We start from the raw sequence: 72,089 nt of genomic DNA on the forward strand, positions 1-72,089 counted from the left end.
GACACAAGCATACATTAATTAGGAGCCAAATGTGGAGATGAGGAGAGTGGCACTGTAAAGGAATTGAGAACTGGCTCAAGACTAAGGCAAGTCCTCAGATATCCAGAAAGGCTCTGGTACTCACATAAGAAAAGAGCCCTCCTCACCCTGGATACCTCATATGGTCACATAGGCTGCACCCTTCACAAATTTAGTAGCTACACACTCACCATCTGTACAGGATCCCTGCTTCTCACCTCCTGGGAACAGTATCAGGAGTTGACAAGGTTAGCCAGGAGCAGCCTCACTGAGGGGCAGAGTAACTAGTAGCAGTTAAGACCCCAGAATAGAAGTAGAGGTCCATCCATCTGTGCCCTAAAACTTTCTCCCTCTGAAGGATCTGCTCCCTGTGCTTATTACTCTCTGTTTGACAACTTCTCAAGAATATTCTTTTCATAAATGTCAACCTTACTTGCCTGGATTCAGGTAAACAATTAGGTAACAAAGGAAAGGTCAGTCAATAATTAGACCAAAAAAGCCAAAGGCATCTAGTGCCTAGTGGTGGTAATGGTAGTTGTCTTTCCAGATAGAGATTATGAGAGACCTGATGGGGCTAAGGGAATAAGTGAAGTGAAGCCCTGGAGCTAGGAAATTGGGATGAACAGGATTCCTCTCTGTCACAATTGTTCCATTAACAAGTAGGAATTATTATCACCTCATATTTCAGTGAGATAACTAAGATCCAGAGGCAATGACACATGCCTAAGTAGCTGCTGATGATTTTCAATATAGATCTTCAGCTTTGTAATCAAATGTCCTGTTAGCACACTATGCTAGAAAAACTTGAGAGTTAAGGGAACATTCTTCCTATGCCTGCCCTTCCACGCTAAGAGAGGGAGATAGTATTTGAAGATGCTATATATTAAAGGGCAGGTTTATGCAGACTTTGGGGGTGAGGGAAAACTGTGGCCTTTTCAAATCATAACTACCCCAAAAAATGAAGAGAAACCCTGCAAGCTCAGAATCAAAACTCCAGCAACTATTCTCTCAATAACATTTGGTTAAAATTAGTGTGACATACAGTACTGCATGCGATAAATAAAGGTGGGTTGATGTCTTCACTGTTGAAAATTTTTCTGATTGGCTTGGGGCTAGGCAATAAAGATTTCCTATTCTCACAATATCTTTTCTTGAAGAAAAATTTTTAAGAAGGGGGTTCAGAGGGTATATAAGAATGTCTATCAAGTAGAAAAAGTGCTTGAAGGAGTTAAATCAAAAACACTGAGGCCTGACCTGTGGTGGTTCAGTGGATAAAGCTTCGATCTGGAATATTGAGGTTGCCGTTTCGAAACCCTGCCCTGGTCTGGTCAAGGCACATATGGGAGTTGAAGCTTCCTGCTTCTCCCCCCTTTCTCACTCTCTCCTCTGTAAAATGAATAAAAATAAATAAATAAACAAACAAACAAACACTTGAAATTCCTCTTAGAAGATATTATAGACAGATGTTTTCAGCTTTGGTGCAGAAAACCACAAAAAGTCTGGTACTCCTATATGGCCACACCTAACAGGCAGCCATTGTGTCAGTTTTTGTATGAACAGCTCTAATAACAAGTCAGAATTTCATGCTCTTAAAATATAGTACAATGTGTGTTTAGCTTTGTTTGTTACAAATATAAACTCCTGCAGGAATTTAACTGCAATCCCAGTGAGTAAGTACACATGGTCAAGCATGAAGAGTGTCTTACTGACACAGAATTATTTGTTTTATATATTTTTCCTTAGAGTGAAAGTTTGTGGGGAAAGGGTAATCAAAAGGAAGCCTCTCTACAAAAATTCACTTTTATTCTGCTTACTCTTAAAAGGCCTCATATAAGCACATTTCTCTAGCCTTAGAACTCAGCTGTAACTAGAATTTTAGACCCACGGAGAAGACTTGCCTCTTTCATGGCCCATGAGATGAGCAAAATATACTTATAAGAAGACAGCCTTCTAAGCATGACAACTGGGAAGAGCTTCTACATATCCAGTTGCTGTAAATAATACAATTTTTAACAAATGCATTTTATTAATAGGGAATGAAACAGAAAACATATTTATTAAATTATATTTCATGAAAAAATTGAACAAAAGGCATTCTAAAAACCAGAGCCTAACTCCTATCCTCTTGTTCTGATATCTCCTGCTGTGTCTCAATTGGGATCTCATTATCTCTAACCTGGACCATTATCATTGTTTTCTTTGTCTCTGATTTTCCACACTTTCACTATGATGTCTCTAGGAGTAAGAAATAAAAATAAGTTATGTAAGATTCATTGGGATTCTGAAATTGGTGGATTCAAATTTTCAGCTATCATTTTCTTTCCTATTTCTCTCACATTTCCTTCTGGAACGTCAGTTAAATGTATGTTAGATCTTCGCACTCTATTCCTTATTTCACTTTTCTACTTTTTTCTATATAATTTGTTTCTTTAAGCAAAATTGTGGACAATGTCTTGTGACCTATCGTTCAATTCAATAACTCTCTCTTAAATTATCAATTTTCATTGTTATTTTTTAGTTCTAGTTCTCTATTTGTTCCTTTTCAAATTAGCTGTATCACATTTTCTGTTCCCTGAAGGTATTTACAAGCTTTTTTGAAATATTGTAAATCATAGTTATTATAGTCTGTCTCGTAATTCTGATATATGAAATTTTTGTAAATTTGTTTTTATCATCTATTTTTTTCTGCTGTCTTTAACTCACAATATATTGTTCTTGTATGTCTAGCCATTTTAACTATATACTGACATATTATTGAAAAATTTTTGTAAGAATGATTTCAGGCCTAGAATGACAGTACCTTCTTGTACAGAGCACAATTATTTGCTTCTGACAAATGCCTGGTGACACTACCTATCCAAGGCCACTTTAATCCAAGTTTAGGGATTCAGGATCCTGGAACCACCCAGATTATGAGTGTCTAAGCTACAAGTCCATGCAAAGGGTGGTAACTTCTGGTTCACCATTCTCCTGAAGGGGTAACTACTCAGGGTCTCATCTTAAAGTGGCAGGAAAGCTTATCAAATTTCTCACCTGTTTGGGCCTTCGGCTTCAACCTGTGTCCCCTTTGTTCATGAGGCCACCAAAAACAGAGCTCAGTTTCACAACTCTCTTCTGATTTATAAAATATCCTCAGGGCAAAAGTGGCTAGATTTCTCTATTTGTGTTCTTGCCTTCTAGATTTTATCCCCATTATTTTTTTCAGCTTTATTAAGATATTATTGACATATAATATATTAGGTTTAAGGTGTACAACATGATGATTTTATACATATATGTTTTGTGAAATAAATACTTCAATAAAGTAAGTTAACATCTCCATCCCTTCATGTAATTACCTTTTGTGCATGTGTGTCAATAACTTTTAAGATCTACTCTCTTAACAACTTCCAATTATATAATACCTTATAATTACTTAAAGTCATCATCTTGCACATTAGATCCCTAAAACTTATTAATTCTATAGCTGAAAGTTTATAGCCTTTGACTAACATCTCCTGATTCCCACCGCCCCTCACAGCCCCTGGCAACCAGCATTCTACTATTACTTTTAATTCAATATTTTAGATTACACATGTAAGTAAGAACATACAATATAAGTCTTTCTCTGCCTGACTCAATGCATTTAGAGTAATAATCTCAAGATCCCCATGTTCTTGCAAATAACAAGGTTTTCTTAATTTTTATGGTCAAATAATATTCCATTATATATATAGTATATACAGGGTGGGGCAAAGTAGATTTACAGTTGTGAGTATGTGGAAGAGTTTATTCTTGTATTATTATTTATTAATTATTACATTATTTTCCATAAAATAACTATAAACCTACTTTTACTCCACCTTGTATGTAATGTCATCTTTATCTATTCATCCATTAATGAACACTTAGGTTTTTCTATCTCTTGATTTTCTAAATAGTGCTGCAATTAAAATGGAAGCACAGATATTTCTTTGAGATTTTGTTTTAATTTCCTTCACATATATACTCCAAATTGGGATTTCTGGATTATATAGTAGTTCTATTTTTTATATTTTGAGGAAGCTCTACACTGTTCTCAGTAGTGGCTGTACCAATGTGCACTCTCAACAAGTGTACAATGGTTCCCTTTTCTCCACAGTCTCATCAACATTTGTTTTTCTTGTAATTTTGATAATAGCCATTCTAACCGGTATGAGGAGATATCTCCCTGTGGTTTTGATTTGCAGTTCCCTAACGATTAGTAATGTGGACTATCTTTTCATGTACCTGTTGGTCATTTATGTTTTCTTTGGAAAAATATCTATTCAGTTCTTCTGCACATTTTAAAATCAGATTATTGATAGTTTTGGTATTGAATTGTATGGGTTCCTTACATATTTTGTATATTAAGCCCTTATCAGATGTGAGGTTTGCAAATATTTTCACTCACTATGTAAATTGGTTTTTCATTATGTTGATTGTTTCTTTTGCTGTGCAAAAGCTTTTGAGATTGATGTAGTTCTATTTTTTAATTTTTGTTTTTTGTTGCTTATAATTTTGGTGTCATATAACAAATGGTTGCCAATATTAAGGAGCTTTTCCCATATGCTTTCTTCCAATATTTTTACAGTTTCAGGTTTCATTTTTAAGTGAACATATGGGAGTTGAAGCTTCCTGCTTCTGCCTCCTTTCTCTCTCTCCCTCTCTCATCTGTAAAAATAAATAAATAAATAAATAAATAAAGACATATTTTTTAAGTTAATTTTTGCACTTGGTATAAGATGAGGTCCAATTTCATTTGCTGCATGTGGTTATTCAGTTTTCCCAACAGCATGTATTAAAGAGACTATCTTTTATCCACTGAGTCTTCTTGGCTCCCTTGTCAAGTTTTACTTGACTGTATGTGCTTGAGTTTTTTCCTTGGGGGTCTAAATTTTGTTTTACTTGTCTATGTGTCTATTTTTTATCCAAGTACCATACTCTTTTGGTTACTATAGCTTTATAGTACTATAGCTTTAAGTTTAAAATGAGGAATTGTGATGCCTCCAGCTTTGTCTTTTCTGAGGATTGTTTTGGCTATTTGGGGTTCTTTAGTGGTTTTGTATGAATTTTAGGATCATATGTTCTAGTTCTGCAGAAAGAATTTCTTTGGAATTTTGATAGGGATTTTGTTGAATCTATAGATTAGTCTCATTCTTTTTAGTTTTTTATGAAGATAATTTCTTTCTATATTTCATCTAGTTTATTTACCTGTCCTCATTGGGACAGTTAGTCCAAATCACTTAGGCTGTCATTACCAGAATCAGAGGTATATGATACCCTCTTACTTGTTCTCATTGCCTTCAACCTCATTTCCAGTTCCTCCTTTCCAAAGTAACCAGGAATTTTTCCAAGGCACCACTCTGATTAAGTCATCCCCTGCACAAACACTTCAAATGCTTATGGCTGACTCAAATAAAAAATCAAATTCTTTAGTTTGGACTATTTAGTATAAAACTATCTTTCTTGCTTTGTTTATTTATTGTACTTGGTATATGTGGTGTTCAATAGGCCAGGTTCTGCCTAATCTCTTGCCTCTAACCTCTCTTACTTCTTGTTTAACTCCAAACTTATCCTACACTCTAACCAAACTAGAACATTCACTGTCATGTGGTAGACTCGGGTCCAGAACACAGATGGGCTAACTTCTAGGTCAATGCTCTTTCCCCTACACCATGACACCATATTCAGCGTTAAGTCAATTCCATTTGGATATTTATGAATATGTTAATAAATTACTAGACAAAAGTTTAACATGTACATTTTTACATTTTGTTTTTGTCATTGCTTTTTGGGCTATTTTTCTTGCAAAGGCCTTCTGGAAGTGAATTCATAATGATCATCAACTTTTTAGCAATCTCCGTAGTCACAAGGGCACCTAAAAATAAAACTTCAAGCATCGGGGTTTTGCTTTGTTTTTTTTCCCCCTGACAAATGAGGGACAGATTGCCTCTGGAATTTGATTCCAGGGTGCTGAGAACATCCTGCATCTAAATAAATCTACTCCCACCTGCTGGCGGTTCCCTGAATTCCTGGTCAAAGCTAAATCACACTAAAAAAAATAATGTTCAAAAAATAATAATAATAATAATGTTTGGGAAAAGGCAAACCTGGAAACTGGGATTCTAGATTAGAACTCTACAGTTTTGTGACCTTTTTGTATGTGGTTGATCTATTTTCCTTCTCTGGGCCTCAGTTTTCTCATATTATAATCTTGATCTTTGGACAAAATGATCTGGAACGGCTCTTCCACTTTTATGAAGTCCTTCTACTTTCATTGTCTCTACAAAGATTCTTAAGTGACCAGGGACAATGGGGACAGAACTAATAGCAGTAAAAGGGGATTGATTTATTCGCTCCTGTATATGATAGAAAGTGATATATAAGTCCTACTACATTTTTTTCCCTGTACCCTTGTGGGAAGGAGAGCATTTGCTGTAATGGCAAAAGAAAAAAGGGAAACAAAAATGTGAAGGTTTTCTGATCATTAAAAGAAGGCAGAGAACTATGAGACTTTTTAAGTTTGATTCTAAAGTGGTTAAGAAAGCAGAGATAAAGAGTAAAACCCTCAACCAATCAGGCAACTGAAGCTCTGCTAGGCACAAGCAATCCCAACTCATTTGCCAAATATTGAGGGAAAGAGGAAGAGGGCTGTATTTCTGTGTGAATGTTCTAATTGATCAAGAGTGAACTTGAAATTTATTTTTATTGCAATCCTCCTCAATGACATGCCTCAGGAGGCTCAAAACTGGTAAACATGACAGAGGTCTATTTCTTGATTGCCTGACTGGTGGGCTCTTGGGGGAGGGCTTCCTTCTGAACTTGCTTTGTCATGGATTTGAGATGAGGATAGAGGGGATTAGGTAAGAATTTCCCTAATCCTCTGAGATCCTTCTGTTTCATAGGACAGTATTCAAGGTAGTGAAAAGAATGAGTCCTCTAGGAAAAATTCCAGGCTTTTCCACATAATAGGGCCAGAATTTAGGAGTTTTAGCATGCTCTGCTTTCCAGGGTCTAACTCCCTTGAACATTTGAAACACTGACTTTTGCCTTCTTTCCCCTTCCCCTGTCAGCCATGGACTCTCACTTCAACTCTGCGTGCCCTGGCTATGGGACAGAGTCACAACTAAGGGTGATCCCAGTTAGTAAACCCTTCCAATTCCGAGCTTTGTCCCAAAGACCCAAACTTGGGGTCAAGAGTACTCTAGGAAGTTGAAGTCTTCAAGAAACTCTTGGGCTCCTGGAACCCAATTTTCATCCTTATGAAGGGGCACTCCTGCTATGGCCAGAGCTTTATCATAAAACCCATTAGTGATCACCGTCCATTCCACACAAAGGCTAGGTAAGCACTGGGGTTGCTGGATGGTCATGGCTTTGGGAATGAGCAAGTCAGCTACTTCCTGATCCTCCTATGTATCCAGCTCTTTTCAGAATGTTTATTCAGCCAAGGCAGTCAAATCACATTTCCTTCACCACTCACACACGCGCGCGCGCGCGCGCGCGCGCATACCTCTTGAACACACGCTTTTCCAAGAGAAACGCACATTTTACATTTCGGCAGAGGAAAAAGAGGAACGAAACCAGTGCTCCTAGCCGCAAATCAGTTCCCAGCTCTCCAGCAGGTGGCTCCCTTCGAACTCGCCCGATCCGGTTCCTAACCGGTTCGTTCCGACCCCTTCTGTCTCAGGCTGGTCTGGGGATGACTGCAGAGGCCTGCAGGGGCGGGGGGACGAGGGGTGTCAGGTGGCGCGCGGGCTGAGGGCGGAGACAAGAGTGCGTATCTTTTTGTGCGATTCCTTGCACTTGCCGGATTGGTTCAGCCTGTGTTGCTGACGAAATGGGTGGAGCCAGTTGAGCTTCCAGCTGGGTGCCCAGTCGCAACCAGAAGCTGCCCGCCGTTCGGAGAGCAGCTTCAGGACTGCTGGGTGCGTTGAAGGAGCTCTGCTTGCCGCATAGCTGCGGGGGCGGCACTTTCCGCGATCCCCGGTCCTTAGAGGTAACCCCTAGCTCCCTCTCTCCTTGTACTGCGCCCACCCCGTCCCTATCCCCGATCACAGTAGGCTTTCTCTCGCTCTCCGCAGCCCACAAAGCGCTGCGGCCATGGGCATCCGAGGGATGCTAAGAGCCGCCGTGCTCTTGCTGCTCATCAAAACCTGGCTCTCGGAGGGCAACAACGTCACTCCCCTCCCGGAATTCCACTTCGAGCTCTCTGATGCCATGCCCGAACTCGTCCAGAATGTCTTCGACTGGTAAGCCGGTGCCACCAGGGCGGGCAGGGCAGCGACGGATTCAGGGGGCTAATCTCACACCGCTCGGACAGAGCGCGCTGGGGGAGATTGGGATACGGGCTCCCCGAGCGTTGGCCGTCAGACCTTTCCTGCCTGCTGGTCCCCAGAGGGGAGCTGGGTGGGAGTGGGGTCACCGGTTGAAATATAGTCTTGTCCCAGAGCCCACCTGTTACTGTGGCGCATGAGAGAGCCCTGCGTATGCACAGTCTGCAGCCCCAGAAATGGAGAGAGGAGGCCCTTACCCCCCGGTCTGCCATCCATCCCTAGAGACTAAAACCATAGTCATCTTTTCCCAATCACCTCTTTTGTAATCTGTGGGATTGGAGTGGAGATGGTACAGGGTGATGGTCAATTCTTAAAGCACAGACAGTGGAGACACCTGTTTGAGTGCGCATTTTAGTCTGTTCACTGAGGCACGCAGTGCGTGTGTTCTTGCGTGTGCGTGTTGAGCGGTGAGGACCTTTACTAATGCGCAGATAAAAATTACTGACTCAACCTCGGAGGAACCTGGACAGTGCGATCTGTGGCTGTATAAACATATAACCGATTGTTCTGAGATGTGTGCACTTTTGTACGTACTCTTGTAAAACATTTGAAAATTCAGTGGGGTTTTTTTGTGTGTGTGTGTTTGATTTTACATTTGAGTCTGCAAATATCTGAAGAGTTGTTACACAGTCAGCCTTTACCTGTAGATCATACAGAAATGTATATTTGCGGTGGCCAGAGAACCTGAGCTCTGGCATATAGCTAATGTGTGGTCCTAAACAGGTGGGAATGCATTGCTTTAATTTGGGAATAATTTATATGTACATTTTGGAATGATGCAAAATGAAATTATTTTATTAAAGATGATTAGAAATAATTTTAAATGGAAAAACAGAAATGAACATGTATTCAAAAAAAAGGGGGCAATATTCCTGCAATAGCCTCAGCCCCAACCCAACATACCAAACTTCGTACTGAGCATACACACACTGAGATTTACAGGGTTTGATGTTCTCTGGTCATTGCATCAAAGATTCTAAGAGTTATAGCAATACCCAGGGCTGGTTCTAATTCGCAAGCCCCTCTTCGGGAAAAGAGACCCACTGAAGAGCAGCGTGAATTGGGTGAGCACATCAGAAACTTCTGGAAAGATCAGCTCCGAGGGGCTGAGCTGTGTTCACTTACTGTTGCTCATCCAAGACATATCTTAGCCTTTCAAATACAGGTCTTTTTGAGGACAGCCCTAAACCTCAAGAATCTGAAATGGTTTGGTTGGGTACAGGTCATAAATCTCTGCTACATGAACCTGACTCTATGTGTATCATATGCCATATGCCAAGTCTTATAAACAGGCATACAGAAAGAAGGTTCACACAGACATGACAACAAAATACCCAGCCTTAGCCCAGGTGCGGACAATGTGACTGGGATGGGGAATATATACTAGTTGATTCAGCTCAGGAGGGCACTAAAGGTAGAAGATGACCTTTCCTGGTGCAATTACATGTCCCTGGAAGGATTCCTACCAACCCAGAAACTGTATCTAAGCTGATGGTAAAGTGGGGTTCCTTAGGGGGTTGAAGTAATGCATTTATCTGAGGGCTTCTATCTGCCCACTCATCCCTTCTCCACATCCCTAAAGCCCCCCTCCTTCCTACCCACAATCCTCCTGGCAATCAGGTTCCAATCTGTATGCCCCACCCTCTGGATAAAAACTGTGGAGGGGGATGGGTGAAAAAGAATCTGCGTCATTGCTTTGCTTCTGGCTGACTCACTGTAGGGAGGGAGGGGAGCAGGCAGAGGCACACACATGTATGACTGTACATGTCTGCGTGTGTGCAGGAGAAAGAAAGGCCCTGGCACACTGATGCCTGGTTTGCTCTTTTGTGTTTGTTCTCTGAGAAGCAGTTTAGCATTTACTGATTGATGGCTTCTCCATTTTAGCCAAGATTGTGCAAATGAAGATGTGGTTCAGAAGATTTGGGACAGGGTGCTGTCAGGATATGATGCTCGTCTGAGACCAAATTTTGGAGGTAAGGCATGTTCAAACACTAGAAGCCTGCATGTTAGGTGGAACAGAACTGAGATACAACAAGCCAGCTTAACTCAGTAAACTGACTGGTTGCACTTCCCTGGCTCAATACTTCTGTGGCTCCCGTTCAGAGACCTGCAGCAAGCACTCTCCAACCTTCAAGCCTTTTGCCTTACCCCTGGAATTTGCCCCACTTCTTTACCTTCTATGCAAGAGACCTTCTATCCACCTATTCACTCCTTTATAATGGCACAGAGATAGCCTAAAATACACTTCCTGGTGTCACTGGAAAAGTACTAACCCCAGAAATATGTATACCAGAGAAAACAAACATCTTTTCAAGCTGGAGTTTTCTGTTCCATCTATGGGGAGGGCACAAGTTCTTCTACTTGAGTACACATTCTGGGCACCCTAGACACACATCCTATTCAGCTAGTTCAAAATTAAGGTCATGGTTTTCTCTGTCTTGTCTACTTCACCCACCTACCCAGTAGGGGCACTGCTGCCTCTGCCCTCCTCCCCAAACCTTTAGCTCCCACTAAGTTAGCGTGATCTTTATAAATCCAGCCTGATCATCTCAGGAACTTTTGATTGCTTTATTTAACTGCCAAATAAAATTCAAACCCTTTAGCCTAGCACTCAGATCTCAAAAGCAGATGACAGATGACAAGGAAACTGAAGCAGGAACCTCCAGAAAGCCAATACATCAGTTTCTCCCTGTATCTCTATCTAATCTTCCCCCCTTGGAAAGGGCAGCTGGCCTAGATCACAGGTCTTTTAAGGTATAGGCAATCCACATAACGGGAGGGGCATCCTCTGGCTCAGGAGACACCCAGAAACTTAGACTGAAAACAAAGGGAATGATGCATTAAATAGAGGTTAGTCACATTTCTGCTCATAAGAACAGAGAAGGAGCTAAAAATCAGAGTAAGTGGCTACGTCAGAGAAAGCACTCCACTTTCCCTAGATGGTAGAAGTATACCTACCCCCCCCCAAATATACACATTCTAAAAGGGTTAATGAATGCTAATAGTCCACATTTGTACATACGAATTGAAGTCTCCTGAATACACAGAGCCTCTACCCTAAAGGGCACAACAGGAGGACTTTTCCTTGTAGTAAACAAGAAGGGAGGGTGTGATTTGCCTACGGAGGCACCTTGAAAACTAAGGTGGTCATCACCTTGGGCTAAGCTTGGAGGTGGGACACTTGACTAGTGTCCTTTTTGCTGTGCCCCTTCCACGAGGACAGAAGATCAAGCCCCAAGATCCAAGGTGAGTCGTCACTGGGACTGGGAAAAAGCAAAAGGTAAGTTATTTCAGCATGAGAATTCAGGTTTTAGGGCACAGCCAGCATCCCATTACTTGACAGAGGTTTTGAGTCAGTTGCACCAAGCACTATTGGGTGTCAAGGGAGTAGCTACATTTTCTCCTTCTCCTGTTTCTCAGTAAAGGCTGACCCACAACCATTTAAGTACAACAAACGGTTTTGAAATGCCATCTCTGAATGTACCCAGGGCCAGGTGGGCGGAGCAGGGGCAAGGGACCAACCTCTGGGAGTTGTCAGGTATGTCTGGTTCACAATATTTCCAAGGCCCCTCACAACCATATTTTGAGCTAATTCGAATTTATTTACATCTGATGCCTAGCCTCTTGTGTTACACTTTTATGATAGGTCCCCAATTTGTCCAAACAGTAGATGAAGGTGGGAGGGCTAGGACAATGCAAGACCTTCTAGCGTTTAGACAGAAGGAGACACTATAGGCTCTAAGTCTGGGGTTGTATTGTGGTGTTGGTGGTGGGGCGGAGGTAGCAATCAATGGGGTCATTGTTCCAGGGGATTCAGGAGTGGGGGAACCCAGGACTCCCTATAAGGCCTCCCACTAGACAGAGTCAGGTTCCTCTCTATGTCTGAGGTTAAGTAAAGTTTAAAGTCTACAAAACACATACACACACACACACACACACTCATGCAGAGGCCCCTCCTAATGTTGTCAGGTTCAAGTGGAAGCCTATTATGTCTTTGAGAGGAGGATGATTAAAAGGAGGAGGAGGAGCCAGGGAAAGTTAATAAAGCTGCTGCTTTTTTTTTTTTAATTCAGTGAAAGGAGGTGAGGCAGAAAGATAGATTCCTGCGTGTGCCTCCACCAAGATCCAACGGGCAAGCCCACTAGAGGGCGATGCAGCAAGCCTACTAGGGAGTGAGGCACTGCCCATCTGGCACATTGCTCTGTTGCTTAGCAACCAAGTTCTTCCTAGCACCTGTGGCAGAGGCCATGGAACCATTCTCAGCACATGGGGTCAAGTCACTCCAATCGAGCCGTGTCTGCTAGAGGGGAAGAGAGACAGAGACAGAGACAGAGAAGCAAGATGGGAAGGGGTGGAGAAGCAGATGGTGGCTTCTCCTGTGTGCCCTGGCTGGGAATCAAACCTGAGACATCCACATACAGGGCCAACGCACTACCACTGATCCAAATGGCCAGGGCCACAAAGCTTCTTTATGAACAAGAGAAGTCAACTCCACAGTGTTGCCAAAGGCAGCTCTTGGAGGACTTTGTCTATCGCAGAACCTGGCATGACATAGGTGCAGAGTGAAGGAATGAATGGGACATTGTCATCATTCCTTTATTTATATGTCTTCCTCTGATATTCTGATAGATTCTAGGGAGGAAGAAAAATTGGGGCGACACCACTTCCCAAAGGGAGGGAAATAGTTATCCCCTCCCACATTTCCCACTTTCCGGAGCCCATCAGGAGGGATATCAATGGGACATGGGCTGAGGCCATCCCCCCAGAGAGAGCACTTAGACACCTTATCTGGAAGCTTCTTGCTCCCCTTTGTTATTTTAGGGATGTGGGATACCTTAGGTAAGCTCTCATTTTGAAACACTGAGATGGGAATAATACATTTCCCATTTTGCAGCTCAGCTTCCGGGCAGTCAGCCGCCAATGAAGCCAGCAGGCTGAATTGCAAGTGGCATATGTGTTTCCATAGCAACAGTGTGATATAATACATATAGAACAATGGCTTAGCTTTGGGGATGGGTGAAGGCAGCTTTGAACCAATGAATAAACAATAAAAATGTATTTTTCCACAATATCTTATAGTTTAGTACTTATTTTCACATCCCTGCTTGCATTTGTGTGGACAGTACTCACACCTAGGCCTGAAAAAGAAAGTTAGGAAGCAGAAACACAGTCACACATTCACTCACACACATATTAACACACACAAATTTATTTACACATATATACATACTGACATGCACATGCTCACACATTCACATATGCTCATACACATATACACACATAAGCATGCTCACACATTCACATATACACGTGAACATGGTCATGCATCCACTCACACACAAACTTGCTCACATCCACAGTCACACTCACAAATTACTCACACACATACTTAGACATTCACATACATGAACTTACGCATTCACTCACACATACTCCCATATTAACATGCTTGCACATAAACAAGCTCATACATTCATTCACACGAGCACACTCATTCACATACACAAATGTACCCACCAATTTACACAAACATCCTCATACATGAAGATACTCATTAACACACAGACATCTGTATGCACAAACACATATTAACGCTCACAGTTCACTCATACAGTGACATACTAACACTCATGAATAAGCTCATGGACTGACTTACAAATCAGCATGGTCACATATTCACTCACATAAAAACATATTCAGGCACACTCACACAGACATACATTCACTCAAGCACATAAATGTGCTTTCATACACTCACAGTTATACACTCATTTAAGTGTGATGAGTATGAGTATATAAATGTGACCACTTATTACACTTATCTCTTGAATATGAACAAGGTCACACACATAAACACATTTACATTTTCACACAATGAACATGCTCACTCACACAAACATATAGTCACATACTCATAAGTTTACTTACATTCCTAAACTTTCACTCATATAAACACATATGAACTCACACATGCAAAAATGCTCACAGAAGCACACATTTACAAATTCCTTCACATATGCTTTTAACATGCTCACACACAGACTCACAAATGAACATACTCATGATATGTACACAAATTGATTCAACACACAAACATGCTCACATACACTCATGTAAATGCAACTTTACAAATACAAACATGACCATGTATTCGTTCACACATGGACATGCTGACAAATATATTAACAAATATGAAAAGGTTCACACAGACAATCCACATATTCACTCCCACACAGTACACTCAAATACATGCAAATGGTCACACATTCATTCACCCAGAAATGTGCTCATACATTCACTGGCTCCCAAACACACATACCTTCACCCACATTCACATGAATATACTCATAGAGATGCACATACTTTCACTCCCTCAAAAACATTTAAATACTTAAAAAAACATTTAAATACTTAATACTTAAATATTACACATGCAAAATGGTCCCACATTCACTCATATGCAAACATGCTCACATAGATAAAAATGCAAATGACATATAGACAAGTTCACAAATGTAAAGATGCTCATGTATTCACTTGCACATGAACACATTTATACATTTGCTTCTACACACCAATATACTAAATGATTGCAGGTGCTTACATATTACTCACATGTAATGTATGCAAGCACAAAAACATGTTCACAAAATCATTCATATGAATATATACAGATTCACTCATATACATGGACATATTCACTTATACACACACAGAAAAACTCCCAAGTACACCCATACTCACACATTTCTTTGCACATTAAAAACTCACATAACACACAGTCACTCACAAACACATTTATTTGTACATGAACACACTCATAGATTCACTTCCACACAACATGCCCACATACATGTACATATGCTCCCATTTGCTCCCAGACAACACATTAAAACACACAATCATGCTCATTCATTCTCTTATATACAGACATGTTCACATACACTCATATACACATTGATACATTCACATGCACATGAACACACTTATATACTCATACATGCTCATATAAACTCTTGCACACAGCTCACACAGTCATTCAAACAAAGACACACATTCCCTCACACATGGACATACCCACATGCACTCACTCACATATGTTCATACACACCAAAAATGTTAGCTTTTGTTTCTTAGTTCATTGCTCCTAAGGTTTTTTTATTTATTTAGTTAGTTTTTAATCAGGAAAACATTTAAAGGGGAGTGCTTCATCACCTTATTTTGTCTTTGTCTTCCTTTTAAAGTATCGGGGGCCAGGCCTGCACTAACTATGAGATCAGTGCTCTAATAATCCCCATTTTACACCTTAGGAAAATAAAGCTCAGAGAAGTTAGGTAACTTATTCAAGGTCATACAGTTAGTAAGTGTCAAAATGGGTTCAAACCCAAGAAGTCTGGCTCCTGAGTTCACACTCTTACCTTTGTCTTACCCTACATGCAATAGTGTCATCCTGTATTTTAGGTACCCCTGTGCCAGTGGGAATATCAATGTATGTCTCCAGTATTGAAGAGATCTCGGAAATGTCTATGGTAAGTGTGTCTGTTCCAGCCATCAGACTGGGGATAAAGTACATGAGATAAGGGGTTCTTAACAGCACCACTCTCAAACGACATCAAAGTAGAAGAAATCAAATACCATGACTACATAAGACAGAGACAGAGTTCAGAAAGAACATGAAAAATCTCCAGAAAAAATCTCAATCACATGAGATCCTTGGAGTTAAACAATAGAGAATTCAAAATTGAAGTTCTGAAAACACTCAATAAGATGCAAGAAGACACCAATAGACAATGAACAACATAATCAACGGTTCAAATGCTATAATATTGTTTATCTGAAATCTATGTACTCTTATTGATCAGTGTCACCCTTTTAAATTTAATTTTTTAAATTTTAAAAATAAAAAACATACATAATTTCTGTGGATTAATAAAAATATTAAAAACAAATAAAATGATCAAAACTTTTGAACAGGAACTTCACTTTTGTGAAGAAAACCAAGTAGCAGATAAACATATGAAAAGATGCTTGAATTTATTATTAATCAATGAAATGCAAAATAAGACCACAATGAGACCTTATTACATGCCTACCAGGTTGACAGTAATCAAAAGTCAGACAATACCAGTGGCAGTAGTATTGAAGGTGTGTAACTTGGAACTTTAATTTCATAGTTCTTATTTCATTGTGATTTTCATATGAATGGTGTGTTCACACAATAATATACATAGTATAGTCATGTAAGGGAATATTATCCAATATGCAATCAATGCAAGTGAACAAATTTTAATTACATCAATCTGAATATTACAAATATTATATTGAGTTAAAGGAGAAAATTATGAATACATACATTATAGTTTCATTTGGAAAATAATTTAAAATAAGTCCAACTAAGCAGTATGTTTCCTAGAAATACATACATAGACAATAAAACTCGAACAAAAAGCAAGGGAATGATTGTCATTTAAATATAAGTTTTAAATGGTTACTGCTGGGAGGTGTGGGAAATAAGTTCTAGAAGGGACACATTGAAGCTTGAAAGTTATTGATAATGTTCCATTTCTTAACCTGGATTTTAATTACCTGAGTTTTATTTTATGATTCTGAACATTATATTTAACATTCTTACATATGTTTCATTACTCATCTATAGTTATAGTATCTTTCTTACACCTGCATACATATACATACACTCTCTGAGAACAGAGAACTGGACAACCTCACTTACAGTTGGGATTTACTTTTCTCTTTCCAGGACTATGCTATCACGATGTTTTTTCATCAGACCTGGAAAGACCCACGTTTAGCATACAATGAGACCGACCAGAGCCTGACTCTGGACTATCAGATGTTTGAAAAGTTGTGGGTCCCCGACTGCTACTTTCTAAATAGCAAAGATGCCTTAGTGCATGACATGACTGTGAACGGTCGCATATTTCAGCTTCACCCAGATGGAACAGTGCAATATGGCATGTGGTGAGTTCCACAGGGGTCTGGAAACCCTCTTCCCACTGAGTATCCCACCAACTCACTTTAAGAAACACAGAGTAGATCCAATTGCTTTTCAAATCTGTCTTGCACTGCTTTTTCACTTATCCTCCAGTTTCCTACAGGCATCCATGGTTGTCCTGTCCCCACACCTTAGCTTCTGCTGTTGCTTCTGTCTGGAATGTCCCTTTTCAAGACTGTGAGTCTTGGCCATCATTCAGTCACTAACTCAAATACTTTCCTTATGAAGAAATCATCCTTGATTCTCTCAACTGGTAGAGCTTTTCCTCTGCCTTAGCATTGTATACATTCTATTATATATGTTTGTGTCTTTTGTCTTCCATGCAGTGAGGGAGGGAGACAGATAAATGCTGAAGCCCATGAAGGGAGGGAGGGGGTCTGCCTCTGCCACTGGTCATATTTGCATCATTTAGAGGCCCAGGGGTGTGCAATATGGATCTGTTGACTGTGGCTTTGTACACACAGAATGTGTGCATGCTAGAACTCCTCACTGGTCTATTTTTAACATAGCAGACAGCCAACAGGCCTCTCCTCACAGTGTCATCTCTTAGAAGCCATCTCTTAAGACACACGTAAGAGAGAAATTTAGTTCAGAAAATTTCTGAGAGGTAGCTGCCAGGATTCAGCTTTATCTCTGAGCCTCTCTTTCTCTAGGGTCCTCCTGCTCTGTCTCTTGTTTCCCTTTTCTTTCTCCATCTACTTTTCCATGGACCAAGGCAGTGGAATCAGATAACAAAACTTTCAGGGAACAGGACACTGGTCACACTTGTTTCATTTAATAGGGACCTCAGCTGCATGGAAGATTCATAGAGGGGACACATACACACACACTCACACCCTACCCACTGTGCAAAATAGAAATCACTTCAAGGGTTGAAAGGGACTAAGCTTGGGTTAGCAGCTGTAAGGGTTGGCTGAGAGGTGGGTCAGATTCTCTTAGCTGAGGCTGATGAAGGCTTTTTAAATTATCCCTTTTGCACTGGTCACTTCTCCCCAGCTTCTCCAAGACCCCTCCTAAGATTCCTTTCATGGACTCAACACGTGGCAACTTAAAGTCCCTGCCCAACTTTGTGGTCCACCTCAAATATATTAATCCCTCTCATACATTTATACTTACTGATATTTTTCTAGTCCACAGTAACCTCAGATACAGAGATGAGAACATTGTGGGGTGGGAGCAGTTCCCATGGCCAAAGGTGGGCCTTGGCCACTGTTCACGTCCATACCTGAAGACTGCATATGAGCACTGCCCAGCAGACGTAGAGCTTTAGCTGCACCACTCTCAAACGACATCAAAGTAGAAGAAATCAAATACCATGACTACATAAGACAGAGACAGAGTTCAGAAAGAACATGAAAAATCTCCAGAAAAAATCTCAATCACATGTTTGAGTTTCCTCTTGCGACACAGTTTCCTCTTTATAGCCTTACTGCTTATTCAACAAGAAAGCCCTCTTTCTCTCTCTACATTCAGTTTCCTCAAGGGCTCTTTTCATTCTGACACCCTGAGCTGTCCTAACATGCCACACATGTGTTCTTTGTTCAAGTCCTGCCAGATTTCTTGGTTTCTTTGTCACATATAATTTCCCTCTCTCCTCCCTACACAAGTACAATTAATCTTCCCTCTAGAAATGAAGAAAGGAAAAAAGAAGAGAGGGAGCAGGGAAGAGGGTCCAGCTCTAAGTGCAGGCAATATGAGTGTTGGTCGGGTCAGTTTTTTGGGGTACCTCTCCCTCTCCACCCCTGCAGTATTCTCAGTAATGAGTGCTTCCCTGGATTAAACTCACTTTTCCTTTCCTTTTGCTTTTCCTTTACAGGCTCACCACCATAGCAGCTTGTTTTCTGAATGAGCGTAGATTCCCTGTGAGAAAGCAGACCTGCAGGCTGGAAATGGAGAGCTGTAAGTCTATCTCCCATGGCCCCTTTTTTTCTATCTGTGGTTGTAGCCATCAGGAAACCTGAGACAGATTTGATAGTCTGAAGAATGGCATGTCTCCCTTATTTACTCCTTCCCACTTTCTCTTCTCTTAGGTAGATAGATGAATGATAGATGATAGATAGATAGATAGATAGATAGATAGATAGATGATAGATAGACAGATAGATAGACAGATAGATAGATAACATCTGATGGAAGGTGACTTTTAGGGCGTAAATGGTCCTATGGGGAAATTGTACTCTACTATTGGGAAATTGTGCACAAGGATGTGGGTAGGAACACATATCTTTGCTGTTTTTCTTCCTGGCTAAAAATAAAAAGAAAATCATGATGACAGTTCTCTTTCCCAGTTCCCCTCTCCCTCTTGCTCAAACTCAGCAAAACACCAAGGAACCTCCAAAAACCATCCTTTGGATTCCACAGACTGTGCTGGTGTGAACTCTGCCTATGTTTGCTTTCTGAGACTGTTTCTCTCCATCTCCCAGATGGCTACACAGTTGAAGACATCATGTTATACTGGGAAGGTGGTGAGGATGCCATCCAGGGGACTGAGGAGATAGACGTCCCTGAGTTCAGCCTCCTAGGAAAAACAGTGACTAGCAAACAAGTGCATTTCTACACAGGTAGGTCTGACCCCTTCCTTGCCTCCTGTCTCTTGTCTCTTTTGTACCTTGGTAAACTCCTGAGGATCTATCTCTGCCTTGGACCTCTACATTCTGCACTGCCTCCTTTACTACTTCTTCTGGTTCTGGAACCTTCCAAAACCCCCTTCATAAAGTCCCAGTAACTTTCTTTCTGCAAATAAGAAAATGATGGAAGCACTTGGCTAGGTTTAACACTACACAGATGTAAAAGATTCATGCTATTGTTGATAAAAACAGCCCTCTTCTCAGGGCTTGTTCTTCCCCCTCCATCTGTTTGTAGCTTTGAATCATGTCATGTTTCTCCCATCTCAAAACTTTAGTTGACATAGAGCAATAAAGGAAGGAAGGAGAAAGCAGACTTCCCAGGCCGAAGTATTAGAGGTTGAATTTCCCATCAGTTTCCTTCCTTCATCCTGTACTTCACCCTGAAAATCCCCTTAGCCTTACCACCATGATACCAGCATGTCTCTTTGCCAGGTTCCTACGTGCGCCTGATACTGGAGTTCCTGGTCCAGAAGAGCATGATCACCTACCTTGTGCAGATCTATTGGCCTACTGTCCTCACCACTGGTGCCTCTTGGATATCATTTTGGATGAACTATAAATCTTCTGTGGCCAGGGTGACAGTCGGTAGGTCCTGTCCTTCTCTACCCTCTATCCCAATGAAGAACTTGGGTCATATCACTCAAGAAATATGTAGACAGTAAGGGAAGAGTACTAGAAGTAGTGTGTGACTGCACAGGCAAGAAAACAGGATGAGTTCTACCCAGCAGGCATTTGTACAGGTACTCAGCCAATCCCCAGCAAAGAGGCTGACATTAGAAACAAGTGTGAAAAAATATCAGGGCTGGGATTTTTGTGTGTTGGGTCCAAAGTACCAGAACTCATTTTCTGGATATACAAGTGAATGGAGGCCATGAATATAGATCAAAAATGCAACATAACGAACATTGATTAAGCAACATATCCAAATGTCTTACTAGGGTCAGGAGAGGGCTTCCAGAGGAGCTACCTTCAATAAGTGTCTAGTGGAATGCTGAGACAAATGCCATTGGAATCCAGAGGAAGAAGTGACCTAGGTCTTGTTGGCTAAAACTACATCAAGGAAGTATTACACTACCTGGGTTTTCAAGACTTGTAAGAGGCAGAGACACAAGATTTGGCATTCCTTAAAAGAGGAAATAGCTTTATTAAAGGCACAGAGGCCTTAAAAGGAGGCTAAATCACAGGAGACTTGTGACAGAAGCTGGGGAAGAGAGGAGGAGCACTCAGGAAGAAATTCAGTTTACACAGTTGGAATTTCACAGTTAAGCAATAAGGAACATCCAAAGTTTTTGAGCAGTACCAGGGAAGGGCCTCAGAAATCAGCTCCTAAGTTTATATGACCCCACCCTGAAGAATGCAGTTTGCCTCTGACCCAAGTCTGGTTTCTCCTTCAACATCTTTGAGGCCGACTTCTCAGCAGAAGTGGATTAAGGTTGATTGAGGCCCCAGACACAGAAAATAAGTCCCTTAAAAAAAGAGAGAGAGCCAGGGAAAATAAAAATAATACATGTTAACCATATTTTTAAATAAAAAAATATTCTGTACTATTAATGTTAAATTTTCACATACAAAACCAAACTTGGTGCCATTAGAAAAAAGTGTAAAGTTAGTGTTTTGTGGGGCCCTTCAGAAGTCGGGGCCCAGGGTGCGCGCCCGGTGTGCCCACATTTAAATCCACCTCTGCCACATTTAAATCCACATTTAAAACCAGCCTCCTTTTTTAGGAGCATATATTACCCTAAAACATTATATTTCTGTAATATTTTAGGGCTCACAAAACCTTCTAGGAACATATCTCATTTAATATTCAGGGGCTAAAGAAAAGCCTATGAACTACAAGGGAAAGGGGAAAAGGCCCTTATATGGCATAACTGGGCTGGTGATATAAATCACTGTGAAACCATTGCTGAAAGTTTTTGACTTGATCCTAAGAGCAATGGGAAATCATTAAACCATTGAAGCACAAGCTGGGTGTAAATATGGGGGAGGAGGAACAAAGAGAACAAAATTCCAGGCTTAGGGAGTTAAGGCCTTATTTGCTGAGAGCCCTCCACATCCCAGACATGCCTTTGCTCCCTTCCTGTATGACATGAGCCCAATGGCTTGCCAATAACTTCAGCCATCTGTACTGTGTTGTTTATAGGTCTGACTTCAATGCTCATCCTAAACACCCTCAATTCACATCTGCGGGATCAACTCCCCCAATTTGCTTGTATCAAGGCCATGGACGTCTATATGGTTGTATGCCTCTTCTTCGTGTTCCTGACCTTGATGGAATATGTCTACATCAACTATCTTATCTATACCCGAAGAGGATTTTGGTTCCATTACAGAAAACACAGGAGACCCCGGAGACCCCGGAGACCCCGAAGAATCATGAACCGCACTCGCTACCAGGAATCGGGATTGCAGGTTTGACATTTTGACTGATAATCAGCTTTACTTGAGTACCTCTTTAGCCTAAGCTTAGCACCTGACACTTTCACAAGCCTTAGTAATTCCTTGAAAACACACATACATCAAATATACTGCTCACAAAAATTAGGGAATATTTCAAAATGAATATGAAGCAATAAAAAAAAAGCATTTGATTCTTTTTTTTATTAAACAAGAACATCAGAAAAGCAAACAAGTCGAAGAAAGTTGTTCAATTATACAAATGAGATGCAAAACCAACTTTTATTTCATTGGTGGAAATGCACTATACAAAAGGCTGAAAGTACTGGAGTATCTGCACATTCCCTGATCCCCTAATTTTTGTGAGCAATGTAACAAAGAAGTAGAAAAATGTATCATCACTCCCCTATAGGTTAAGTCATTGTCAAAAGTCACAATGCTGGTAAGTGGCAGAGCTAGATTTCCCCAGACCATTGGCCTTCAAATCTGGTCCACTTAGCGTCTTTCCAAGAGCAAGTGATAAAGCCAGAGTTAAAGGGAACACAGGGAGGCTGTAAAAAAGAAACAGATACCAGAGAGGCTGGCCTACTCTTCCTTTGCTCTTCTGACTCCTAATGAGGCTTTTACTGTTGGTGGTATATTAATGTCCAGCATGACTCCATCCTTCACAGGGAGCCCAATCCCACTTGCTTAAGGAGGACTTGCCTCTGTCCACCACACAGCACTCCAGAAGGAGGAGCTACCCCAGGGAAACAGGTTTGGCAACCCCAAGGGACTTCCCATACATACTAACAGCCTCTTGATCCTTTCCTCAGCCCCCTGTGTACCAGAGACATGAGAAAGTGGACATTTCGTCAGTCGAGAAGATCAACAATCACATTACAAATGTTGATGAAGAAGGACCCCTCCCTCTTCCCTCCCAAGAGCTTATTAATGTGGGATTTGATTCTACTAATTATGCGAATCTATTCCCAGTCCCCTCAAAGGATGACCAGGTTAACTTTGAAGATGGAAGCGGTTATCCTCCCTCTATACCAGTGCAGGCCTACCTGACAAGCCCAAAAAGCCTCGACTCTTTAACCTATGTCTCAGAGCAGGCCCCACTGACCACCGCAGAAAGCCTCGCCTCAATGCCCTATGTCTCAGGCCAGGCCCCACTGACCACCGCAGAAAGCCTCGCCTCAATGCTCTATGTCTCGGAACAGGCCGCACTGACCACCTCAGAAAGCCTCGCCGCAATGCCCTATGTCTCAGGCCAGGCCCCACTGACCACCGCAGAAAGCCTCGCCTCAATGCCCTATGTCTCAGAACAGGCTCCACTGACCACCGCAGAAAGCCTCGCCTCAATGCCCTATGTCTCAGGCCAGGCCCCACTGACCACCGCAGAAAGCCTCGCCGCAATGCCCTATGTCTCAGGCCAGGCCCCACTGACCACCGCAGAAAGCCTCGCCTCAATGCCCTATGTCTCAGGCCAGGCCCCACTGACCACCGCAGAAAGCCTCGCCTCAATGCCCTATGTCTCAGGCCAGGCTCCACTGACCACCACAGAAAGCCTCGCCTCAATGCCCTATGTCTCAGAACAGGCTCCACTGACCACCGCAGAAAGCCTCGCCTCAATGCCCTATGTCTCAGGCCAGGCCCCACTGACCACCGCAGAAAGCCTCGCCGCAATGCCCTATGTCTCGGAACAGGCTCCACTGACCACCGCAGAAAGCCTCGCCGTAATGCCCTATGTCTCGGAACAGGCTCCACTGACCACCGCAGAAAGCCTCGCCGTAATGCCCTATGTCTCAGAACAGGTTCCACTGACCACCGCAGAAAGCCTCGCCGCAATGCCCTATGTCTCAGAACAGGCTCCACTGACCACCACAGAAAGCCTCGCCGCAATGCCCTATGTCTCAGAACAGGCTCCACTGACCACCGCAGAAAGCCTCGCCGCAATGCCCTATGTCTCAGAACAGGCTCCACTGACCACCGCAGAAAGCCTTGCCTCAATGCCCTATGTCTCAGGCCAGGCTCCACTGACCACCGCAGAAAGCCTCGCCTCAATGCCCTATGTCTCAGGCCAGGCCCCACTGACCACCACAGAAAGCCTCGCCTCAATGCCCTATGTCTCAGGCCAGGCCCCACTGACCACCGCAGAAAGCCTCGCCTCAATGCCCTATGTCTCAGAACAGGCTCCACTGACCACCGCAGAAAGCCTTGCCTCAATGCCCTATGTCTCAGGCCAGGCCCCACTGACCACCGCAGAAAGCCTTGCCTCAATGCCCTATGTCTCAGGCCAGGCCCCACTGACCACCGCAGAAAGCCTCGCCTCAATGCCCTATGTCTCAGGCCAGGCCTGGGTGGCCACTGGAGAAAACCCAAATGATCTTTCCTCCATCTCAGAGCAGGGTCTGCAAAGCTATGGCGTTCAGTACAATGGTTATGGGCTTGATGGCAGTATTGTCCCTACCCAAGTCTACAATTATGCTGAGGCTTATGGATATCCTGCGACCTGGTATCCACAGTACCCTGAAGTGAGTTACAGCTTGGATGAGAACTATGGCCATGACCCCAGTGGGAAGTATCTGCCTTTCCAAGGCCAAAATTATGTGCAGGAAGCAAGCTGCAACCCTGGTGAGATCCATACAAGCCCTGAGGAGTTCGTTAGCGTACCTGATGACGAACCTGATGACGAACCTGATGACGACACCGAAGTTGAATGCGACTGCGACTGCGACTGCGACTGCCACGAGCCTGACCCTGACCCTAAGAAGCAACTCCAGAACGATGCCTGGAATAATAATGGTAACAATTTCACGGGCTTTGATGAAGATGAAGATGAAGATGAAGATGAAGATAGTGATTCAGAGTCTGAGGATACTTTTCCCCTGAGCCCTGGGTACTTCTTCAAAGAAAAGTTTGTGCACGACCTCTTTGAGCCTGACTATGTCCCTAAGGTTGATAAGTGGTCCCGGATCCTCTTCCCACTTGCCTTTGTGATTTTCAACCTTATTTACTGGCCATACAATGACATTTAGTCTCATAGCCCCAGAGGAGCAGGGACACTGCCGTATGCCTTTCACGGATTCTTTTGGTTCTATTTTGCCTTCTTTTATTTGTTCATTTTATTTTTGATTATCTGAGAACTCAAATCAGTTCTACCTTTTTATAAACATGAGGTGAGGAGGAGTTGGAAAAAATTTGTTCTGGCTAGAAGGAAAGGAACTGAGGAAGAATTGGAGGTAAATAACACATTACTTTTGTTTTTCTGCTAGAAGACTATCACCTTTCCAAAGACTTCTAATACTTAATAAGCACAGAAAAACCCTGGAAATGTTGAGAGGACAGACAGTAGCCAAATTGAAGGGCAGAAGAAGGAGCAGAGCTGTGGGCACAAATATTTTGGGGGGTTTTCTGTCCCCCTGAATTGTTGAACTTTCTTTTTCATTACCTTTTTTCTTCTGCTTTTTTCTTGTAAGGATTATGATTCTCACCTGTTTTTTAGGGTTTTATGGGAGAAAATCAAACTAGGTTGGGCTGGGGTACACAGGGAAAGGACTACCCAAATTGAACTGGCACTTTTGGAGGGATTGAAACTTCTGTCTATATTTCTGGTTTAAAATGCTTGACATTAGGGACTTAATACATGTGTCTAGGTCAGATGCTGAGTCGATCACTGGTCATATAGAAAGCATTTGGTGAATGAAGACTATGGTTAGAAAAGTTCTGACTTGTTACCTCGCCATCTGATCTAAAACAACAGATGAACAACTGTTGTGAATCTGTATACTAATCATTTCTGTTTATCTAGTGCATAGTGTCAACAAGCTCACTGACCCATCACATCGTCAGACCCTCACAGAAACCCTCTGAACCAGGGAAGGCAAAGCACATTGTCCCCAGTGTTCTGAAAGGGAAAAAAATGGAGCTTGAAGAGAAGGAGAAAGTAGCTTGTGCTCCAACTTACCAAGCAACTCCACCTCATTGATGGAGACCATGGGAGAATAAGATTTGCCAGGCACTCAGTTTATGGGCCTCCTTCCTCCCTAGGCAGCCTCTCCTGAAACTCATTAGCCATCACTCCTTTTAACTGTGTTTCTGTATATACCAGGGTGTGTGTAGGTGCATCAAGGTAGTTCTGTGTTCACATACAATTATTTGAAAAGCTGTATAGGTATATGTATATTGGTGTAAATCTCCATTGGTATGTATAAGAGTGTATATATAACAATGTGTGGATACATGTGTGTGTGTGCACCCTTATAAAAGAGTGTGTAAACGTGTGATTTATGTATGTGTGTGCATGTGTGCATACATATGTTTATTATCTGATTTGAATAGGTGTGAAAGAAAATACACCTGGAAGCATATGTATTTCTTGTTGGTGGCTCTTCTAGAACCATCAGGATTCCCTTGGCCTGTTTCCACATGGGGGGATGTCTAGTTGGCCAGGCTGATTAACTGTTTCTTTCCAATTCCTGTTCCAGGGAGCAGTATCTCCCAATTCTCATCCACTCCTCTTCTTCTCCCTCCATCTATCTGTGCTGTCTCCTGGATAAAAGACACAGAAGAAGTGGATGTAGTCCTAGAGTCCTAGGAAGTGATAATTCAGTGCCTTGAGGTAGGATTTGGAACTTCCTCTTTCTACCCCTTCCAGGGAAAGAGATAGTCAGAAGGGTGAGAAGACTGACCAAGGAGAGACCCAGGGACTCATTTGCCTAAATCAAACCGATTTGTCATCATTCTCTTCTTTTCTATACATGCATCACATAAACATAGCCTCTTACACATACATACCCACAGAGATACATAAACACATACAACCACATCTATGTTCTCAATCACATGTGTTTACACTTGTATGTGCACACACACACGCACACACACAAATCTTGTAATATAAAAACAAGAAAGTTGCCTCTGGAATATCTAAGATTGCTTCTTTCTTTATGGACATCCTCACAGAAAGATCCAGACGGGGGGGAGAGCATTGACCCCATATATGAAGCTCCCACCAACACTGGTTGATGTCAGTTTTCAGGATCCTGGAGGGTCTCTGAGCCCTGTGGGAGGCAAGTAGTTCATTTAGAGTGAGGTAATACTGGTGAAAGAGACTAGAGCAGTGGGGACAAAAGGGATTTTAAGATGTCCCTAAAAACAATGCACAGGAATGCATGGGGAAGACTTCAAAGCACAGAAGAAAGATAGAGAAACCAATTGTAAATATCTCTAGATTCATGTAGCTAGATATAATAGTATACCTTAAAAAGAATATCTTGCCCTAATGTGCTGCAATGTGTTGAATTCTACTGCAACTCATACTGTGTGAGGTTAAGTGTCACGGTAAAGTGGAGATCTGTCAATGACACTTTTTCAGAGACTTGAACCTTCTGAGCTTGCCATGGATTGGGTTATTTTAACCTGAAAATTGTCAGATCTCCCCTTGTCATATTCTATATGTGTTCTGTCCAGCATCATCATTGAGCCCCATCCTCAGCTATCCCCAGTGGTACAGACACACCTTCCTCCAACTGGCTGCTTATATCCCCTCCCACTCACCTCACTAAGTAATTCTGGAAGTGCAGAGCATCTAGCAAGATGCTCAACCCCAGCCAATCAGAGTATTTGAGATAGATAATTTGGAGCTTGAGCAGAGAGAAGGGTGTTGCTGAGTCTGGGATGGAGCAACTTCTACTTTACTCCTTTACCACACTTTTCTTTTCCTCACATGGACTGTCACATTAACTTTCCCCCAGGAATCTCCCCTCCATCACCTCCATGGGAAAGACACCCTTGCCTCTCCAAAGTGTCATTTTGTTGAGGGGATATGTAACCTGTTTCCTTCTAAGTTCTTGTCTGTCCCATTTGCCACTGTGGGGTGCCTTTGAAGAGATAACAGATGATATGTTGGGTCTTACCAGAGCTTGTCAAATGTATTCTTAAAATCCGTGTCATCTTGTTAATAGCAAGGCTGCAATGCCTTTGCATATTTAGACCTGAGACTGTAGTGATTCTTTATTCTGTACATAAAAGAGCTGACCCTCTGGGCTATTAATTAATGAATGCATTTGCAAAGTTTTCCACCTGCATGGTACCCTACTGTGATGCTGAGTATCAAAGAAAATCGTGACTTGTCCTACAAAATGCAGTATGTTCGTGTTTTGTGTGTAGTGTCTTGTGATCAATATGAAATCTTTATTATAAGTGTCAGGTTTTCAGGGTAGGGAGGAGGGAAGGTCTTACAGTATCTCCCTCATATACTTCAATTATGAAATAGCCCCAGTTAGTCAGGGTTACCTCTGCTGACTCAATATATGTGAGACTTTGCATCCACCATCTTGCCGGACTGCACCTCTGGGTCAGTAGAACTGAAGGTGCCCAGGTATAGTGCAACTGACCACAATACCAGGGAATTCTTCAGAAGGCAGCCAAGACAGTGTCATTCTGGAGGCAGATGAAATAAAGTAAAAGCATACATATACAGAAGAGGTACTGGGCCCAGGCAGTGAAAACCACAAAAGGAAGAGGACCAAAACTCATTTGCCCTGGATGGCCTGACCCACAAAATGATACAGCACAGCAGAGACCCGACGAGATGGCCAGATGACAAGATGTCCCTATTAAATGTAAATTTTTGCATGAAAAAGACTTGACCAGTTCTGACTTCAAAAAAGAATAACATGAAGAAACAAAATTATGCTTCTGAAAAATATGCTGAAATAAAGATTTGTAAATATCCAAATGGGGAAAATAAAAATACTTAAAGGCAAATACACATGTGTCACTGTGTTTCTTCTCTGTTGAGTTGGGAGAGAGCTTTGTCAGAGCCCAGGACACCTCTGGCTTCCATTGCTTAACTTCACCTTCCCCAGGTTTTGTACATAGCCCTTCTCATTCATACCTTGGGACATTTGAATATATTGTTTTCAAGCAGAGGGGAAATGGTAAAGTCACAGTTGAAATTAGCTTACACTTTTATGTAAGCCATTCTAATCATTTGAAACAAAAAAATTTAAAACATAGCAAATCATTGTGGTGCCAAAATACAACGTGAATATCTATTTCCATTGTGAAGAAGATATTCTTCATAAAAGACATTTTCAAAAATCTCGTTTTCCCATGTGGATGTGCAGAATAGAGAGTAAAAAAGCCCTGTGAAGGTATAAAGAAGAAATTACACTCAGGTTTTTAAAAGTTTAAAGTCGCATTAAAACACTGTGCTGGCCCTGGCCGGTTGACTCAGTGGTAGAGCGTCGGCCTGGCGTGCAGAAGTCCCGGGTTCGATTCCTGGCCAGGGCACACAGGAGAGGTGCCCATCTGCTTCTCCACCCATCCCCTTCTCCTTCCTCTCTGTCTCTCTCTTCCCCTTCTGCAGCGAAGCTCCATTGGAGCAAAGATGGCCCGGGCGCTGGGGATGGCTCCTTGGCCTCTGTCCCAGGCGCTGGAGTGGCTCTGGTCGCGACAGAGCAATGCCCTGGAGGGGCAGAGCATCGCCCCCTGGTGGGCAGAGCGTCGCCCCTTGGTGGGTATGCTGGGTGGATCCTGGTCAGGCGCATGCGGGAGTCTGTCTGACTGTCTCTCCCCGTTTCCAGCTTCAGAAAAATACAAAAAAAAAAAAAACAAAACAAAACAAAATAAACAAACAAACAAAAAAACACTGTGCTGATGGTGCCGAGGGTTCTTGCTACAGCCCACATTTGTCAGCACCCACTTCCTAGCACCTTTTGATGGAAACATTGTAGTTGCAATAAGAATCCTAACTTGGCCTTGGCCAGTTGGCTCAGCGGTAGAGCATCGGCCTGGCGTGCGGGGGTCCCGGGTTCGATTCCCGGCCAGTAGAAGCACCCATTTGCTTCTCCACCCTCCCCCCCTCCTTCCTCTCTGTCTCTCTCTTCCCCTCCCGCAGCGAGGCTCCATTGGAGCAAAGATGGCCCGGGCGCTGGGGATAGCTCCTTGGCCTCTGCCCCAGGCGCTAGAGTGGCTCTGGTCGCGGCAGAGCAAAGCCCCGGAGGGGCAGAGCATCGCCCCCTGGTGGGCAGAGCGTCGCCCCTGGTGGGCGTGCCGGGTGGATCCCGGTCGAGCGCATGCGGGAGTCTGTCTGACTGTCTCTCCCCGTTTCCAGCTTCAGAAAAAAAAAAAGTTTAAAAAAAAAAGAATCCTAACTTAATGACTCCTCTGTGGTCTCTTTTGTGCCCAAAGCAGACCAGGAGAGAGCTGTGCATTCACACCCTGCAGGTGCTGCTTTGCTAGTCTGCCCATGGTCTGAGGGAGCTAATGTTGTTACAGGTACATACAGAGGGGGAAAATGCAGTTGGAAGGGGGAGTTTTCACAGTATATCTGGAGCCTGCTATTAGCTGCTGAGTTATTTTATGATGGTTAAGATTTTGTTGACAAGTCAGCAAGTCTGAAGGTGGCCTGTGATCCCAAATGAAGCTTATTTCCCTTGAATGGTCTTATCATCACTTGCTGCCCACTAATTATACTATTACCCTAAGGTAAAGGGTAAAAGAAGGAGATGTGCTTTCCCTCCTCCTTTATAGTTTCTCTAACTCTCAGAGTGAAAGAGCCTTTACCACAACCTCTCCATGCTTTCAGCAAGGCCTCCCTTCCCAACTTCCTAAATTGACCTACCTTCCTCCAAGCCATGGCAGGACCTCCCAGGGGCCCCTTGGTACTGTCACAGTGCTGCTGATCCAGTCCAGGTCTCTCTCAACTTCTCCTGATCAAAATCGCAAGGGAATTATTAAGGTACACAAGACTGAAGCAAGTCTGTTTTATCTTTTAATAACCTTAAGTGCATTTTTATACTGGTATATTTAAAAGCAAAAGGGAGTAAGGACGATTTCATCATGAGACTCAAAGGAATTTCTGTCTAATTTTCTGGAAGTAGCTCAGAGACTGCTCTGTGAACAAGTGCCAGAATTTGAAAAGGAACTTCTCCAATGGCCAAGTTAAGATTTACTGCAACAGGATGCAGTTCTGTGTCCACAATTCTAGATTTCTATATTTCAATAATAAATCAGCTTCTTACAACATCTCCCTTTAATATCACATGGGGGGAATGGAGATCGAAAATTTATTGGAGATAGTGAGGTCCAGCCCCCACTTCTGTCTGGAATTCCCTGTGTCTTTTGGGCAAAACCCTGTTCATTTGGGAGCCTTTTCCAGTCCTTTTCCCAGCCCCTGACCAACTAGCTAGTTTACTCTCACCCCAAGCATGCGATGCACCACTGAAAACATCACCCATTAAGATTTCCCCTCTCAACATTCTTTCAAGACCATCCAAGTGCTATCCATTTTTAGCTTGTACCCACATACTAAACCAGCACATGCTTAAACCAGTCAGGACCTAAAAGAAACCCATATGGTCAGGTGCAAGCAGGGAAAAGGGCACTGATACAGCTATAGTGAGTGGTATGAGGGTCTGAGCTATCTGATCATGCAATTAATTAAGCTTTCTGGTCCTGCTCAGGCTGGAACAGGTCAGCATTATTATCCCTGCCATTCTGAATCATTGGATGGGAGCAGCCCTGGTAGACTGTAGTTTTTCGTTTTGTTTTGTTTTTAGATTTTTTTATTTATTAATTTTTAGAGGGGAGGAAGGAGCAGGAAGCATAATCTCCCATATGTGCCTTGACCAGGCAAGCCCAGGGTTTTGAACTGGCAACCTCAGCATCCCAAGCTGATGTTTTATTCACTGCGCCACCACAGGTCAGGCTGTGGTTTCAATACAAACACAGCTGCAGCTGGCAAGCAACTGTTCCCCCTACATAAATTCTTTGCTGGTGATATGAGTGGCATAACTCCATGACAACAACACAAACACACCTTTCTATTGTTAATGTTGGTCTACCTCTTTCACATACAATTTTTCACCTAACCAAAGACCCTATTCTGTTACTGTGTTTGTAGTTTGGTATAGGCCAGAGCTCCAGGACAGCCACTATCCTGACACTGTCTCCATAGAGGAATATGTGGATGCTTTGCTAAGGGAAGTGATATCCCTACCTTCTTCTCTAGTGAGTACAAAGGTTTCTTCCACATCGTACCAACATACCATATAATACCTAATTTCTTACAAGATAATCAGTCAGTAAAGGTTAAGTAGGTGTTGCTGTGGTGACAGTCCTGAAATCCCAGTAACCTAACCCAAAAATATCTTTATTTCCTTCTCACATTGTGTATCCAATGCAGATCATCATTGGAAAGAACTTCTACTTATTATAGCCACTCAGGGACAAGCTGACAGAGGCTTCATAGAAATGTGCTTCTCCAATCTTTGTACTAAGTGGAAGGAAAAGTTAGAAACAGGTTCACACCAGTGATTAAACACTACTACTTATAGCCCACTAGTTTTGATTTGCTTTTCTTGAATAGCTAGTGAAGATGAACATCTTTTCATATATCTGTTGGCCCATTTGTATGTCCTCCTGGAAGAAGTGTCTGTTTAGGTCCTTTCCCATTTTTTGGATTATTTGTTTGTTTGTGGCTGACTTTTGGGAATTATTTATATATTTTGGATATTAACCCCTTATCAGAGTGGTTGTTTGCAAATGTCATCTCCTACTTAGTTGGCCACCTATTTCTTTTCATGTTGCTTCTTTTGCTGTGCAGAAGCTTTTTAGTTTGATATAGTCCAATTTGTTTCTTTTGGGCTTTACTTCTGTTGCCGTTTGGAGTCAAAGTCATAAATTGTTCTCTATGGACAAGGTCCAAGAATTAGTACGTATGTCTTCTTCTATGTAATTTATTTTTTCAGATATTAAATTTAGGTCATTTGATCCATTTTGAGTTAATTTTTGCTCAGGGGAACAAACTGTTGTCAAGTTTCATTCTTTTGCATGTGGCTTTCCAATTTTCCCAGCACCATTTATTGAAGAGGCTTTCTTTTCTCCATTGTGTGATTTTGGCTCCTTTGTCAAAAAATATTTGTCCATATATATGTGGTTTTATTTCTGGACTCTCGATTCTAGTACATTGGTCTGTATATATGTTTTTCTGCTAACACCATGATATTTTGATGATCATAGCTCTATAATATAATTTGAAGTCAGGTAGTGTGATACCTCTGGATTAATTCTTTTTTCTCAGGATTGCATTGGCTGTTTGGGGTTTTATATGATTCCATACAAACATGGTGATTTTTTGTTCTATTTCTTTAAAAATCATATTGGGATTTTGATGGGAATTGCATTAAATTTGTATATTGTTTTGGGTAATATGGCCATTTTAACTATGTTGATTCTTCTGATCCATGAACATGGAATATTTTTTCATTTCATTATGCCTTTTTCAATTTCTTTCAATAATGTTTTGTAATTTTCAGTATATAGGTCCTTCACATCTTTTATTAAGTTTATTACTAGGTATTTCATTTTTTGTTGTTGCAATTGTAAAAGGAATTGGTTGTTTGAGTTCATTTTTCATTGTTTCATCATTGGCATATAGGAAAGCAGTGGACTTTTGTATATTGATTTTGTATCCTGTGACTTTAGTGTCTTGGTTTATTGTTTCTAATAGATTTTTTGGTAAAATCAGGGGTGTTCTATATACTGGATCATGTCATTTGCAAAAAGTGATACCTTTACTTCTTCTTTCCTGATACAGATGCCTTTTGTTTCTTTCTCTTGCCTGATTGCTCTGGCTAAAACTTCCAGAACTATAATGAATAAGAGTGGAGAGAGTGGGACACCTTGTCTTATTCCTGAATTTAGAGGAAAAGCCTTTATTTTCTCACCATTTATTATACTATTAGCTGATAGTTTGTTACATATGGTCTTTACTATGTTGAGGAACTTTCCTTCTATTTCATTTTATGGAGTGTTTTAAACCTGAAAGGGTGTTGTATCTTATGAAATGCCTTTTCTGAATCTATTGATTGGATCATATAATTTTTGTTCTTTGTTTTGTTGATGTGGTGTATTACATTGATTGATTGATTTCCATATATTGAACGATCCATGTGCTCCTGAAATAAATCTCATGTGATCGTGATGTATTATTTTTTAATGTTTTGTTGTATTCAATTTGCTAGTATTTTGTTTAGGATTTTTGTATCTGTATTCCTTAGAGATACTGTATGTAAATTTATTTCTTTTTTTTCTTCTTTATTTTTTTAATTTAAATAATTGTGTTTACATAGATTCTAGGGTCACCCCAAATGCATCCCCCTCCCCCCTATTCCCCTCAACATCTCTCTTGAGAGTCCCCCTCCCTACAGCATCCTCCCCCCTTCCCTTCAGGTTTATTCCATCCTATCATCCTCTTTCCCTCTGTCCTCTTTTCCTCTGGTCCCTTTGACCCCTCCTCTGTCTCAATTTTGTTCCTCAGTTCTCATTATTCCTTGGATTCCTCAAATGAGTGAGGTCATATATTTTTCTTTCTCTGCCTGGCTTATTTCACTCAACATAATAGTTTCCAGGTCCCTCCATATTGTGGCAAAAGGTAATATTTCCTTCTTTTTCATAGCCCCATACTATTCCAGTGTATATATGCACCACTGCTTTTTAATCCACTCGTCCACTGATGCACACTTGGGCTATTTCCAGATCTTCGCTATTGAGAACAGTGCTGCCATAAACATGTTTTTCAGTCAGTGATATGGTGTCCTTGGGATATATTCCAATAAGTGGGATGGCCGGGTCAAAGGGCAGTTCCATTTCTAATTTTTTGAGGAATCTCCATACTGTTTTCCACAGTGGCTGCACCAGTGTGCATTCCCACCAGCAGTGCAGGATGGTTCTCCTTTCTCCACATACTCGCCAGCACCTATCGTGTATTGTTTTGTTAATTAGCGCCATTCTGACTACTGTGAGGTGGTATCTCATTGTAGTTTTAATTAGCATTTCTCTAGTGATTAGTGATGTTGAACATTTTTTATCTGCCTATTGGCCATCTGTATGTACTCTTTGGAGAAGTGTCTATTCATTTCTTGTGCCCATTTTTTGATTGAATTGTTTGTCTTCCTGGTGTTGAGTTTTACAAGTTCTTTATAAATTGTGGTTATTAACCCCTTATCAGATGTATTGTCAAATATGTTCAACCATTGTGTGGTTTTTCTTTTTATTCTGTTCATATTGTCTTTAGCTGTGCAAAACCTTTTTAGTTTGATATAGTCCCATTTGTTTTTCCTGTCTTTTATTTCATATACCTGTGGAGATAAATCAGCAAAGATATTGCTGCGATAGATGTCAGTGAGCTTACTGCCTAAGTTTTCTTCTAGGATACTTATGGTTTCATGATTTACATTTAAGTCCTTTATCCATTTTAAGTTTATTTTTGTGCATGGAGTAAGCTGATTGTCAATTTTTTTTTTCAGGTAGCTGTCCCGTTTCCCCAACACCATTTGTTAAAGAGACTGTCTTTACTCCACTGTATGCTCTTACCTCCTTTGTCAAATATCAATTGTCCATAAAGAAGGGAGTTTATTTCTGGGTTCTCTGTTCTGTTCCATTGATCTATATGCATGTTCTTATGACAGTGCCAAGCTGTTTTGAGTACAATGGCCTTGTAGTATAACTTTTTATCAGGAAGTGTGATACCTCCCACTTTACTCTTCTTTTTCAAGATTGCTGAGGCTATTCATGTTTTTTTTGGGGGGGGGGTTCCATATAAATTTTTGGAATATGTGTTCTATATCTTTGAAGTATGTCATTGGTATTTTAATTGGTATTGCATTTAATATATAAATTGTTTTGGGTAATATAGACATTTTAATTATGTTTATTCTTCCTAACCATGAGCATGGTACATGCTTCCACTTGTTTGTGTCTTCCTTGATTTCTTTTATCAATGTTTTATAATTTTCTGAGCACAAGTCTTTAACCTCCCTGGTTAAATTTACTCCTAGATACTTTATATTTTTGTTGCAATAGTGAAGGGGATTCTTTCCTTAATTTCTCTTTCTGACAGTTCATTGTTAGTGTATAAAAGTGCCTCTGGTTACTGTGTATTAATTTTATATCTTGCACTTTGCTGAATTCATTTATTAGGGCCAGTAGTTTTTTTACTGAGACTTTAAGGTTTTCTATATACAGTATCATATTATCTGCAAATAATAATAGTTTTACTTCTTCTTTTCCAATTTGGATGCCTTTTATTTCTTCTTCTTGTCTGATTGCTCTAGCTAGGTCTTCCAGTACTATATTGAATGAGAATGGTGAAAGGGGGCACACCTGCCTTGTTCCTGAATTTAGGGGAATTGCATTTAATTTTTTTCCATTAATTAGAATGTTGGCTCTGGGTTTTTCATAGATAACCTTTATCATGTTGAGGTATGTTCCCTGTATTCCCACTTTGCTGAAAGTTTTGATGATAAATCGGTGCTGGAGTTTATCAAATGGTTTTTCTGCATCTATTGAAATTATCATGTGGTTCTTCTCCTTCCTTTTGTTTAAGTGATGAATCACATTAATTGATTTACGAATGTTGCACCATCCTTGTCTCCCCAGAATAAATCCTTGATCATGATGTATGATTTTTTTCATGTATTGCTGGATCCAGTTTGCTAATACTTTGTTGAGGATTTAAGCATCTAAATTCATCAGGGATAATGTCCTATAATTTTCTTTCTTTGTGTTGTCTTTGCCTGGTTTTGGAAACAGAATTTATACTTGCCTCATAAAAGGAACTTGGAAGTATTCCTTCCTCCTGAATTTTTTGAAATTGCTTGAGAAGGATAGGAGTTAATTCTTCTTTGAATATTTGGTAGAATTCACCAGTGAAGCCATCGGGCCCAGGAGTTTTATTTTTTGGGAGCTTTTTGATAACTGTTTCGATCTCTTTTGTTGTAATCACTCTGTTTAGGTTTTCTGATTCTTCCAGATTGATTTTTGGAAGATTATATGTTTCAAGGAATTTGTCTATTTCACCTAGGTTGTTTAATTTTTTGGCATACAGTTCTTCATAGTATTTTCTTACAATATTTTGTATTTCTGTTGTGTCGGTTGTTATTTCTCCATTCTCATTTCTAATATTACTTATCTGAGTCCTCTCTCTTCTTTTCTTGGTGAGTCTTGTTAAAGGTTCATCAATCTTGTTTACCCTTTCAAAGAACCAGCTCTTGGTTTCATTGATCCTCCGTATTGTTTCTTTAGCTTCTATGTCATTTATTTCTGCTCTGATCTTTATTATTTCCTTCCTTCTACTACCTCTGGACATTACTTGCTGTTCTTTTTCTAGTTCTTTTAGATGAAGGGTTAGGTTGTTTATTTGAGATTTTTCAAGCTTCTTAAGCAATGCCTGTAGTGCTATGAACTTCTCAGGACTGCTTTTGCTGTGTCCCCTAAATTTTGAGTTGTTGTTTGCACATTATCATTTGTTTCTAGGAATTTTATTATTTCTTCTTTGATTTCATTGTTAACCCATTTGTTATTTAATAACATGCTATTTAGTTTCCATGTTTTGCGTATCTTTCAGTTTTTCTGTTGTGGTTGATTTCTAATTTCATGCCATTGTGATCAGAGAAAATGCTTGATATGATTTCAATCTTCTTAAATTTGTTGAGACGGCATTTGTGTCCTAACATGAGGTCTATCTTAGAGAATGTACCATGAACACTTGAAAAGAATATATATTCTGCTGCCTTAGGGTGAAAGGTTCTGAAGATATCTATTAAATCAAGTTGATCTATTGTGTCCTTTAAGTTCGTTTCTTTGTTAATTTTTTTGAGCATCTATCAAGTGATGTTAGTGGGGTATTGAAATCTCCTACTATTATAGTATTGCTGTTGATCTCACCCTTTATATCCATCAAAGTCTGCTTTATATATTTAGGTGCTCCTATATTAGGTGCATAGATATTTATAATGGTTATATCTTCCTGTTGGATTGCTCCCTTTATCATTATGTAGTGACCTTTTTTCTCTCTTACTATAGCCTTTGTTTTAAAGTCCATTTTGTCTGATATAAGTATTGCTACCCTAGCTTTTTTTTTCATTGTCATTTGCATGAAATATCTTTTTTCCATCCTTTTACCTTCAGACTATGTGCATCTTTTGTTTTAAGGTGTGTCTCTTGTAGACAGCATATGTACAGATCCTGTTTTCCTATCCAAGCAGTTACCCTATGTCTTTTGACTGGATCATTTAATCCAGTCAAATTGCACTGGATCATTAATCTTATTTACATTTAAGGGTATTATTGACATGTAGTTGTTTATTGCCATTTTATTCTTTAAACCTGTATTTCTCTTTTGCTATATTCTTTTATCACTTTGATCTATTTATAACAGTCCCCCTAATGTTTCCTGCAGCATTGGTTTGGTTGTAATGAATTTCTTGAGTTGTTTGTTGTTTTTTGTTTGTTTGTTTGTTTTTGTCTTGGAAGCTATTAATTTCTCCTTCAATTTTAAATGATAGCCTTGCTGGATAAAGTAGTCTTGGATGTAGGCTCTTGTTCTGCATTACTTTGAATATTTCTTGCCATTCCCTTCTGGCCTCAAGTGTTTTTGTCGAGAAGTCAGATGTCATCCTTATGTGGGCTTCTTTGTAGGTGATAGCCTTCTTTTCTCTAGCAGCTTTTAATATTTTCTCTTTATCGCTTAGCTTTGGTATTTTAATTATGATGCGTCTTGGTGTAGGTCTTTTTGGGTTTCTCATTAATGGAGTTCTCTGTGCTTCTTGAAGTTGTGATACTCTTCCCTGCTTCAATTTAGGAAAGTTTTCAGCTATGATTTGATTGAATAATGTTTCTATCCCTTGTTCTTTCTCTTCTTCTTCATGAACCCCTATGATGTGTGTGTTATTTCTCTTTATGTTGTCACAGAGCTCTCTCAGAGTATCCTCAGACTTTTTGAGTCTCTTTTTTTTTTTCTGCTCTGCTTCCGTGCCTTTGTTCATCTTGTCCTCCAGCTCTCTGATTCGATCCTCAGCTTCATCTATCTTGCTTTTAATTCCTTCTATTGTGGTCTTCATTTCTGATATTGCATTTGTCACCTCCGAATTATTCTTTTTTTTAATATTTCAATATCCTTTTTTATACTTGCTATGTATTTAGGTGTTCATAATGACTGTCCATTGTTGTTCTAAGATCCCAAAGCATCCTAACGATCATTATTCTAAACTCTGCATCTGGCATTTTGTTTATTTCCATATCACTCAGTTCCTTTTCTGGAGATTTCTCTTGTGGTTTCATTTGGATTGCACTTCTCTGTCTTCTCGTTATGTCTGTGTGTTTGGGTATGTTGTTTGTAGGGCTGGTTGAATCTAGGTTTGGTGTTCTCTGCCTCCAATTTTCAGTTTTGTTATTTTTAGGCCTTCTTGGGTTGTTATCAGCTGTTGTTTGTAATCCACTGTCAGGTTTGGCTTTTCTAGTCGAGCTGATTTGAAGTCTTGATTTGTTTGTTTTCTTCTGAGTTATCTCAGTGGTAGTCTTGTTTACTGATCTCAGCAAGGGGCTTATTTGAAACTGTATCCAGGAATGTGGTGGGTATAACCTGAGACTCTGAAGGCCTGATCTGCCAGTTACTCTCTCTGGGGGCGGGGTGCTTTCTCTGCTTCAGGGGCAGGTGTATCTCAGATCTGCATGTATACCTGAGTTACTGCCCCTCCTCCACACTTTTTGTTTTCAGCTGTGTCTTCTTGCACTGATTGTAGTTGGAGAGATGTCTTGAGATGGGTGACTCAGAACCACTTGTCTTGTGTTATGTGGAAGGATAAACTCTTCCCCCAGCTATGGCCACGATGAGTCAGCTTCTCAGGTCCTCCCATGCATTCCTCTGACAGTCACTGTCTGTCTTTCTCTCTCTCTCTCCCCTTTCCTTTTGGAAGATAAGCCAGCCCTTTCAAAACATCTCATTCCCAGGTCCCCAGACAAGTGGCTGTGAGCAATATTTACTACTCTTTTCCTTGGAATGAGAGCCCTTCTGAGCTTTCAGCCTCACAACCCCTTTGTTCCTGTAAGCAGGGGAGATTCACTGCTCCTCAGTGCTCCCTACCAGGCTCAGTGTGGCTTCTTCTTTGCTCCTTGGTTTTTGAGAGTTGTTCTTGTAGTCCAGAATTGGTTTTTCACACTGATTGTTCCTAAATTAATTTGTAATCCAGTTTGGTGGTGTGAGCTGGGAGTCTGTGCATCTGCCTACTCTGCTGCCATCTTCAGGTCTCTCTGTAAATTTCTTTTTTGTGTGTTGTATTTGCCAGGTTTTGGTATGAGGGATATGTTGACCTCATAAAATGTGTTGGGGAGTATTGATTCTTCTTCTGTTTTTTGAAAGGCTTTGGGAAAGATAGTACCAAATATTCTTTGAATGTTTGGGAGAATTTACTAGTGCAGCCAACTGGTCCTGGACTTTTGTTTTAAAGGTGGTTTTTGATAGTTGTTTCTATTTCTTCCCTGCTTATAGGTCTAGTTAGGTTTTCTACTTCTTTGTGACTCAATCTAGAAAGATTGTATAGTTCTAAGAATTTACCCATTTCCTCTAGGTTGTTGAATTTGGAGGCATATAATCTTTCATAATATTCTACCATGATCCTTTGTATATCTATGGTGTCCGGGGTAATTTTTCCTCTCTCATTTAGGATTTTATTTATATGAGTCTTTCCTCTTTATTCCTTAGTGAGTCTAGCCACGGGTTTTTCTCTTTTATTGATCTTTTCAAAACACTAGCTCTTTGCTGTATTAATTTTTTCTATATTTTTTGTTTTGTATTTTATATAATTCTGCTCTGATTTTTACTATTTCTTTTCTTCTACTGATTTTATCTTGCCTTTGTTCTTTTTTTCCTATATCCTTAAGGTGTGGTGTAAGATTGTTTATTTGGGATCACTCTTGTTTCTTGATATAAGTCTGTATAACATGAAGTATCCTCTTATAACTGCTTTTGCTGCATCCCAGAAATTTTGATATGTCATGTTGTCATTTTCATTGGTTTATATGATATATATCTTTTGATTTCTGCTTTTATTTGTTCTTTGACCCAGTCAGTTTTAAGATGTATGTTGTTTAATTTCCATATTTTTGTGGGTTTCTTTACTTCCTTTGTACAGTTGAATATTAATTTCAAAGTCTTATGATCAGAAAATATGGTTAGTATAATTTTAATCTTCCTGAATTTGTTGATTTTAGTTTTTTGGCCCAACATATGGTCTATCCTTGAGAATGTTCTATGCACACTAGAGAAAAATGTATAATCTGACATTTTGAGCTGAAATGTCCTATTTATATCTGTTATGTCCATTTGGTCCAAAGTGTCATTTAATGCCAATATTTCTTTATTGATTTTCTGTTTGAATGATCTATCAAAACCTATTGATGGTGTGTTTTCATCTGCTTCTATTTTAAGATCAGTTAGTAAATGTCTTATATATATTGGTGCTTCCTGGTTTGGTGCCTATATATTAAGAAGTGCTATGTCTTCTTGTCACAGTGTCTGCTTTGTCATTAGGAAATGTCTGTCTTTGTCTCTGGTTACCTTTGTTGTCTTGCAGTGAGTGTTACCAGATATGAGTATGGCTACACTTGCTTTCCTTTGGATATTATTTGCTTGGCGAAATATTTTCCAACCTTTCACTTTGAACTTACTTTTGTCCTTGCACCTTAGATGTGTCTCTTGAAGGCAGCATACAATTTGGTTTTGCATTTTGATCCAATCTGCTACTCTGTCCCTTTATTGGTGAGTTCAATCATTTATATTTAGGGTAATTATTGACAATTGAGGATTTTCTATAACCATTTTGTTTTGTTTTCTGGTAGCTCTGTGTCATGTTTGGTTCTTCCCTTTTTTGTTTCAGTCAGTTTTGTTTTGTTGTGTTTCATACTTCTTTCCTATGTTTCTTCTTTTTTTCAGCTGTGTGTTTCAGTAGTGGCTTTTTCGTGGGTAGTTACCATTAGGTTATTAAAAGAAAAATGTTCCTATATACAAGATTCCTTGTCCTATGAGCACTTCTGCACTCCACCCTTCTTTCTTACTGCAGATCTTTATCTTTTCTCCTTTTATGTTATTGTTATCACAGAATATCTTTTTTTATTATTATGACCTTGTTGGAGCTTTTGCTTGTAGTTTTGATTTGTTTTGTTCTTTGTATCTGATTGAATAATCTCCTTGAGTATTTTCTATAGTGGGGGTTTAGTGGTGTAAATTTCTTCAGCTTCTCTATGGCTGTAAAAGTTTTATTTCTCCTTCATATTTTAAGGGCAACTTTGATGGATACAATATTCTTGGCTGGTAATTCCTCTCTTTTACTACTTTGAATGTTTTGGTCCATTTTCTTCTGGCTTGAAGAGGTTCTGTTGAGCTGAAAAGACTGATGATAATCTAATGGGCCTTCCTTTATATGTTATGTTCTTTTCCCTAGATGCCTTGAAGATTCTTTCTTTGTCAGTGATTTCTGACATTTTTACTATGATGTGCCTTGAAGTAGGTCTATTTGGGTTGCAATAACTTGGCGTTCTCTTTGCTTCAGATTCAAGGTGCTCTTTCCATGGGCTTGGAAAATTCTCATCAATTATTTGTTTGAATAGGCTCTTAATTCCTTTCACCCTCTCTTCTTCTGATATACACATTATTCTTATATTGTTATATCTGATGGAGTCAGATCATTCTTGTAGAGCTCTCTTAGTTATTTTACTTTGTGAATCTCTCTCCTCTTCTCTCTATAGCATCTTTAGATTCCTGTCTTTAATGTCACGGATTTTTTCCTTTATCTGTCTTGTTCTATTAGCTATACTTGCTACCCCAGTCTTCAGTTAATGTATTAAGTTTTTCACCTCTGTTTTTAAAGTTTCAATCTCCTTGGTGAGATATTTTTTTTCTTCATTAATTTGCTTTCTAAGCTCATTAAGTTGTTTACTGGTGTTTTCTCACATCTCATTGAGTATTTTTAGAACTTCAATTTTGGATTTTCTATGATTTAACTTCAGGTTTTCCATATGATGGAATTTTTTTTGAGATTTTTGTTTGTTTGTTTTTTTGTTTTTGTTTTTGTTCTTTTTTAATAATTTTATTTTTTTAATGGGGTGACATCAATAAATCAGGATACATATATTCAAAGATAACAAGTCCAGGGTATCTTGTCATTCAATTATGTTGCATACCCATCACCCAAAGTCAGATTGTCCTCTGTCACCTTCTATCTTGTTTTCTTTGTGCCCCTCCCCCTCCCCGTTTCCCTCTCCCATTCCCTCCTCCCCCACGTAACCACCACACTCTTATCAACGTCTCTTAGTTTCACTTTTATGTCCCACCTACGTATGGAATAATGCAGTTCCTGGTTTTTTCTGATTTACTTATTTCACTTCCTATCATGTTATCAAGATCCCACCATTTTGTTGTAAATGATCCGATGTCATCATTTCTTATGGCTGAGTAGTATTCCATAGTGTATATGTGCCACATCTTCTTTATCCAGTCATCTATTGATGGGCTTTTTGGTTGTTTCCATGTCCTGGCCACTGTGAACAATGCTGCAATAAACATGGGGCTGCATGTGTCTTTACGTATCAATGTTTCTGAGTTTTGGGGATATATACCCAGTAGAGGGATTGCTGGGTCATAAGGTAGTTCTATTTGCAGTTTTTTGAGGAACCACCATACTTTCTTCCATAATGGTTGTACTACTTTACATTCCCACCAACAGTGGATGAGGGTTCCTTTTTCTCCACAGCCTCTCCAACATTTGCTATTACCTGTCTTGCAAATAATAGCTAATCGAACAGGTGTGAGGTGGTATCTCATTGCCGTTTTGATTTGCATTTCTCTAATAGCTAAAGAAGATGAGCATCTTTTATTATATCAGTTGGCCATTTGTATTTCTTCCTGGGAGAAGCGTCTGTTCATATCCTCTTCCCATTTTTTTATTGGATTGTTTGTTTGTTTGTTGTTGAGTTTTATGAGTTCTTGGTATATTTTGGATATTAGGCCCTTATCTGAGCTGTTGTTTGAAAATATCATTTCCCATTTAGTTGGCTTTGTGTTTATTTTGTTATCAGTTTCTCTTGCTGAGCAAAAACTTCTTAGTCTGATGTAGTCCCATTAATTAATTTTTGCCTTCGCTTCTCTTGCCTGTGGAGTCAAATTCATAAAATGCTCTTTAAAACCCAGGTCCATGAGTTGAGTAACTATGTCTTCTTCTATGTACTTTATTGTTTCAGGTCTTATGTTTAGATCTTTGATCCATTTTGAGTTAATTTTTGTACAGGGGGAGAGACTGTAGTCCAGTTTCATTCTTTTGCATGTGGCTTCCCAGTTTTCCCAGCACCATTTATTGAAGAGGCTTTCTTTTCTCCATTGTGTGTTGTTGGCCCCTTTATCAAAAATTATTGGACTATATATATGTGGTTTTATTTCTGGACTTTCTATTCTGTTCCATTGGTCTGAGTGTCTATTTTTCTGCCAATACCATGCTGTTTTGATTGTCGTGGCCCTATAATATAGTTTGAAGTCAAGTATTGTAATGCCCCCAGCTTCATTCTTTTTCTTTAGGATTGCTTTGGCTATTCAGGGTTTTTTATAGTTCCATATAAATCTGATGATTTTTTGCTCTATTTCTTTAAAAAACGTCATTGGAAGTTTGATGGGAATTGCATTAAATTTGTATATTGCTTTGGGTAATATAGCCATCTTGATTATATTTATTCTTCCTAGCCAAGAACAAGGTATATTCTTCCATCTCATTATATCTTTTTCAATTTCCCTTAAAAATGGTTTATAGTTTTCATTATATAAGTCCTTTACATTCTTTGTTATGTTTATTCCTAAGTATTTTATTTTTTTTGTTGCAATCGTGAAGGGGATTATTCTTTTGAGTTCGTTCTCAATTGTTTCATTGTTGGTATATAGAAAGGCTATTGACTTCTGTATGTTAATTTTGTATCCTGCGACCTTACTGTATTGGCTTATTGTTTCTAGTAGTCTTTTTGTGGATTCTTTGGGGTTTTTGATGTATAGGATCATATCATCTGCAAAAAGTGATACCTTTACTTCTTCTTTTCCGATATGGATGCCTTTTATTTCTTTGTCTTGTCTGATTGCTCTGGCGAGAACCTCTAGTACCACATTAAATAAGAGTGGAGAGAGTGGACAACCCTGTCTTGTTCCTGATTTAAGGGGGAAAGCCTTCAGTTTAGTGCCATTTAATATGATGTTAGCTGATGGTTTATCATATATGGCCTTTATCATGTTGAGATATTTTCCTTCTATACCCATTTTGTTGAGAGTCTTAAACATAAAATTGTGTTGTATTTTATCGAAAGCCTTTTCTGCGTCTATTGATAAGATCATGTGGTTTTTGTTCTTTGTTTTGTTGATAGGGTGTATTACATTAACCGTTTTACATATGTTGAACCATCCTTGAGATTCTGGGATGAATCCCACTTGATCATGATGTATTATTTTTTTAATATGTTGTTGTATTCGATTTGCTAGTATTTTGTTTAGTATTTTAGCATCTGTATTCATTAGAGATATTGGTCTATAGTTTTCTTTTTTTGTGCCATCCTTGCCTGGTTTTGGTATGAGGGTTATGTTGGCCTCATAAAATGTGTTTGGAAGTATTGCTTCTTCTTCAATTTTTTGGAAGACTTTGAGTAGAATAGGAACCAAGTCTTCTTTGAATGTTAGATAAAATTCACTGGTATAGCCGTCAGGGCCTGGACTTTTATTTTGGGGGAGGTTTTTAATGGTTTTTTCTATTTCTTCTCTACTGATAGGTCCGTTTAGGCTTTCTGCTTCTTCTTGACTCAGTCTAGGAAGGTTGTATTGTTCTAGGAATTTATCCATTTCTTCTAGGTTGTTGAATTTAGTGGCATAAAGTTTTTCATAGTATTCTACAATAATTCTTTGTATATCTACGGTGTCCGTGGTGATTTCTCCTCTTTCATTTTGGATTTTGTTTATATGAGTTCTTTCTCTTTTTTCCTTGGTAAGTCTTGCCAAGGGTTTGTCAATTTTGTTGATCTTTTCAAAGAACCAGCTCCTTGTTCTATTAATTTTTTCTATAGTTTTTCTGTTCTCTAATTCATTTATTTCTGCTCTGATTTTTATTATCTCCTTTCTTTGGCTAGTTTTGGGTTGTCTTTGTTCTTATTTTTCTAGTTCCTTAAGGTGGGAAGTTAAGTGGTTCACTTGGGCTCTCTCTTGTTTGTTCATATATGCCTGAAGTGATATGAACTTCCCTCTTATCACTGCTTTTGCTGCATCCCATAGATTCTAATATGTTGTATTGTCATTTTCATTAGTCTGTATATATCTTTTGATCTCTGCACTTATTTCTTCTTTGACCCATTCATTTTTTAAAAGTATGTTGTTTAGTTTCCACACTTTTGTGGGATTTTTTTCCTCTTTTTTGCAGTTGAATTCTAGTTTCAAGGCTTTATGTTCAGAAAATATGCTTGGTACAACTTCAATTTTTCTGAATTTGCTGATGTTTTTGTGGCCCAACATATAGTCAATTCTTGAGAATGATCCATGTACACTGGAGAAAAATGTATACTCAGTCACTTTGGGATGAAATGTTCTGTAGATGTCTATCATATCCAGGTGCTCTAGTGTTTTGTTTAAGGCCACTATGTCTTTGTTGATTCTCTGTTTGGATGACCGATCTAGAGCCGTCAGCGGTGTATTGAGGTCTCCAAGTATGATTGTATTTTTGTCAGTTTTTGTTTTAAGATCAATAAGTAGCTGTCTTATATATTTTGGTGCTCCTTGGTTTGGTGCATATATATTAAGAATTGTTATGTCTTCTTGATTCAGTGTCCCCTTAACCATTATGAAATGGCCATTTTTATCTCTGAGTACTTTTCCTGTCTTGTAGTCAGCATTATCAGATATGAGTATTGCTACACCTGCTTTTTTGTGGATGTTATTTGCTTGGAGCATTGTTTTCCAGCCTTTCAGTTTGAATTTGTTTTCATCCTTGTTACTTAGATGAGTTTCCTGTAGGCAGCATACAGTTGGATTTTCTTTTTTAATCCATTCTGCTACTCTGTGCCTTTTTATTGGTGAGTTTAATCCGTTTACATTTAGTGTAATTATTGATACTTGTGAGTTCCCTATTGCCATTTTATATCTTGCTTTCTGTTAGTTTTGTGTTTTGTTTGATCCTTCTCTTTTGTTTTTCTATCTTTTGTTTTTATTTGGTTGTATTCCATACATCTTTCCTCTGTTGCTATCTTTTTTATCTCATGTGCTTCTGTGGTGGTTTTTTTCAATGGTGGTTACCTTTGAGTAATGAAAAGGGTCCCTATCCTGTTCATTGTAGCGAACTATTTTGTGAGTACTTTTGCACTCCATCGTCCTTTGCTACTGTTAATCTCCATCTTCTCCCCCTCTTTCTTTTTGTTGTTGTCACAGTTTAAATTTGGTTTTATTGTGTTCTTCTTGGAGCTTTTACTTGTGGCTCTGTTTTTTTGTTGTTGTTGTTCTTTGTATCTGATTGGAGTACCCCCTTTAGTAATTCCTGGAGTGGGGGTTTTCTGATGATAAATTCCCTCATCTTTTCTGTATCTGTGAATGTTTTTATTTCTCCTTCATATTTGAAGGATAGCTTTGATGGGTATAGTATTCATGGCTGAAAGTTCTTCTCTTTTAGGACTTTAAATATTGGGGTCCACTCTCTTCTAGCTTGTAGAGTTTCTTCTGAGAAATCTGATGATAATCTAATGGGCCTTCCTTTATATGTTGTATTCTTCTTTTCCCTGGCTGCCTTGAGAATTTTTTCTTTGCTGTTGGTTTGTGTCAATTTCATTATGATATGCCTTGGAGTAGGTTTGTTGGGGTTAAGAAAATTTGGTGTTCTGTTTGCTTCTTGAATTTGAGGCTTTAGTTCTTTCCACAGGCTTCGGAAGTTCTCATCTATTATTTCTTTGAGTATGTTCTCCATTCCATTTTCTCTCTCTTCTCCCTCTGATATACCTATTATTCTTATGTTATTCTTTTTGATGGAGTCAGATAATTCTTGTAGGGCTATCTCATTTTTTTTTATTTTTGAGTCTCTTTCTTCTTCTCTCTGTTGTGCCTCAAGTTGCTTGTCTTCTATTTCACTAATCCTCTCTTTTATCTGACCTGTTCTATTAGCTAAGCTTGTTACTTTGTTTTTCAGCTCGTGAATTGAGTTTTTCATTTCTGTTTGATTTGTTTTTATAGTTTCAATTTCTTTGGACATATATTCTTTGTGTTCATTGAGTTGTTTTCTGAGCTCCCTAAATTGCCTTTCTGTGTTTTCTTGTATATCTCGGAGGAATTTTAGGATTTCTATCTTTAATTCTCTGTCATTTAGCTCCAAGGTTTCCAATATATTAAATTTTTTTCTCCATAGATTTTTCCTCATCTAGCTGTGTTACCTCTCTTTCTTTTGTATCCATGATATTCGATTTTCTCTTCCTTAATGGCATCTGAGGGTAGTTTTGTTGATAGTATTAATGAGATTTAATAAAGAATAAATAGTTAAAAAAAATCAAAAAGAGTTGTTTTTTTAAAAAAATTAATAATGAAATAAAGAAAAATAAAATAAAATAAAAATTAAAAAAAAAAGGAAATTATTTCCCCCCTCCTTTTTTCCTCTCCTCTCCCCTTTTTCTTGAGAAAATCTTGTGGTGAACTGTGAATTATAACAAACAATGCCTGTGATGGAGGGCCTGAATTGGGGAAAAGTAATAAGGGGGCAAAAAAAAAAAGAAAAAGAAAGGGGGGTATGGACCCACAAAAAGCAAATAAGGAAAAAATTTGGGTCAAGAATAAAATGATTTGCTTTTAGGTGTTGGTTGTCTAAGAGTTATGATGAGAGTAATAAGAGGAAAACAGAAAAATGGGGGGACAAATTAAAAAAATACTATTGTATTTAGTGGAACAAGAACTGGATAAAATGGAGAGCCAGGGATGGGAGCACTGCTAGTGAGTTAAAAAGGTGAAGTAAAAAACCCCCAAAATGCCACAAACATAAGTTTGAGTTTCAGATAAGAGAATTTGTTTGTTATTGAGGTTTGAATGAGAGGAGATGTAAAGGAGAAAGGAAGAAGCTAATATAGAGAGAGAAAAGAAAGAGAGAGAGAGAAAAAAGAGGGAACCACTAAAAGAAGAAAAAAGAAAGGAGAGAGAGAGAGAGAGAGAGTTAAGAGTTTTGGAGTGCAACCCTCATAGAGAGAAAGGAAGAGGAGAAAAAAGATAATGGGAGATGTAACACTTATGGGTAGTGTAGTTCAAGGAGAGGAGAGAGTAAGACTGGCAGAGAGTTAATCGGCCAAATTGGAGGAGGAAAAAAAGTCTCAAGAATGAAGATAAGAGAAACAAATGAACAAATATTATAAAATGGGATAGGTTATAAAGTCTGCAGATTATTCTTGATTTTGAGAGGTTATCTTCTTGCTTTTTCTTTTCTCTCCCTCTTCCTGGTCGGTGACTCTGTACCCCAGGTTCTGCCCCTTTTGCACGCTCAGGTAGAGGTTTGCAGTTGATAAGTCTCTATGGCAATGTCATGTATTGTGCTTTAGTCTCGTTGGCAGTCGAGGCTCATTAGCATTTATAGGCTCTGACAGTGAGAGAGTCCGTGTTCCTGGAGCCTTTCTCCTAGTCTTTCCTTCCTCAATTAGTAGCCTGATAATCCAGCTATGGGGTTGCTGCTGCCTCTGCCTGGATAGTAAGAGGCTCAAAGAGCTGGCAACTCCCTACTCTATTCCCACTCAGCACAGGGCTCTGGGTAAGGCTCAGTCAGTCAGAGCTGCTAGCATAATCAGGTGGGCTTTCCGCCCACTCAAAGACCTCTGGCTCTGCCACTCTGTCCGGTAACACAGGCGGGCGCCCACTTCCGGGGCGCTTGGAGGAAACTCTCATTCACTATCTGCGTGCGCAGACCAGGATATCCGGCCAGCAGTCTCACGCTCTGAGTGAAACCCCCAACCGCATGGAAAAGTTGCAGCGTTGGAATTCGCTCTCGCTCCGTCCCCGTGCGTGGCTTTTGCAAGGCGCTGGGGCGGCCCAAGATTCCGCTTTTGCCCACACAAAGGCCCCTGACTCTGCCCCTCTGTGTGATAACATGGGTGCGCACTGCCGAGGCACTCGGAGGAATCGCTCACTTCCTATCTGCGTGCGCACACCAGGATATGAGGCCGGCCGCGTTTCCCTCTGAGTGAAACCCTCACCAGCATGGAAAATTTCCACTGTTGGAATTAGTTCTCGCTCCCTCCCGTGCGTGGCTTTCCCAGGGTGCTGGAGCTGCCCAGAGATTCTGCTTTTGGCCCACAGAAAGGCCTCTGACCCTGCCTCTCTGTGGGGTAACACGGACACCCACTTCCGGGGCTTAGGAAGAAATCTCTCGCCCACTAACTGCGCACCAACCAGGAGAACGGGTAAAATGGCTGCCCCGCTTGTCTTTCTTTGTTTGGGTTTGGCGCGAGTGTTAGCTTGTATTGCCCGGCTTGCCACAGGATCAGTTTTTCCTCGGCTAGGATCTCCGTGCCACAGCCTGGTTCGGCTGTTTGTGCCACGGCCTGGATCTATTCACCCCCTTTGCCCTCCTCAGTTTCTATATTCACAGTTACCAGAGAAAGCCGCCCTGTTTAGGTTAGTGAGGAAGGCGGAGCATTTCTTACTCCCTATTTCCTTCAGGGTTTGGTTATATATTTAGCCAATTTTTCACTCGACCATACCTTTGGGTGTATTGCGAAGCATCTGGAGGCTCCAAGTATAGGTTTTTCTGTTTCTGGTTGAAGATCTTGTTGAGTTTTGGGGGAGATTTATCGGTATCGCTTCCTACTCCGCCATTACTCTGACGTCATCGTCGAGATTTTTTATTTTCTTTCTGAACTCTTTTTCTGTCTTGTGTAGCCATGGTATTCAATTTTTTCTTCTTTGATGGCATTTGAGAGTGGTATTGTTAAGAACCCTAATCAAAAAAAAAAAAAAACTTGGCCCTGGCCGGTTGGCTCAGCGGTAGAGCGTCGGCCTAGCGTGCGGAGGACCCGGGTTCGATTCCCGGCCAGGGCACATAGGAGAAGCGCCCATTTGCTTCTCCACCCCTCCGCCGCGCCTTCCTCTCTGTCTCTCTCTTCCCCTCCCGCAGCCAAGGCTCCATTGGAGCAAAGATGGCCCGGGCGCTGGGGATGGCTCTGTGGCCTCTGCCCCAGGTGCTAGAGTGGCTCTGGTCGCAACATGGCGACACCCAGGAGGGTCGCAACATGGCGACGCCCAGGATGGGCAGAGCATCGCCCCCTGGTGGGCAGAGCGTTGCCCCCTGGTGGGCGTGCTGGGTGGATCCCGTTTGGGCGCATGTGGGAGTCTGTCTGACTGTCTCTCCCTGTTTCCAGCTTCAGAAAAATGCAAAAAAAAAAAAAAAAAAAAAAAAAACTAAAAAAATGATGAATTAAAATAAAAATACAATAAAAGATAAAATTTTATAAAATTATGACAAGCAAAAAGAAAAACCACAGAAAAAAAAGATCAAAAGCCAACAGAAAAAAACAAAAGCTCCCCAAAAATAAAAATTAAAGAAAATGACATTCAAAAGACAAAAAATAAAATAAAAATGAATAAGAAGAATAAAAGGAAGAAGAAAATGGGGGGGGGAGAAAAAATAAATTTCAGTTTTGAGAGATGTCTTCCAGTGGTTGTCACTGTATTACAACTCTTGCTCTGTGCAGTTTCTGGGCTGTCCTCTGCTGAGACATTGCTGTTGCAACAATTTAGGTGGGGCCACAGTTGCATTTGTGGATGGGGCTTGTTGTGAGGGCTTTATGGCTTTGGTCTTATGGCTTCAGCTTTATGGCTTCAGTTTTCCAGCTTTATGGCTCTAGTAATGGCAATCTCAGCCTTCCAGGTACAACTTCCCACATTTCAACCAGACATGGAGGGAGTACTGTTCTTCAGGAAAGAAAGCATATGTTCTGGGGTTTGTCTCTGCCACTCTTGATACTGTGAGGTGAGAGAAGTAGGATCTGGGAAGCTGGGGGGCACATTTTAGATCTCTCTGTTGCTGCCAAGTGCAGGCTATAGGCAGACCACAGGAACTTTAGCCATGACTTCGTGTTCTGGCCACTTTGGTTTATCTCCCCCTGTGCCCCTCTATCTCATCACTCCTCCAAGCAGAAGGAGACCCAGTCACTTCAAGTTTTCATCTATGTACCCCTCAGTCAAAATCCATAGACCCCAAGTTTTCCTCCTCCTCATAGTCCATCAGAGAAAAAAAAGTCACTCCATGTTTGTCTCCTCTCCTTTCCAAAGCCTACCACAAATACATTTTATATCCTGCCTCCTTTTTTACCTCATCCTACCTTTAGACCATTAGGTGCCTGGATCTTTCTGGTGCACCTATGAGCCCAGCTGGGGTTTCTTAACTGTATTACAGTTGTTCAATTTGTTGAAATTTCAAGAGGAGAAATCAGGAGTATCTCTCATGCTGCTATTATTCTTATGTCATCTCCAAACCTCCACAAAATTGTTAAATGTTCTTTGGCTAGAATTATTCTTAGTACTTGATATTTTGTTCATAATAAGTTACAGGTTACATTTTGTCTACATTCATTGTCACATTGTTTGTTGCTATTGAAACAAAGTTTTCTTCCTGTATATTGATGTTAAACCTGTCAACTTTTATATACATTTTCATTCATTCAATAGTTTAACTTTAACTCTTTTGAATTCTCTTCACACACAATCTAATCATTTATTGTGGCAGCATTGTTTCTTGTTTTCTGATCTCTGTTGTTTTATTTTTCTGCTTACATTACTGCACTGGCTGATATTTCTATCAAAATATTGAATATAATTGGTTGTAGCAGTCATCCTTGTCTAGTTCCCAATTTCTTAAAAGCTTTCAACTTTTACTTATATAATTATAATGTTTTTGCAGGGTTTTCATAGATATTCTTTACATAGTTAGAGAAGTTTTCATTTTTTAAATTTTTAATTAACTTTCTATTTTAGAATAGTTTTAGATTTACAAAAATTTTTGCAAAGATAATACAAAGAGTTTCCATATGCCCCACATTTAGTTTCCTTTCTTATTAACATATATATTTCAGTACTTTTTTAGTAACATATATTTTGGTTATATCTTGGTACTTTTGTCATAAAGAATGAACTAATATTGTTAAAATGTTATTAATAAAATTCCTCACTTGATTCATATTTTCTTAGTTTTTATCTAATGTCCTTTTTCTGTTTCAGCATCCCATGCAGGATCTCACATTACATTAAGTCATCATGTCTCATTAGGATACTCTTGGCTGTGACAGTTTTACAGACATGCCTTATTTCTGATGACCTTGACTGTTTCAAAGAGTACACTGGTCAGGTATATTGTAGGATGCCACCTAGAATTTTTCTGATGATTATTAGCATATTCCTTAGAGCAGTGAATTAAATGAACAATCTATGTCTGAAGAATAAAAAGATCATTTAACATTAGAAACTACTTTCAATTGTAATTCCTTACATTAATAATTTAGAGGAAATTAAAACATTTGATTATGTTAGTGGGTAAAGAAAAAGTCTTTTCAAGAAATCCAAAATGAGTTCACAGTACAAATTTTTAGCAAACTAAGTTTAGAGAAACTTCTATTTCTTAAAACAGACAGTAAACATACTTACATGTGAAATGTTAGAACAAGCCCCATTAAAATCATAAACTACAATTGATCTATATTCTCACTTCTGCCTTTTATAACTGCAATGGAACACAAAGTCAGAACTGTGGATCTCACATAAATAAGATGTATGAATACTAAAATTAAAGAGATAGTGTTTGGTGATAATCTGATCATATATTTTGAAAATTCAAAGATATAGTTGGCACATGGGGTATTCAAGTAAATGAGATAGTGTATGAAAGATCACTACAGCAAAATAAAGAACTCTGCCACTAATTCAGTAACTAACAAGAACATGTTATAAAAAAAATACCCCATTCACAACAGCAGCAATATCTAAAAGTTACCTATGAAATATCCTACCAAAAATGTATAAGTTCTATGTAACTACATAAAAAACTATATATATAACTACTGTATATATAATAATGTATATTATACATACATGACATATATAAGATACATAATATATTTAATATCTAATATAATATATATGTATATCATATAATACAATGATTTTATATATCCATATAAATAAAATATGCAAGTTTACTGATAGGTTCAGGTAAAAGAAGTCCCAAAAAAATGGAACAGTATATCATATTCATTCATAGGGACCAGAATATTGTAAACATATTGATCCTGCTTAAATTATTTACAGATTTAGTGCCTTACCTATAACTTCCAAATGATGAGCAAGCTCTGACTGCTGACTTCTGCTCCCCAAATCAAACCTGGAAGGAAATGCAGGGCATGTGGGGAGGGGAGTAAGAATCAACAACAATATCTAAACAGTAAACCATAAAAAAGCCCTTGGAGACTGTGGTGAGCTGTCTTGTGGAGACTGAGGACTTGTGTTTAGGATGGAAGCATGGGAAGCAGGAATGTAAGGAGAAACTGTAACCTGTATAGCTGCAAATAACAGGGTAGGTAGGGGAAAATGTGTAGACTTCTTTTCTGCTTCATACATAAACCTAAAGCTCTCATACCACACTTGCAAGTATCCATGAGATTACACCAGGACAGCAGGAAAGATGCCATCAATTAAGACAAATGATTCTAGAATCTGTGCTATAGCCATCTGAAACCACTTTTGTGGGGGAGAACTGATCTATAAAAAAAACTTATTTTAATCTAATATAAAGAAGGAACTAGAAATAGAATAACTAGTAAACCACAAATAATAAGAGTAGGTATTCTTTCATGAAATTATAATATATACCATTATATTCTAAAAATACACTAGATAAAGATGTACAATATATTACTACTATGAATGGGGATCAAAAAGTGAAAACTCCTGCACTGGAATTGCAAACCTGCAGGTCTTCCTTAAACCCTTGTTGGAGCTCAGCATCAGTAAAAATGAAACCTTTAGAACACTGGTTCCTGAAATCACAGCAAGATAGTGAAAAGATGCTATAGAAAGCGGTAGGGGGGGGTGCTTCTTCTCTAACCCTTCACCACGTTCATGGGTGCTGCAGCTCCCCTTCTAGCATGTGTACTGCAAGTGTTTCTTGCAAGGGTTATGAGGACCCTCTTGAGTGTGGACTGAAGAATCCACCCACAACAAAAGAAAGGATCACACAGAACCCATCTCCACTGTTGCTGTCACCCCTGGGTGACCTCAGACAAGGCTGTCAGACTGAGCATTCCCCACCCCTACCTCCTCAGGGAACTGGGAGTGTCTGAGCCTTGGTCTGAGAGGCACAGACCCAGGTTCCCATGAGGCGGGGGGGGCCAGGACCTCTCTGTCAGGTCAAGATATGGATCAGAGGGAAGACTGCAGGGTACCCAGGGAACTAAGCTTCACCCCTGCTAACAGTCCTGGGTGATCCCACAAATGCTTTTCCACCTAGGAAGTCTGAAAAAAGATTATTGCCTAGTCTGGCAGGCCAGCTTCGGGGCCATAGAGGGAAGGAGCCCAGTCTTATGGAGAGTCAAGGTATGACCCTGAGAGAGGACTGAAGGCCTCCACAGAATCCAGGGTCATCCTTGCTGTCAGCACTGAGAGTTCTGGGGGCTAGATTGCCTGGCTGAGTACTATTTCCCACAACCCACCCGCTCCCACCTTCTCAGAGAACTTCAGAGTCAGGGACAAGGTCTGAGGGGAACAATCTCAGGTTGGCAGGGGATGAGACCCAGACCTTTCCTGGAATCCAGATGAGGACCGGGGATGGAGAGACAGAGAGACCCATAGAATGGTGATGAGGCTGTGCCTTCCTCCTCTTCCTTACTGGAGGGTCCAGAGACCAAGGGCCTGGGTCTAAGGGAAGCAGACTCAGGTTGGCAAAAGGAGGGGTCCATAAGCTTCTTGGCATGTGTGTCAGCACCCTAAGGAAAAACTGAGGAATCCAGCCCTCAGATAGAGGACAAACAGTAAATCCAGCTCCATCCTTACTGCCAGCCTTGAGTGCATATAGGGTCCATTGAAAACTGACGTGTGGAACAAAGAGAGATTAGGCCTTTAGTATGAGAGAAGTAGGATTAGATGAGTAGGTGATTAGGACCAGGCTTTTCTAGGAGTCAAGTTGAGAGCCAAAGTGAGGGCTGAGGACTCCATGGAATGCATCAGAGCTCCTCCCATCAACACTTTTAATTCCAGGTTTTAGTGGCATGATGTGATTTCCACAAGTTTCCCTTGAGGAGCTCATGGCAGTGAATTCATTGGTATGTGGGGCTCAGGCTCATGTCAACAGAGGGAGAATCTCATGACTTCCCATGGATCAAGGTGAGAACTAAGGGAGGACAGATGGGAGGCCCCATGGTAGAATGACCACATGTGGTATCTTCTGATTTATGCAACCAAGATTAAGAGAGAATGGGGATTTATTACAAAGGAGCAGGGCTTTGGGTTCACAGAGAAGAGGTCACAGTCCTTATGGGAGTCAAAATGAGGAACCTCAAGTTGGACTGAAGGGACCCTATGCCCCAAAACAGAAACAACCCACCAGAAACCCACCTCTTCTATCAGCCCTGGAAAACCCCTTGGTGGGATTGTCCACATGTGGTTTTTTCTAACATCCCCCATATGGGTCTGAAAGCAACTGGGACTTGCTATAAGGATGAGGGCATCAGGTCCCCAGAGGGGAGGGCCCAAGTTCTTTGTGGAGTCAAGTTGAGGATGCTGAAGGATGACTCAGGACCTAGAATCCCAAAGCAGAAATGGATAGTGTATTCCTTCACTTGATCTCTAGAGGTTCCAGAGTAGGATAAGCACATGAGATGTTTCCTGACTTCTGCCTTGGAGGTATTCAGGAAGTAAAGTCCTTGATCTGAGGAGTGTGGTTTCAAGACAGCAGAGAGAGGCCTTGGCCTGCAGGATGCATCTTTATTATATCTAGGCAGGCCTAAGAGAAAATATAGGTACCTTGAGGTCACTGAGGGGATTTTCACCACAGACAGAGGGGATGCACTAAAATCAGTCCTGCCTCTATCATCCCTGAAGTTCCCAGGCAAGGTTTGCAGCAGGTGATGCACCCTCACTCTGCCTTGGATTCTCAAAGAGGTGAGGCCTTGAGGGGCAATTTCACGTCAAGAGAAGAGGCCACGTCTGTTCAACAGAAAAAAGAGTGCCAGTATTTTCCAGGTCTCAGAAAAAGGAACCTTGGGAACCTGGAGAGTATGAAGGTTTTTCCACTTCAAAAAGAAGGAATTTTACGGAGTCTAGCTTGTCCTGTTCTCAGACACAGGAAGACTTGGGCAGAAAGGGTTGTTATTGCAACCTCCCTCTATTGCCACCTGTTTGTGGATGGGGAAATCTTGGGAATATGAAGGTGTTGGTCTGAGAGAAAACCTGAGATCAGCAGGAGGAAGAGTCCTGGGATCTTCCGGGTGTCAACATGCCAGTCATTGGTGAAGCCTCAATATGCACACTCTTCTCAGAAAAGAAAGGATTACACAAAGGCCAGCTGTCCCCTGTTCTCAGCCCTGAAAGAAATAATGGTAGACTTAAGTGGCATGCTCTTTTCTATCATCAGTGGGAAAGTGGGGAGTTCTTGGTGTGGTCAGGTCTTTGTCTAAGCAAGAGAAGTCAAATATCCCAGGTTGGGGTATGAAGGTAAGGCAAGTCCTAGCAGGAGTAAAGATGAATAGCATACAGTGGGACAAGGAAGTGCAACCAGGACAGAGGGCCCAGTCCCTGCTGCCAGCGTTTTATGATATTGGCATGGATTGAGGAAAGGGGGAGCTTGTGCAACGTGGTGCCTCTTAACTTGTATTTTGGAGCTTTCAGGGAGGTGAGAGCCTTCACCTGAAACAACAAATTTAGGTCATTTGAGGAAGCACACCTGCTCAACTTTGAGAAGAACCTCAGGTCTGCCAAAGTCAAGGCGAGGAGACCAAAGGAAGAATGAGTATAGCGCAAACCTTGGAACAAAGAGGGGACCCCAGAGACATCAGCCTGCTCCTACTGTCCACCCTAAAAACCCTGGGCAAGGCGATCAGGCTGAACCCTTTCTCATTTCAAGATTAGTGGTTTCAGGGAGGGGATGGCCCTGGTCTGAGGGTCTAGACACAGCTCAGCTGAGGCAGGATCTCATATGCTGGCAAAGATTACAGTGAGAAATAAAGGGACCCCCCCACACACACCAGGACACATCCACCCATAGAAAGACAGTGTGGGAGCCACAGTCACATAAGGACGATGGTGTGGTGTTTCCTAAGTACTAAAGAACAGGTAAAGAAGGGGAGAGGTGGTGGAGCTCCAAGCATATGCACTCACATGTAAATGGCCTTAACTAGGTAGGTTAGGGGCTTTGGGAAATGATGATTCCCTCTATGAGGAGTGATTGTAATGAAACGGGGCGATGGCAGTGGCCAAACTTTGCAAACAATATGTTTGGGCTTGAGATAAAAGTGCAAAATTAAAAATTGCTCTGAATTTCTTTCCTATTCATGGATAAATCAGAGAGGTGTTCACCCAAAGCAGGAAGGGAGAGTATTCTGTGCTCCTGTTATATTGCACCTGAACACAGTGAAGAGACAGGTGTTTTATTCCCATTATCTGCAAGGATTTCCTGAGAAATAAGTGTTTTTCTCTTTGAAATAATGCCCCTTAGACATTGGACTAGCATTCTTCTCCCTGGCCTGGGAAAACCAGGACTGATTCCATTGAAATCATATTTATGTTAACAGATTACTTTCACTGCCTGGCCCCTTTCAAGCTTCTCGCCTGCTGTTTTATGATGTCACCCCCAAGCATCCTGTCCTGAGATGGAGTGCTTCTGATCTACTAGGTCAGCCATCCTTGAAGCAAACATTGATCTGTTTTCCCCTGTTCTAGCTTTGTAAGGTCGGTCTGGTTTTCCAACTCCAGCCATATCAAAGCTGTTTAACTTGTGACAATGGTCCTTGTCATAAAACTCTTCTGAGCTAAGAATATAATTCTGTTTATGAAAATATAGGTAAAAACCCACTGTCTCCTCAGCAGCACATTTACTGTCTGCTGTGAAAATTCAATTCCATGCCACAAAATTAAAGGTGTTCATTTGGTTACAGTAAGTTCCTGAGTTACAAACATCCGACTTACGTAAAACTCATATTTATGAAAGGACCGCCATAAGGGCTATTGGTAATCAACTGCAGTTGGCTATCAGTGAAAATGATATCATAGAGTTACTCAACTTCCATGGTAAAGAACTAACTCATGAAGACTTTATGGAACTAGAGCAGCAGATGATAGCATTTAGGGAAGAAAACTGGGACTTAACAACTCAAGAACAGAAAATGTTTTTTACAAAAAAAGTTAGCTGATGCTTTCTGTTTCATTGAAACCCAAATGGCAAAGTTAGAAGAGCAAGATCCTGATACAGAAAGGTTCACTAAAGTTACCTAAGGTCTGATATGCTGCAGGGCCATTTGTGACGGGAAAAAGCAAAACTGTGCAAACCTCCCTTGATGCCTACTTCAAGAAACTGACTCCAGCAGCAAAATAAATCCCTGACTCTCTAACATCAGTCCCATCCTCTCCAACAAGCCCATCATCTTCTGCATCATCCAAGATTGTTTAAGGTTGTACTTGAAAATGTTTAAGTATTTATATGCATTGAAAGGTAAAAATAAATACCATGTTAAGATAAATATCTGTTTAAGTTGCATTTAATAGGTTAATGTACCTGTTCCAACTCACATACAAATTCAACTTAGAGCAAATCTATACAACCTATCTCGTTTGCAAGCTAAGAACTGCCTGTGCTTGCAGCAACGAAATTTCAAGGTCATACTCATTTCAATGCCTAATAAATGGTATACAATTTAGATATACTATATTTTTAAAAATTGGTACTTCAAAGTCAATCAGGTTCTAACTTAGCAACTTGTGAAGTGAATCAGAAACAATTCACCAGAAATTATTGCAATACATTTTGCAATAAGCTCTACCAATAATGGTGGCAGGGATTGTAGATGCATTGAAAACTGCTGGAGGAGTGGCATCAGCAAAAATGTTATAGTAAGTGCCTCCTTATAACTTTCCTCCATAAAAGCAATAAGAAAAAATGGCAAAATTTTCAGAATTAAGAATGAGAGAGGGACATTACTAATGACCTCAGAAGAAAACAAAGGATTATAAGAGAGTTCTATGAAATTCATGCTAACAAGTTAGTTAAAATAGATGATATGGACAAATTTCTAGAAATATACAAACTAAATAAACTGACTCAAAAAAATAGAAAAGCTGATTAGACCTATCATATATAAAGAGATCACATTAGCAATCAAGAACATCCACCAAAGTAAAGCCTTGAAAAATGGTTTCCTTGCTTAATCATGCCAAATTTCAGTGACAGAAAATGATTTGACTTTGGGTGATGAGTATACAACACAATCAACAGTTCAAATGCAACAGAAATGTTTACCTGAAACCTATGTACACTTATTGATCAATGTAACTCCATTAAATTTAATTTTTAAATACAATTTTTTAAAATTTTGCCAAATGTTTCAAGAAATAGATCAAAAGAGAACACTTCCTAAGCCATTATATGAGGCCAGTACTGTCCTGATAACTAATCCAGACAAAGATGTCAGAGGAAAATGAAATATAGATCAGTAACTCTTAAGAATATAAATGTAGCCTGACCAGGCAGTGGCGCAGTGGATAGAGCGTCGGACTGGGATGTGGAAGGACCCAGGTTTGAGACCCTGAGGTTGCCAGCTTGAGTGCAGGCTCATCTGGTTTGAGCAAAAGCTCACCAGCTTGGACCCAAGGTCACTGGCTTGAGCAAGGCCGCTGAAGGCCCGCGGTCCGCTGAAGGCCCACGGTCAAGGCACATATGAGAAAGCAATCAATGAACAGCTAAGGTGTCTCAATGCACAATGAAAAACTAATGATTAATGCTTCTCATCTCTCCATTCCTGTCTGTCTGTCCCTGTCTATCCCTCTCTATGACTCTGTCTCTGTAAAAAAAAAAAAAAAAGAATATAAATATAAAAATTCTCAACAAAATACTAAAATACTCTCAACTTAAATCCAATAACATATGAAAAGGATTATATACCACAATTAAACAAGATGTATCTCAGGCATCAAAATTGTTTCAACATATGAAAATCAATAGATATAAGACATCATATTAAAGGGTAAAGGGAAAAAATAATTATCTCAAAAAACATACAAAAAAAACCATTTGACAAAAATCTAGCACTGCTTCATGATAAAAACACTCAACATACTAGGAATAGAAAATCTGGTAGGCTAAAAAATAGTTCCCCAGATATATCAATGTCCTAAATCCTGGAACTTGTGAATACTGCGTCCCATATCAAATTCTTCGCCCATGTCATTAAGTTATAAATCTTGAGATGCGAAGTTTATCCATGATTATGTAAGTGGGCTCAAAATGCAATCACATATATCTTCACCAGAGGGATATTGACACACACAAACGAAGAAAAGCACTTGTGAAGATGAGGATAGAGAAATTTTAAGATGCCAACCTTGAAGATTGGAATGACACAGTCACAAGCCAAGAAATTCCAGAGACCACCAGAATCTGGAAGAAACAAAGATCAGATCCTTTCTTAGAACCTCTGGAGGAAGTGTAACCATGCTGATACCTTGAATTCAACCAACTAATATAGATTTTAAACTTCTGGCCTCTAGAACCATGAGAGAATAAATTTGTGTTTTATGAAGCTATCGAGCTTGTGGTAATCTTTTCCAGAAGCCAAAGGAAACTAATGTGAAGGGTTTTTTTTCCCAACATGATAAATGGCATTTATGGAACACCCATAGACAAAACTGAGACTCATGGACATGGACAAGGGCACGATGGTTATCAGAGGGAGGGAAAGGGAGGAGAGGGAGAAGGTGAGGGGAGGGGAGGGGCATAAAGAACCCAAATAAAAGGTGACAGAGGACAATTTGACTTTGGGTGATGGGTATACAACATAATCAAATGTCAGAATGATCTGGAGATGTTTTCTCTGAATCTATGTACTCTAATTGATCAATGTCACCCCATTAGCTAATTGCCTAAATAAAATTTTTAAAAAAAGAAAAAAAATAATGTAATACTTAATGGTGAAGGATTAAAAGTGCTCCCTACCACCAATGTAAGGAACAAGTAGAGGATGTCCTCTCTTACCAGTATTATTCAACACTGTGCTCGAAGTTTTAGCAAGGGCATTTGTTTTGAATATGCATGTGTGTTGTTTTCCTTCATTTTGTTCAGATTCTAAATATTTAAAGAAATCCCCCTCAGACCAGTAGCTGATCCTTAAGCTATAATAACAGAGACTTCAATGATAATCCATGACAAGAATACAATCTTTACAAAACTATTTTAGAAAAAGTCACAGAACAAATACAACACACAACAAGCAACAACAAATCTTGGGAAGGGTAATTATGATCCCCATAATTAGAATATTCAAAATGGTCAGATTTTACCAAAAAAATTAAGAAGCATGCAAAGAAGAAAGAAAATGTGGCTTTTCCTTAGGGGAAAAAGTCATTGAAACTGCCCCCTAGGAAGCCCAGACATTGAACTTAGTATCCAATCTAGGAAATGTCAACTAGGATATGACAGAGTCAAGATGCCAATGTCAGCAATCTGCATGCAGAGCCCTGGGTGTTATGCACTAAGCCAGAAGGGGAGCATACTGTGCTGGTAATGACTCAAGTTTGGGAGCACTTATGCTTTATTGAAATCTTTAGAACACCATTGAGCTTTGTTCCCATGTCAATTTGGGGGCTCCAAAAAGGTGACTTTGCATGTGAGGAGAATGTGCTAGAAAGGCTGCTTGCCTTTTACTTGATCACAGGCACCATACCTTAAAGAAAGGATTGCACAGCTCACACCCTGAGCACAAACTAGGATGAGTATCCCTACTGACATCAGTCAATGAAAATAAGCCATATGTGAAAGCCAGTGGCTTCAGGTCCTTCTGGACCAGGGCAGAGGGCAGCATTCTGATCACACTCAAGAGTAACCTGAGTATGAAGAGATTTCATGAGCTGGACCATTTCAGCTAAAATGTCTTGAAAACAACTCATGTTCAGGGAGCCCGAGGAGACACACAGCTGGTTCAGAGCACTAGATTTTACTTTTGTTCCCAGGCTGCCCACAGTGACAGTGTCTGGGAAAGCAAAATGAAATTCAACCAGAAATGGTTGCATAGAGAGGGCTACATTAAAAGGGCTCCAAAGTATGTAAAATGTGACAGTTGACACTTGAAGTAGTAGAGCAAGGTGATTTTGGTGATTTGGACTCATTCTCACAAAGCACTGCCCAAGTCTCCTTTAGCCCTGGGTTCAGCTCTATTCTTCTGGGGACCCTCACCATCTCCTCTAGGTTTCCTTTCTCTCTGTCCCTTCACAAGTGAAGGTGCTTAAGGCCAAACAGTGACTGGAGGGTGGGAAGAAGAGTCAAACCCACTGATAGGTCAATCCCAAGAAAAAGAAATACTATAATTTTCTGTCATGTAGGGTGTGATCTTTTGAAACACACAAGCCTTTTTCTGCTTGTGCACTTATTTGGGCTTGGGAATAATTGTGTTCACAGTCATTCTAATGATGGCCACATGAAACAAAAACACACCAATGCTACAGGTACAAACCAGGTAATCTGGGTCATTGCCCCAAAGGTGGATATTGGCTGTCACATGGTTCTATAACAGTGGACGAAGCAGCAGTTCCCAAGAGAGCTTTCTGAGAGAGAAGTACCCAGACCTGAAAACTTGTTTACCAAGAAAGCCTTAGAAATCTCCACAGAAGTCCCCAGGGGAGTGATACACACTTAGGGGAACCCTTCAGTCCAAAGTGATCTCATTCCTGGGAACCTGTGGCAAAGTCTGGATATAATTTTTATTGTTCCAGCTGGGGAGGAGGCAGGAGATGCTGTTGATATCTGATGTGCAGAAATCAGTGGTGCTGCTAAACAGCCTACAGTGCAGAGCAGAGATCTTCACACAAAAGTGGCCCAAGCTGTAATGACCCTCAATACCACTGGGAAGACTGCCCTAGAATGCAACTTGCATGTACTGGGCCCTGGGTCAATGCCAGCAGTTAGTTTTGACACTTTTAACAAGTGCTTCTGTTGTCAGTGGCTCATCTCTCAGTTTATTTCTTCATCTTCACATGAGATACTGTGTTGAGGATTCAATCTTCAAGGCAGGATGAAGAGAAATAAATTCATCCTCCCTACATATCAAAACCAATTGAAATGTGTGGATAATCATGATGACAGTTTGGGTAAAAACGGAATAAATTCAGGTAACCATGGTAATGGAATCAATGTCACTTATAGGAACTTAATTTCAAAAAGGTACTAGGGCTCTATACAATACAGGATGTCAGTCTTTGAAAGTTTGAAAGACCCACCAGCTCTTATGAAACAACTAAATAACAGTTGGCAAGGAAACATTTATTTGTGCTTAGCTAAATTGCTTAAATTCTCCTAAATTCTGAGTTCTTCAGCTAAATTACCAAAACTAAGTTTGCAGTACACAACATCAAACATTTGGACCAATCTGGGTTTAGCTAGTGGTGACTGACACTTGCCAGCACCTTGGTGAGCAAGCTGTCTGTGGAAGAAAACTCTTGTGAGGTTGGTGTGCACTTTTATGAGGAAAGCCACAGAAATGAATCAAGCTGTCTGAACTGGCAGGTAAGGCTGATTGAAGGCCAAGTCTGGGTCTTGTTCACAGGGTTCAGAGAAAGCTTTGGGATTCAGCCTTTGGATTATAGCAGAACCTAAGTAAGGGGCAGTGAAAGGATGCCCACATTGCCAGTAACAGATCTCCCATTCAGGGCCAGAGCCCAGACTAATGCACTCCACCTGAAGTCCTGGGCATACCCACAGCAGATGAGCCTCTTCCCCTCAGTAGATTTGGTAAAATCCAAGCTTCTCCCCAGGAGCACCCAACTTCTAGAGTACCTTTTACAACTGAGAAGGCACCAGGGTCCAGCAGGAGGAGTTGGGATCAGGCCATTGCAGGGACAATAAACCTGGGATTGGGTGAGGATCTAAGTGAGGCAAACCCTACCTCCCAGGAACCCCAGTGGAGGGATGTGAGGCCAGCACATGCCTACTTCTTCAACCTCTCTACTTCTGGACATAGAGAGTTAAACCAACATGGGCCAAGAACTGGGCTGCTCATGCATCCTTGCATTTTGAGACTACCTTGTGTCATTATGGACAAAAAGGGCAAGGAAAACAGTCTCTTCAGATCATTAAGGAAAGCCTTTAATGTGAAAGTGAAAACCCACACGTTCATCCTCCCATGGACAATGACAGGCAGAAACTGCTCAGAGCCCTCAAAGCCCAGGCATAGCATGTTCCCTCACACTGAGGTTTAGGTAAGTCTGGACTTCCCACCTTCTCATTCTCTCTACTGACCACTTTGTCACATATGAGTAACCATACCCTACACTGTTATTGATTATGAGGAGCACAAGTTAGGCAAATGCCCCAGGGTCAAACGAACATAAAGCATTTACCAGTTGACAAATTTGGAAGCCTGGGCTAAAGCTGTAGGGGGCCCTGAGACAATGGAAGAAGTCTGTTTTTCTGTTTTTTTTTTTTTTGTTTTTATAAATAAATTTTTATTTTAATGGGATGACATCAATAAATCAGGGTACATACATTCAAAGAAAACATTTCCAGGTTATCTCGTCATTTACTTCTGTTGCATACTCATCACCCAAAGAGAGATTGTCCTCCGCCACCTTCCATCCAGTTCTCTCTGTACCCCTCCCCCTCCCCCTCTCTCTCCTTCCCTCCCTCCACCCGCCGTAACCACCACACTCCTGTCCATGCCTCTTAGTCTCGCTTTTATGTCCCACCAATGTATGGAATCCTGCAGTTCCTGTTTTTTTCTCATTCGCTTATTTCACCCCGCACAATGCTACCAAGGCTCCACCATTCCGCTGTAAGTAATCCGATGTCATCATTTCTCCTGGCTGAATAGTATATCATGGTGTATATGTGCCCCATCTTCTTCATCCAGTCCTCTATTTTTTTTTACAGTGATTAAAAGCCTTTAAGCAAACTTTTGGCCAATACAGCAAGAATCCATAAAAAAGTAGTATCCTTAACATGTTCACCAAGTCCAAGTTGGCCCCATCACCATGCCAAATCCCTGAAAAATGCAACCCCACCACAGTTCAGTCTGTTAGGAGCTGTCACAGGGAGCAGGAGTCCAGGAAAGTTCCCCACAGGAAAAGTCCGCATGGCACTGGAATTGTTGTCACCATTCTATATTTTGCAGCTCATGTCCAAGTCCCAATGACCACTGCTTCTAGCTGGTAATGATTCAGGTAGACTGGAAATAGCCATTTGCCGCATACGTGGATATGGAGCTTCTGTTCTCCTCTGCCTGGAGAGTTGAGACCAGGTTGCTTTTCCCTGGAGCTCTGTGACTGTGGCATGGTAAAGAGAACCTTGGGATACACTAAGCTGGGTGGCAAAGGTAAAATCCTCATACAAGTTGGCAAAAGGAGGAAAGAGAGCTCTAAATTAGGAGTAGGACCCAGCCTGAAATATGAGTGGGGCATTGAGGTAGGAGAGATAAAGGAAACACTATATATTAAGCAAAGCAGCAGAAAATAGGACTATCAACACCCACAACAGAGATCTTTGAGGGAAGAATAAAAAACCTGACTATTCAGGCAAAACATAGTTAAGTGGCCCTTGTGCAAATGAGATCAGTTTACCTGCTTCTTGGAAGAAATACCCTAGGCTTGTTCACAGTGTCGTAGATGGGGCCGACGGCCCTGGACACCTTCAGCCTTCAGTGGCAAACCCCAGCTTTCTGGGCAAGGCTAGGTCATAGGTGGCTGGAGCAGGGCTGGAAGAGATTGAACCCTCCCTTAGAGGAGCAAGGGGGAAGCCCACCTTCCAGTGTCCCTGTTTCCTCACAACAGAGGCATGTAAGCCGGGCAGGCTTTAGCTCAATGACCTTCCTTTCCACTATTGAAGCAGGATCCAGATGGCATCCTATGAGACCCCTTTGGGGCATTGGAGCCTTTAAGGGTGTATCCTAAAAGCTGGTAGTTCCCCTGATATCTATTGGGGTTTTTCTGCCTCTAGGTATCTTAAAAGCCATTCTCAGAAGATCTCGCTGAGGGGTTTAAGGATCCCCATCCTCCTATATAAATCTTTTCCAGGTTGTCGACTGAGATGGCAGCAGAGTAGGCGGATGCACAGACGCCCAGCTCTCAACACCAAACTGGAATACAAATCAATTTAGAAAAAATCAGCATGAAAAACCAACAGTGAACTGCAAGAACAGCTCTCAAAAACCAAGGAGCAAAAAGGAAGACACAATAATCTTGGTAAGGAGTGCCTGAATCTCCTCTGCTTACAGGAACAAAGGGGGGGAGTGAGGCTGAGAGCCCAGAGAGGATTTCACAGAGGAAAAAGAGCAGAAACTACTGCTCACAGCCACTTACCTGGCGACCAGGGAGTAAGGTGGGTTGAAAAGACCAGCTTATCTCCCAAGTGGAAAGGACAGGGAGAGGGACAGACTGTGAGGGGCTAAGATATGCAAGAAACGAGATAAAAAAGCTGACTCATTCTTGCTGGAGGCGGCCATAGCTGGGGGAGGGACTAAACCTTTCACAAAACAGAGCTGAAGTGCTTCCGGATCAGAGATCTCCAGACATCTATCCAGCTCCAATCAGCGCAACAAGACACAGCTGAAAACAAGAAGTGGGGAGGAGGGGCAGTAACTCAGGTCTCCATGGAGATCTGAGATACACCTCCCCCTACTGAAGCTGAGAAAAAACCCTGCCCTCAGTGAGATTAGTTGGAGGAAAAGACCTTCAGCCTCTCAGGTTACATCCACAGCATTCCTGGTTACAGTTTCAAGGAAGCCCCCTGCTGAGATCAGTTAACAAGACTATCACCTGTTAAGAAAACAAACAAATCAAGACTTCAAAGCTGCCCAAATCCGAAAGTGGATTACAAGTAATAGCTGATACCAACCTACGAAGACCTAAAAATAACACAACTGAAAACTGGAGGCAAACAACACCAAGCCTAGACTCAACCAACTCTACAAATAAAATAAATAAAAATAAAAAAGAAAATGAGAAGACAAAGGAGTGCAATCCAAATGAAACCACAAGAGACACCTTTGAGAGATGAACTGAGTGATATGGAAATAATCAAACTTCCAGATGCGGAGTTCAAAATAATGATTGTAAGGATGCTTAGGGATCTTAGAACAACAATGGAGGGACAGTTTGAAAACCTAAACAAAGAAATAGCAATAAAAAAAAGAATCAGTTGGAGACGACAAATAAAATATCAGAAATAAAGACCACAATGGAAGGAATTAAAAACAGGATAGATAGAGCAGAGGATCGAATCAGCGAGTTAGAGGACAACTGGAATGAAGGCATGAAAGCAGAGAAGAAAAGAGAAAAAAGACTCAAAAAGTCAGAGGAAACTCTTAGAGAGCTCTGTGACAACATGAAGAGAAATAACATCCGCATCATAGGGGTTCCTGAAGAAGAAGAAAAAGAACAAGGGATAGAGACTTTGTTCAATCATATCATAGCTGAAAACTTCCCTAAATTAATGCAAGAGAAACTCTCACAAATCCAAGAAGCACAGAGGACTCCATTAAAGAGAAACCCAAAGAAACCTACACCAAGACACATCATAATTAAAATACCAAAGCTAAGCGATAAAGAGAAAATATTAAAAGCTGCAAGAGAAAAAAAAGTTATCACCTACAAAGGAGCCCCCATAAGGATGACATCTGACTTCTCAACAGAAACACTTGAGGCCAGAAGGGAATGGCAAGAAATATTCAAAGTAATGCAGAACAAGAACCTACAACCAAGACTACTTTATCCAGCAAGGCTATCATTTAAATTCGAAGGAGAAATAAAAAGCTTCCCAGACAAAAAACAACTCAAGGAATTCATTACAACCAAACCAATGCTGCAGGAAATATTAAGGGGCCTGGTGTAAACAGATAAAGTGGGAAAAGAATACAGAAAAAAAAAAAAAAAGGAATACACCTTTAAAGAATAAAATGGCAATAAACAACTACATATCAATAATAACCTTAAATGTAAATGGATTAAATGATCCAATCAAAAGACATAGGGTAGCTGCATGGATAAGAAAACAGGACCCATACATATGTTGTCTACAAGAGACACACCTTAGAACAAAAGACACACATAGATTGAAGGTAAAAGGATGGAAAAAAACGTTTCATGGAAACGGAAATGAAAAAAAAGCTGGGGTAGCAATACTTATATCAGACAAATTGGACTTTAAAACAAAGAATATAGTAAGAGATAAAGAAGGCCACTACATAATGATAAAGGGAGTAATCCAACAGGAAGATATAACTATTATAATTATCTATGCACCTAATATAGGAGCACCCAAATATATAAAACAGACTTTGATGGATTAAAAGAACGAGATCAACAGCAATACTATAATAGTAGGGGATTTCAATACCCCACTAACATCACTAGATAGATCCTCAAGAAAGAAAATTAACAAAGAAACAGCAGACTTATTGGAAACACTAGATCAACTCGATTTGATAGATATCTTCAGAACCTTTCACCCTAAAGCAGCAGAATATACATTCTTTTCAAGTGCTCATGGTACATTGTCTAGGATAGACCACATGTTAGGGCACAAAAGTGCTCTCAACAAATTTAAGAAGACTGAAATCATATCAAGCACTTTCTCCGATCACAACAGCATGAAACTAGAAATGAATCACAGCAGAAAAGCTCAAAAATTCTCAAACACATGGAAACTAAATAGCAGGTTGTTAAATAATGAATGGATTAAGATGAGATCAAAGAAGAAATAAAAAAATTCCTAGAAACGAATGACAATGAGCATACAACAACTCAAAATTTATGGGACAGAGCGAAAGCAGTGCTGAGAGGGAAGTTCATAGCACTACAGGCACACTTTCAGAAGCTAGAAAAAGCTCAAATAAACAACTTAACCCTGCATCTAAAAGAATTAGAAAAAGAACAGCAAGTAAAGCCCAAATGTAGTAGAAGGAAGGAAATAATAAAGATCAGAGCAGAAAAAAATGACATAGAGGCTAAAGAAACAATACAGAGGATCAATGAAATTAGGAGCTGGTTCTTTGAAAAGGTAAACAAGATTGATGAACCTTTAACGAGACTCACCAAGAAAAAGAGAGAGAGAGGACTCAAATAAATAAAATTAGAAATGAGAGAGGAGAAATAACAACTGACACAACAGAAATACAAAATATTGTAAGAAAATACTATGAAGAACTGTATGCCAAAAAACTAGACAACCTAGATGAAATGGACAAATTCCTTGAAACATACAATCTTCCAAAAATCAATCTGGAAGAATCAGAAAACCTAAACAGACCGATTACACCAAATGAGATCGAAACAGTTATCAAAAAACTCCCAACAAAGAAAAGTCCAGGGCCCGATGGCTTCACAACGGAATTCTACCAAATATTCAAAGAAGAACTAACTCCTATCCTTCTCAAACTATTTCAAAAAATTCAAGAGGAAGGAAGACTTCCAAGCTCCTTTTATGAGGCGAGCATAATTCTGATTCCAAAAACAGGCAAAGACAATACAAAGAAAGAAAATTATAGGCCAATATCTCTGATGAATATAGATGCTAAAATCCTCAACAAAATATTAGCAAACCGGATCCAACAATATATGGAAAAAATCATACACCATGATCAAGTGGGATTTATTCTGGGGAGGCAAGGCTGGTACAATATTTGTAAATCAATCAATGTGATTCATCACATAAACAAAAAGAAGGAGAAAAACCATATGATAATTTCAATAGATGCAGAAAAAGCATTTGATAAAATCCAGCACCCATTCATGATCAAAACTCTCAGCAAAGTGGGAATACAGGGAACATACCTCAACATGATAAAAGCCATCTATGAGAAACCCACAGCTAACATCATACTCAATGGGCAAAAATTAAAAGCAATACCCTTAAGATCAGGAACAAGGCAGGGGTGCCCCCTTTCACCACTCTTATTTAACATAGTCCTGGAAGTCCTAGCCACAGCAATCAGACAAAAAGAAGAAATAAAAGGCATTCAAGTTGGAAAAGAAGAAGTAAAACTATCATTATTTGCAGATGATATGATATTGTATATAGAAAACCCTAAAGTCTCAGTCAAAAAACTACTGGACCTGATAAGTAAATTCAGCAAAGTGGCAGGATATAAAATCAATACTCAGAAATCAGAAGCATTTTTATACACCAACAATGAACAATCAGAAAGAGAAATTAAGGAAACAATCCCCTTCACAATTACAACCAAAAAAATAAAGTACCTAGGAGTAAACTTAACCAAGGAGACTAAAGACTTGTACTCGGAAAATTACAAAACATTGATAAAAGAAATCAAGGAAGATACTAACAAGTGGAAGCATATACCGTGCTCATGGTTAGGAAGAATAAACATCATTAAAATGTCTATATTACCCAAAGCAATTTATAAATTCAATGCAATACCAATTAAAATACCAATGACATACTTCAAAGATATAGAACACATATTCCAAAAATTTATATGGAACCAAAAAAGGACACGAATAGCCTCAGCAATCTTAAAAAAGAAGAATAAAGTGGGAGGTATCACACTTCCTGATATCAAGTTATACTACAAGGCCATTGTACTAAAAACAGCCTGGTACTGGCATAAGAACAGGCATATAGATCAATGGAACAGAACAGAGAACCC

At 40.2% G+C, this 72,089-nt stretch overlaps 1 protein-coding gene across 2 annotated transcripts; it reads left to right on the forward strand.

Moving 5' to 3' along the window:
• Nucleotides 1-7,894: 7,894 nt before the first annotated feature.
• On the forward strand, nt 7,895-29,144 carry GABRQ (gamma-aminobutyric acid type A receptor subunit theta). Of its 2 annotated transcripts, XM_066248866.1 has the most exons (10): nt 7,895-8,014; nt 8,100-8,267; nt 10,236-10,324; nt 15,813-15,880; nt 17,110-17,330; nt 19,181-19,263; nt 19,788-19,925; nt 20,424-20,576; nt 22,135-22,403; nt 23,204-29,144. In XM_066248866.1, the coding sequence occupies exons 2-10, from the start codon at nt 8,119-8,121 to the stop codon at nt 25,409-25,411; spliced, it is 3,378 nt and encodes a 1,125-aa protein (XP_066104963.1). In that variant the 5' UTR covers nt 7,895-8,014; nt 8,100-8,118; the 3' UTR covers nt 25,412-29,144. The 2 variants fall into 2 exon arrangements, with proteins under 2 accessions (XP_066104963.1, XP_066104964.1); XM_066248867.1 differs by having other exon boundaries at nt 7,901-8,267.
• The last annotated feature ends 42,945 nt before the right edge of the window (nt 29,145-72,089 follow it).

Source organism: Saccopteryx bilineata, chromosome X, assembly GCF_036850765.1.
Source record: "Saccopteryx bilineata isolate mSacBil1 chromosome X, mSacBil1_pri_phased_curated, whole genome shotgun sequence".
NCBI lineage: Eukaryota > Metazoa > Chordata > Mammalia > Chiroptera > Emballonuridae > Saccopteryx > Saccopteryx bilineata.

What these genes read in the sequence shown, in the direction of transcription:
- GABRQ (XM_066248866.1), top strand. Translation starts at nt 8,119, where the DNA reads ATGGGCATCCGAGGGATGCTAAGAGCCGCCGTGCTCTTGCTGCTCATC. An exon ending in GTCCAGAATGTCTTCGACTG is followed by an intron (nt 8,268 to 10,235) that starts GTAAGCCGGTGC and finishes TCTCCATTTTAG; the next exon opens with CCAAGATTGTGCAAATGAAG. An exon ending in ACCAGGAATCGGGATTGCAG is followed by an intron (nt 22,404 to 23,203) that starts GTTTGACATTTT and finishes TCCTTTCCTCAG; the next exon opens with CCCCCTGTGTACCAGAGACA.